This window comes from Physcomitrium patens, chromosome 4, assembly GCF_059467195.1.
Source record: "Physcomitrium patens ecotype Gransden chromosome 4, ASM5946719v1, whole genome shotgun sequence".
Lineage (NCBI taxonomy): Eukaryota > Viridiplantae > Streptophyta > Bryopsida > Funariales > Funariaceae > Physcomitrium > Physcomitrium patens.
The window spans coordinates 12,617,466-12,689,554 of NC_143413.1; the positions used below are offsets into that span (position 1 = coordinate 12,617,466).

General features: G+C 32.6%; 3 protein-coding genes and 2 long non-coding RNA genes across 7 annotated transcripts; 4 read left to right on the forward strand and 1 right to left on the reverse strand.

Annotated features, from left to right (window-relative positions):
- Nucleotides 1–15,275: 15,275 nt before the first annotated feature.
- LOC112281820 (protein EXORDIUM-like 2) lies at nucleotides 15,276–17,850 on the forward strand. Its single transcript, XM_024518737.3, has 2 exons — nucleotides 15,276–15,443; nucleotides 15,746–17,850. Exon 2 carries the CDS (start codon nucleotides 16,375–16,377, stop codon nucleotides 17,407–17,409), a length of 1,035 nt encoding a protein of 344 aa, XP_024374505.1. The 5' UTR covers nucleotides 15,276–15,443; nucleotides 15,746–16,374; the 3' UTR covers nucleotides 17,410–17,850.
- On the reverse strand, nucleotides 15,965–19,714 carry LOC141045363 (uncharacterized). The gene is made up of 2 exons (XR_012217432.2): nucleotides 19,577–19,714; nucleotides 15,965–19,416 (listed from the first exon to the last, which is right to left on the reverse strand). It is a non-coding gene; the product is annotated as an uncharacterized LOC141045363 (long non-coding RNA).
- On the forward strand, nucleotides 18,269–20,728 carry LOC141045362 (uncharacterized). Its single transcript, XR_012217431.2, has 3 exons — nucleotides 18,269–19,344; nucleotides 19,599–19,700; nucleotides 20,487–20,728. It is a non-coding gene; the product is annotated as an uncharacterized LOC141045362 (long non-coding RNA).
- Nucleotides 20,729–32,769: 12,041 nt separating this feature from the next.
- On the forward strand, nucleotides 32,770–39,139 carry LOC112281946 (ATPase family AAA domain-containing protein FIGL1). 3 transcript variants are annotated; one of them, XM_024519012.3, is made up of 15 exons: nucleotides 32,770–32,903; nucleotides 33,496–33,842; nucleotides 34,391–34,523; nucleotides 34,817–35,018; nucleotides 35,338–35,657; nucleotides 35,979–36,229; nucleotides 36,435–36,562; nucleotides 36,753–36,871; nucleotides 37,116–37,208; nucleotides 37,400–37,501; nucleotides 37,636–37,738; nucleotides 38,067–38,150; nucleotides 38,320–38,415; nucleotides 38,593–38,720; nucleotides 38,943–39,139. In XM_024519012.3, exons 2-15 carry the CDS (start codon nucleotides 33,574–33,576, stop codon nucleotides 39,042–39,044), a joined length of 2,130 nt encoding a protein of 709 aa, XP_024374780.1. In that variant the 5' UTR covers nucleotides 32,770–32,903; nucleotides 33,496–33,573; the 3' UTR covers nucleotides 39,045–39,139. The 3 variants fall into 3 exon arrangements, with proteins under 3 accessions (XP_024374780.1, XP_024374783.1, XP_024374782.1); XM_024519015.3 differs by having other exon boundaries at nucleotides 32,796–32,946; XM_024519014.3 differs by lacking the exon at nucleotides 32,770–32,903 and adding an exon at nucleotides 33,148–33,291.
- A 153-nt stretch (nucleotides 39,140–39,292) lies between these two features.
- Nucleotides 39,293–43,171, forward strand: LOC112281947 (uncharacterized). Its single transcript, XM_024519016.3, has 5 exons — nucleotides 39,293–39,756; nucleotides 40,080–41,208; nucleotides 41,346–41,934; nucleotides 42,067–42,784; nucleotides 42,975–43,171. The coding sequence occupies exons 2-4, from the start codon at nucleotides 41,142–41,144 to the stop codon at nucleotides 42,464–42,466; spliced, it is 1,056 nt and encodes a 351-aa protein (XP_024374784.1). The 5' UTR covers nucleotides 39,293–39,756; nucleotides 40,080–41,141; the 3' UTR covers nucleotides 42,467–42,784; nucleotides 42,975–43,171.
- The last annotated feature ends 28,918 nt before the right edge of the window (nucleotides 43,172–72,089 follow it).

Here is a 72,089-nt window from a genome sequence, read left to right on the forward strand (position 1 = left end):
GCCCACTCCAAGCCCCAGTTGTAGCAAGAGGAAGGAGTTTCCACGACATGCTACCATGGAAACTCTTTATTCTATCGGGCCCATTGAACGGGCTACGGTGGAGCTTGTTCTAAGGCCAAGGCAACCAACACAGCTGTTGGCAACAATCTTATTGATGGCTAGGATTGGATGGAAGAGGGTGCATGGAGGCGGTGGACGAGAAGACGTGTGCAATGTGACACAATGACAGAGTTGCTTCACATTACTGCCTAGGTCTGTAGAATGGTCAGCAGAGCTATCACAGCTCAGCATAGCACCCACAGCCACAACTTGCTCCTCCCACAGGAAGGTAGGGGAATATGCAATCAGGATACATAAATCAGAAGTTACAGAAGTTAAGTAAATAATAATATAAGAGAGTAACAAACAATGATAATAGAGAAGCTTCGGTGGAATAGGAGCATTTGAATGAGGGGTCTGGCCTCCCTGAGTGACAAAGCCACAGCCATCCATAAGTTCAGCTGAGTTGAGGGTGCGTTTTTTATTCGCATCCATCATGGGAGCTTCCACCTGCTGCAGGTAGAGAAAACCAATCAAAAGAAGAACGTGGTAGAAGGATTCTGTGAACTTGTGGTCCACCCTCCAAGCCATATGTGTGTGGCTGCCTATCAATGCAATCATCTACATCCTTATGGTTCCATTGTTCCTTTCTATGGCACCCTTTCCAGCACATTATTCCATCCACCCTCAAACTATTTTACAGCACACGCACACACACACATTATTACATCCATTACTGATGGATTCATGAATAGATGGATGTGATCTTGTCATAAAAAGCCCCACATTCATTGAATGAGATCGCAGTCCATTCCAACCGCCCTTTTTTCTTTTTTCTTTTTTCTTTTTCTTTCCCCCTTCTGATAGTGCAGTTGGTGACCTGCCCATGGTTATTCCATTTTCACATTTCTTTTTCTGTTGTTGTGGGGGATTCTGTTGTAGAGGATAATTGGCAGTGATTGCATTTTTCAACCATGGAACCAAATCCACAACCATCTTTGGATTGATTCCATTGAATCTTACCATCACTGTGTTACCCCCTCTAATCCCATTATGTGAGAGCTTAAAAGCTGAAGTTCAGCAAGGAAGAGCATGAGATTCGTGGGTGCATACTTATGTCTTCAAAGTACATAAATATTTTATGTGTTTTGAGGTAGGAGTGTGAGTACAGAATCCAGCATGGTGTTAGCAAAGGCATGCTTGGTTAAAATTCTTGATGAAATCCAGTGTCTGCATACATCTCTCACAATATATATATATATATATATATATTTATTTGTTTTCTAAAGTTGTATGGTTGGTATCAGACCATCATCAAGTTACTCAAGAATAGATGAGACAGTCTTGAGAAAGTTTGGAAAATGGGTATGAAATTGCCCCCATACCTGAAATGGTTTCAATAAGTCAACAGATGTGGAGCTGATCCACAACTTGGTTTTCTAAAAAAATAATGCCTCTGTACTTCATGAAAAGCTTGGGAACACAGGCTGATTGAAAGTGTGGGTGGACACCCAATCTCCTTACTTTTTGAGGAACACAATAAAATGGCATTCTTGTCTATAATCCATTTACTTTTTCATACAACATTCTAGACAATGCATTTGCTAAATACAGAATACAACACTTGTATTATGTGGGTGATTATCTTTACCCCAGCTCCCATATTTTCTACCCTACCCACAATACCTTGAAACATGGGTGATGGACTCCTTATGTGAACTTTAACATTACTTATCTAGGGGAGAGGTACAGCCTCCTATGATTCACAATGAGCTCAAATTAATCAATTAATTAACTTTTTAAAATGAGGAAAAGAGAGTACACATAACACTGGAAGAACTCAGATGATCTTTAAAAGCTCAAGCTCAGGGTTTAATTCTCCAAGGGATTCTTAGTTTCCATGTGTGTATGTGTACATATATATATATATATATATATCTATATATAGTTTGATTGATTGATTTGTGTTGTATTTGGAATCTGCCTGGGTGGTCATGACTGATTGACCTTGGACCTTAGTGAGTATGAAATGGGTGCTTGTTGGAGATCCTTGGATTCCTCACTCACAATGCACTAGTGGCCTCACACTTTTTGTTTCTCCTCATGCTTTTCATCCATTTCCAGGCACTGTTGGATGGATGCACTGTACCACCTTTCTCTTCCACTCAAATACTAATTTTTCTAGTTTCAGCCCCAAATATATACAACTCACATCAGTTTTTAACCAAAAACAAACAAACAAACAAACAAACAAAACTAACAAAAAAAATAAAATAATAAAGACTACCTGCATATTATTATGGATAGCAGAATCATTTGATGCTCCACACCAGTGAGCCTGAAAGTTCTCATAAAAAATGAAGTTGGGAGAAGAGCGTTATACAACACTAATTTGTCCACATCAGTCAGTGACATAGCATTTCCAAATCCCATGAAATGGGCCAGAATTTATGGCACAGGCCACTTTAGGGCTCTAACTCAGCCCTAGATGCATGATTTGGCAGTCAAAGTATTTTAAACTCTGTTGGTGATTCACTGTAGTCTACACACAGTGACCAATAACCTAATAGGCATCCTGTTTAAAATGACCAACAAATACAATGGGAAACAAGACTGGTGGAACAATGCACAAGGAAATGGCAGAAACCCACAGCCATCAAATTTTGCTGTGGATGGATGTACACATGAATGAAAATGAATTCCACCAGGGGTTGGGGGGGGGGGTGCAGAGCAGAGCTGGTGGTAGAAACACCAATACCTGTCATTGTAAATGCGTGTGCATAAAATATATCCTCCCAATACAATGTCAACTCTGCCTGGCAAAAGAGTCAACCCCAACCCCCTTGAAGCATTGTATCACCACCATTATGCTGCCCACCTCCCATTCCATAGAATCAAACCCTCATGGCTCAAAATTTCACACAGATTTGGGGAGTAGTGGTGGTGGTGGTAGTGTTGAGTTAGTCAGTCAGCATCTGCTGCTGCTGCTACCTGCTGGAAAGGAAATGCAAAGGAGGGAATGGGTTGGTGGTTCTCCCACTCTATCTCTCTATCTGTCTGTATGTTTGTATAGTAGTAGTACTACTACTGCTTCTGCAGCTGCTGCTACTTGGGTTGGCAAGCTCACCCCTTCCCCTCCATTAGCAATGTGTTTTTCTTATGGCTGGATGGCCTCCACATGGAACTCATGGAATTGTATGCACAAATGTGTGCACAAATGGACAAAAATACTCACTCAGCAACTGCAGCCGCCGCAAGAGGGCAAGAGGGCAAGAGGTGCACAGATGGCAACAGGGCATGCAATACACTGCTGGCCTGGCTGGCTGATTGACTGGTGGCCGTGTGTATGGCATCTGTTTGCTGTGTGTGCATTGCTGAAGGTGGGAAATAATTGAATGTGGTGGTGGTGGTAGGCAGCACCATTTAGCTCTTGAAAATCACTACTTTTCATTTCATTGCATAATGTGAGCAAAACACAATGCTGAACTTTTACTCCTTGGCTGTACTCCCCTGAAAGTGTTTTAGTGTTTTGAAACTTTGAATGTGTGATTTTTATTTAAAAAGAATCAGAGTTGCAGAGTTGGTGGGCACAGCAGTGTAAGATTGGATCAAACACACTGTCCTTGCGAATGGGGGGCTTCTTTATATTTTGATTGCTGTGAGGCTCTCTTACCTATAAAGGCTTGAAAGCACTTACATGAATAGTAACCTTGGCATTACATTGCATTTTTCCTTTATGATTGTGGGTTGTTTCAAGCTTTTATTTTCTTTCTCTTTTTGTGTTGTTGTGTTTGGAAGAGCTTACTGCAGGTTGGAGATGTGTAGCCACCCACTTTGTGTCAAGGTCTGTGGGGAAAAAAGTTGAGAGCAGGGCAGCCGCCCAGCACTCACCACGTTGGCATAATAATAGTGCATGCCATCTGCCCTCCCAATAATTTTGATTACCCCTTTTTGATACACTTTGTCATATGCTCATTGAGTACATGTGGAATTCCCTGACAAAATACTTCTGAAACCCCTGAGAGCCCAATGTAATGGAAATGTACTATCTACATCTTTCAATACACTTGCACAAATGTATTACTTGAATGGTAGTGCAGGGCAATGTCCAAATTTTCATGGATTCCAGGATTTTGTCCTCAGTATCAAGCTTATGACACCTTCATCATGTCAGTGCTTGTTGTGTTTAAGTTTAAAATAAAACAAAAACAGAACTTGTTAGATATTTTGTTCAAACCAAAAAAGCATGGTATCTTGGCATCAATACAATGGAATGTGACAGTATGCTATTGAAAGTGGATTCTTTTTTGGAGTTTGAGGAATCCTTCACATGACAAGAAAGGAAAGACAATAAGTTGAAAATTTCTTTCAAGGAAGAAACATCAAGTTCAAGACAAATTCATGTTGCAACAAATTTGTATTATCAATTTCAGAAAAAGGATGAAGACAATTCATTTCAAAAGCAGCAAGTAGAATTAATTTTGCCATCAAGTATCACCAACTGCATCACCTTTAATTGCAAAATTAGATATTCATAAATGGACTCTGAACCATGCCCAACTCAAAATCTAATTTAAGTCAAGTTTAAATTTTGTGGGGAACCAACCCTCGACAGAAAATGTTAATGAAATAATGTAATTATTTGTAATTTTCTTTAAGGTACCAATTAACATCACATCATTTGAATTTTTTATGCACAAAGAAAGGACGATTCACTTTTATCTTACTGCCTCACAAAAAAAAGAAAAAAAAAGAAAAAAGAAAAAAGAAAAAACACCACTTCAGGTCGATTATTCTGTATTATTAGTTATGGTTAAATAAAATTTGTCTAGATTTTTGCTGTTTTATATCCTGGCCGACAGTCATATAAGATAAATCTAACGAAATTCACTCTTAAATCATTTTTAAAGTTAAGTTTATCTTAGCAGACACAGACTATATAAAAAAAAGTTCTATTAAAATGATAATAGAATATTAAGACTTATCAATGACTACCAAAAAATCCTAATACCTATAGTAGATGAATAAATTACAACATTCCCAATTTGTTTTTGTTGAAAGACTTATATTTTTTTGGTTTTGTTTTTTTTCTTCAAGACATTAAATGTTAGAATTAAAAAAGAATTAATTTGTAAATTGATTTTAGCCAATAATCTATAATAATTAGATTATAATGTCAATCAAAATAATGATGAAGTCTATAGCTTTAACTAAGATTAAAATATAATCCAAAAGAGTTGTGTTAAATATTTGATCAAGTTCAATAAAATAGTATAGAATTTGTTGCAAAATGAAAGAATAATTTTATTATAAACTAAAAATTTATAATCATTGGGTCAATTTATAATTGTTATGTTAGTTTTAGGATTTTGGCAAGAATTATTTTAAATTAAAATTAAAATTATAAATTAAGTTTAAAAAATAATAAGATCTTTAAAATGAACTTTAGAGATTAAGATATGAAATTAAAAGTAGACTTAAGAATACTTCATATACAAGATGAGTGGTCATTCTTTTTTAATTTTTTGATTAGTTGAAAACATGAACCTTTCATAAGTTGGCTTTAAACCTAAAAATTAAATCCAAAAGCCTTAAAAAAAAAAGAAAATGTAATTTTTTTTCTATATGATATAAATAATATTTTTTCATATAATTTCTATCAAGTCTATCTCAAAGAGATAGTTTTTAGAAATCTTTGAGAAGGCATGTCAAAAAATTCTTAAAATAATAATTAAAAAATAAATCAGGTTCTTATACTTCCTATAATTGCTTGAATCAAAATATAAATTGATTTTTTCATATTTATAATAAAAATAAGTTGATTAATTTTTTTTGTTTTATTTTATTTATTTTATTTTTTTTATAATCTCCAAAGACCTATACTTCCAAAAAACGACTTTTTTCCACTAAGTTTTCTAAAATATGAATCATAAGAAAAATCTAAAAAAATAATATACTTTTATATTATTCATATAGAGAAATAGAAAAATCAAAGATAGATATAATATAGAAACTAGAATTATTATTAACAAATACAAAGAAACTAGAGATCCTTGATTTAAAATAAAAACATAAGAAATGCATTGACAATAGTGAGAAAGACCTTATTCTTACCTCCATATATACTATCTAACTAAAGAGTTATATAATAACATTTTATAGATCATCTAATACATGTTTAACTTACAAAATACATGTCTAATTTGTAAATTAAGTTTTTTTTATATGTGTACCATATAATCAACATGTACTATAAATAACCAATATGTCCAATATGTAGCCAACTTGTAAATAAATAGTCAATATGTGCAATGCATGGCAAATTTATTGGCTAAGTTTTCAACCTATTAATTATTTATAAACACTTACAAAGTTAAATTTGCACCTACGTAGTTTTTAAGAAGTTTCTCTATAAAATATTATCAATTTTATTTACTTTTATTTCTATCTAATTCTTTTATTTTCATAATTATTAATGTTAATATTGATGTCAATGATATTATTTTTCCTTCTAGGCACAAGTTCCACAAGGAACGGTGATCACATGAGGAAGAAGTCAAAAATGCAATAAATCATATTAGCTACATTTTTATTTTTATTTTTATTTTTTTAAAAGGTAATTAATAGGTCCTTTCAACCATTGATTATATTCCATACTAAGACAAGAAGACCATTGTATTATTTGATTTATTGATGAGGCTTTAAAAACTTTCTTCAAATAAAACATTTGAAACACTATTAGGAGTGATTTCTACTTCTAACATTATCACCAAACATCAAAATTTTCTTTTAATCTATCTATCTATCTATCTATCTATCTATCTATAAAACACATTATTTTAGACAGTTTTTATTTCTAGTATAAAATTTTAAAGGTTGTGATAATTTCAATACTTTATTTAGTAAGTCAACAAATAATGTCTCTCAAGTTGAATTTGTTAGTTGTTGATTCTTCATCTTATTAATTCTACAAATCTACATAAATTCAAAATAATTTTAAAAGATAAAAATAAAATCTTTATTAAATCATCTTTGCTTTATAACAAAGTTTTTTTTTTTTTTTTTTTTTTTTTTTTTAATCTTCATCTTGATTTTTATAGATGTTGTTTTTGAAAAACATCAAATTTTTATGCTATATTTACAAGATTTTTGGATGGCTCATATGTACATTCATTAATATCATATCTACACTAATATACAAGATATTCCAACCTATATTGGCATTGCCTTGAATTCAAGACATCTTCTACCTTAAAGTGTAGATTATTCTCTACTTTTATACTAGGCAGTAGCATTTATCTTCTTCTTTGTATATCTATTATCTTACATGGCTAAAAAAAAGACACATGAAATATAGATTGGACCTTTAAAGATTCTAGTAAATGTAATCTATATACAACTAGATTGATCTATTTACAAATAAAAAATAATCAAAGTCAATGATAATCCAATTTCTTACAAGGACAAATAGTCTTAATTTTATATTAAAGTAATTATATCTTATTAATCATATGAAATTAAGGTTATTCCATGAAATAGAAATTTTTATTGATCTTTTATTATTTTTTTATCTTTGCTTAATTGTGTGTTTATTATTGCAAATAAATCTAATAAATAATTTACCAAATCTTTTGTTGCAAGATTATTAAATTTTAAAAAATTAAAAATACCAAATTACAGATAATAACTATAATTATCATAAAATAGATATTGACTAGAAAAATATTTTTTTATTTTATGAATAAAATTTGCCAAAGTCAAAAGAATTGTTCAATTATCTTAATACTAATTGATAGTTTATTTCAAATATTGCTTTAATACTTGATTTATCAATTTTTTTTGTCTATTTTTTTGATGATAGAAGATTGAAGATATTTTTTTTTAGTTTTTTAATATCTTAAAAAAATTAAACCCATATAAAAATTTAATTCGTCTATTTGATATAATGTCTCTTAGTAATCTATGATGGCAATAAATATTTTTAAAAAAAAATTTAGTCATTTCTTCACTTATGATATTTTTTGTATATGGTACAAAATATACCACTTTAGTAAAAAAATCTAATATTACAAATATGGAATTATAAGAACTTAAGATTAGAAGATTCATAATAGAATCCAATAAAACATAAGTAGTTGGAAAAGTCTATAAAATTGATGAGAAGAAGTTTTTGATCTTGAATAAATATCACATGATTATTTAAAGGCTTTAAATGCCTTTCATATTTTACGCCACCAAAAATCTCTGAAGCTTAATTCCAATATCTTGTCGTATATAAAATATCCTACAACTAAAACAATTGTGACAAACTTGAAGAACATGTAATTGTACTTTTTTTTTGAAATATAATAGCATGTTCCAAAATAAAGAATATTTTTATTAAATTTAAACATTGAAGTATTATAAAATTTTAAAAAATTATTCTTAATATTATGCACAAAAAGATATGAGGACACACTTAATTGAAATTTATTAAAAAAATATTGAATCAATAGTTAATATTGATTTCATTACTCAAAGATAAAAAAATTTCTAGCTTTAGAAGTTTTTTAAAAGTTTTTTGATCAAAATTTTTTTTTTTCTTGTTTTCATGTAAGATAAAAATGTCTAATAAAAGTATTTGACAAACCTTTTTTACTAGCCTATAGTTCATATTAAAAACAAATTTTAACAAAAAAAAGCTCTAACAAGCTTGACAATGATTCAAAATGTGTGCTAATATAAAATACTTAAGGTTCGTGTAATTTTTATAAACAACCATTAGTCTAGAAGAGCCTTCCAAATAATGGTGCCATTCTTACAATGAATTTAAAATTATAAGTTCTTTATTATGGATTTTATAACTAATCTTGACTATTAAAAATTTCTTTATAGGTCATACGTGTGACTGGAGCTACAACTTCAAAAATGTTGTTGATAAAGATTTGTTAGAAACTAGCAAATTCTAAAAAATATTGAATATCTCTTATTCTTTAAGAAATCTTTTAATCAATTATAGTCTAAATGTTCTTAAGATCCACTATAAGCACATTATTTTAAATGGTATATTCTAAGAAAATAATTTGAATTTTATGAAATGCATAATTTTTTATCTTGGCATAGAATATTGTATTGCTAAATTATTAAAACACAAAATAAACATAAATATTGTGTCTTTTTATATTCTTATAATAGATTAAAATATTATATAAAAAACAAATAAACTATGAAGCTAGATTTCAAAGTAGGAAAAAAAATATATAAAATATTTCAAAAATTAATTAATAAAAAAAGATAAATGAAATTATACCAAAATATGGTAGCATTCAAATGAAATTCTATAAATGTATGTAGAATGCAAAGAAAGCATTAAAGCATGAATTTTGATATTAAAATATAAAAAAATTATTAAGATATTTTACAATTCGTCTACTAAGTACTAGCTTAAGAATTTTTAATGCATAAATAGACTCTATTTAATCAAATTAGACTATTTTAAATATTAAATATGGCTAGGTTTTAAGATTTAATATTATAAGAATTTAAGATTAATCTTTAAGATTTTAAATAATAAAAATTATATTATATTTTTTTTAAAATATAAAATAAATTATAACATCATTAAAAATAAATATTTAAAATTATTAAAAAATAAATATTAGAAGTATTATTATAAAATAAAATTTTATTGTATAGAATTTTTTAAACTACAATGTTTATTTTCATTGATATTAGTTATATTTTAAGCATATAACAATACATAAGAAAGAAGTTTGTTTTTATAAAATAATAAGACAAGGTATAAAATAACTTACAGCATATTTAAATAAATTTTTATTAAATATAATAAAATATATTTGTGTATATATATATATATATATATATATATATATATATTTTCAAATAATTGGTGGAATTGTGCAATTCTTAATACACCAATTTTAACCAAGAAATAAAATTGTCATGATGTAAGTACATCAAGAATAAAAGAATTAAATTCATTGATATTAGAATTTACAATTATAGACGTTGAGATTTTAAAATATACTAGAAGTTATTGAAAAGAATCCAAAAAAAAGACATTGAATATCATATTATGATTTTTTGCATTAAAATATTGACTTCTAAAATATATAAATTTTAAAGAAAAATATTGATTTATTATAAAGTCAATTTTATTTTTGTTTTTTCTTTTAAAAATATACTTAAAATCTCTCTCTATATATATATTAATTATTAATGATATAGAAATTTAAGTAATAATTTATAAGTATATAATTTTAAAATTAATTTAAAATATTGAATATTTATTTAATATTTATATTACTTTCTATATATATAAAGTTTAATTTCTTCTATAATCTAATATAAACAAAAGATTTTAGCTATTAGCACAAATACATGTTATAAATTAGATTTTAAATTTTTATTTATTACTTGATATCCATCAAATTTAAGTTTAAAATTTATGTAAAATACATATGCTTTGTAAATCTTGATTCTTTAATTCAAGATATTAAAAGTGCTACTTGTAATAGTAAGCCTTATCTTTCTATTTATCTTATAATTTAGAAAATTAGAAAAAAATAAAAAAATAATATAATAATAGATAAAATCAAATAATAAGAACATTAATATGTAAATTTTAAAAGAAAATACTCAAGTTTAGTGTATATATATATATATATATATATATATATATATATATATATAAAGAGAGAGAAATAACTTAATCCCATATTAGTTCTAAGATAAATGCAATTGTGTTACTCTATATTATTTATTTTGACATATTTTTATTTTGATTTTATGAAGATAAGTTACTATAATTAAAATAATTATAAAGGTTTCTTAATAAGTTATTTTATAAAAATCCGTTTTATTTAAATTCTAAAAAATATAAAAACTGTCAATGACTAATTTATTGTATTTTCTAATTTTAATCTTAGAATAGAAATAACTCAAACTAATAGAAAGACACATTATTGAAATTCTTTGAATTTATCTTGAAAGAAAAATAGTCATTCAAAGAATGCATGTTATAAATTAGATAGAATTGTTCATAACATATAAATATAACCATAAGATAAATAATCAATTAGATAGAATAATATTTTATATTATAATTTAAATAATTTGAATATGCCTCATGTATTCAATTTCTTAATCATAAAATTATGTATAGATAAGTATTTTTATTTAATTATTGATAAAGTACTAATAAGCTTAACATAAGTGAAGGCCATCATGGTCTAACCATGTAAGGCTAAAATAAAGTCAAAATAAATTATATTTTTGGCAAAATGCAACACCAAATCATTTTATATATTTCTAGGAAATAATTGATTTTTTTTAAAAAAATAATGTAATTTTTTTTTTCTTTCTTCATTTTTATTCTAAAATCACCAAAAAAAATATTTTTATAATATACACCTTCAGAAATAAATTTAGTTATGTTAAAATCAAATGACTATAAATACATAAAATAAAAAAGCTTTGATCAAATAATATATAAGCATGTATTTATTATAAGATGTTTAAAAATTAAATCTAAAAATTATATTAATTAGGCAATAATTTCGAAATATGAAATTATTTATATGACAATATCTTACAACTAATTTTAGGCAAAAAGATTGGATTAGTATATAGTGTAAATTATTAAGAGGACTTGTAGTACTTATAATTTTATTTTTTTAATAATTTATTAATTTTATTCTTAATATTTTATAATAATATTTTATTTTAATTTTAAAAAATCTCTTTTTTTTTTCCTTTTTTGATTTTAAAATTAAAAAAAACTAATTTTACTACTATAACTTTAAAAAATATTTAATTGGTATTTAAGATGAATCATTAAAGTATGTAAATAGAATTTTATTTTAAAAAATTAATTTTTAAAAATTAATTTTTAGTTTTCAAATTACATAAAAATTTAGAAATAAAAATCTTAACATCAAATTTTAAACATGTACTTATCACACAAAATAGAAGAATTAAATAACTTTTTAAAATAATTTATATCTAGTTTTATTTCAAGTTTGCTTGATAATTATTGTATATTATATTTTAGTATTTATGAAATTCTTAAGAAAATAAGTTATACCTCATCTTTTGCTCTTAAAGTTTCTAGACTAATTTTTTGAAGTATAAAGCCAACTAAGTAAGGCTTCTTAATTGTAACCAATGAAAAGATTTAAAAGTTGTAGCTTCTTGCTTTTTCTACTTTGTATAAAGACCTCCATAGAAACTTCAACCTAATGAGATAGTATAAAATAAGAAGAAGCTATAATATAGAATATCAAAAAATATATTATTTTAAAAATATATATAAAAAAATTCTTTCTTTTGATAGTTCTTAAAAGTAGTATTTTTTTATTTTTTTATTTTTATCATTTAAAGGATATCATAATATTTTTTTTATGCGATTTTTCTAATTTTTATAAGAAAAACACATCTTAAGATGGATCTAATATAAATTCCAAAAAAAAAAACTATTTGCATATGTAAGAAAATTAGACATTATATTTTATTTTCTCTTTTTATGGTATTTTGATTCATTTTAAATCTAACTAAGAAAGGATTCTAAAATTTTAACTAATTATAAGTTCTAAAAGTTAAAATTTCTTAACTTCTCTTTAAACCATGAAATCTTCTTTGGCTCAATTTTAATAAAAAAAAATTCAATTCTATGAAGTAAATTTAAGAGTACGATTTTTTTATTTAGGTAATAAAGTATGAAGCCAATTAAGCAATATCATAATAAATTAAATAGTAGTTTAGATTTTTATGTATATGAATCAATTAAAAAAATATAAAAATTATTAATAGAATAGAAAATTATTATACTTATTTCTCTACAAGTTTTGAATTTATTCATATTTATTAGATTATAAAATTGAAGTAACTATAGTTTATACTTATTATAAATTATGTATAAATTATAAAAAATAAAATAAAATAAAAATATATAAGTACAAGGTTTTTTTAAAAGTTTTATAAATTAAAAACTAATGTAATTTTTTATTTTATTTTATTTTATCTAATAATAGATATTAAGAATATTTTTATTTTAGATAATTAATTTAGTTAAAAAATATATTTAATATAAAAATTAAGTTTTACAAATTATATAAAATTAAAAAATTAAAATTATATAGAATTCGTCTAATATATTTGAAAAAAATCTTCATTGATTATGTTATATCATACATATACACATACCTATATGCTAAAATTAATTTACTTAAAATTTCCTAGATTTAAATTCTATCATATCATATTCAGTCATTTATAAAAATATTTTTGAATACTTAATGTGTTATTGTATCTTTTAATTATTATAATTTTATTATCTGAAATATATATCATTAATTTATTTTTGTAGTATAAAAATATGTGTTTGGTTTTTTTTTGCAAGTATTTTCATGTATATTATTATTTTTTGATTATCATTTTAAATTGATATTTTTAAATTTAAGAGCTAAAATTAAATATTTTTAAAATTAATTTTAAGTCATACAAAGTTATATAAAAATAATTTATTCTCTAATTTAAATTTATATAAAAATAATTATTTTATTATTTTATATTAATATAAAACTAAATATGAATTTCAATAAAAAATAATAAAGGTATAATATTATTTAGTATATATGTAGAAATAAAGTTAAAATCATCTTAAACTCTAGAGATTATGTTGTTTTATTACATGGTTAGGATTTCATTCATCTACATAAAAAATATAATAATAATTATAATAATAATAATAACAACCAAATAAAATTTTAAATTATATATTTAAATAATGTTATTTTTTTTACACTATTAATGTAAGTATTATTGTAAATGAATTAAATAAGCATGTTGTTATTTGGTATTCTATAAAATATAAGTAGACATGTATAAAACTATCATAAGGATTAAGGATTAGGAATTACATGAGAAGAGTGTAAATTTCATCTTCTAAAATAGAATGATTGGATTAATGGTTATTATCTCAAGTTTCAAGACTTTATTGTTTATCATGAATATTTTCACATATATTTTCTCTACTATGTAAATTAAACTTTAACCTGCTCAAAAATATAAATGTTTTTAAATACATTTTTTTTTATGTTATGAAATTATTTTTAACTAAATAATTAGCATACAATTAACAGTGGTTTGTTAATTGATGCATGTAGAAGATTAAAATCTGGTGTAAAATGTGAGTTTTTGAATGCCATGTGATATTCACTGAATTATTTTAAAACTTGACTACACATTTGTACATAGATTTTTCATTGCTTAATTTTATTTTCATCTAAAGTAAATACATCCAGTAAATTTTATACATTGAATCTTGTACCATGCTTCTTTAAACATTAAGAAAACATTATCTTTATAAAATATATATTACTTATAGCATTGCTTAACTTTACATTTTTATTTATTTATTATTTTTTAAATACTAATATTGTACCTTAGACTATGTGCCAAATAATATTTGTCAAAAAAATGAAACTCCAATAAAAATAAAATAAAAAAATCTGTGTTAAATAATTACATAAAAAACAACTTGCAACCCCCAAACACAACCCAGAAATACTATATCTAAACAACACTAAATTTGATACAATAATATCGTACATTCAGGGATGTTCCCCGAGCCCATTCTTCTTCTTCTTCGTCGCATACATCGTCGTCGTCTACGTCCTCTTCTCATCGTCTTCATCCTTGTCTTCCTCGTCGTATTTGGTTCGGTGGCTGTTGCGGTTTCCCTTGGCTCAGAAGAGTCAGAATCCATGGTAGCTTTCACTGTAGCTCAAGGAACTTCATGGGGCGAGTTAGGAGGGCGGCGGTGGTGGTAGCAGTAGCGGAAGAAGAAGAAGAAGAAGGAGAAGAGGGCAAAAAGGGGAACCGGGGAAATAGGGGCAAAAAGAAGGGAAGTAGAAAAGGGAAGAGAAGAGATGAGACGGTGATGGAGGAGGAGAAGTGAAGCGCAGCCACAACGCCGTTACAAAAGCGAAGACTGGCCAGCTGGAGACCGAGGAACCGAAACTGCTGATGGTAACAACGTAACAACGATCAATAACCAACCAGACAAAGAGATCAGATCGCTCGCTCGCAAGCTGGCTGGCTGGCTGTTGCAGTTTCCATGAGATCGATTTGCCTCTCTGGCTCCAGCTGACACCATATTTCTTCTTGGAATTATCTGGCCCGCATCCACACAAGCTCGCAATCTTTCCCTCTGCATCTATGCTGCAGCTGGCATCCCAGCCAACGCCAATGCACAGCCCTGCCCCTGCCCTGCCCAGCCAAGACACCACTATATAATCCATCGCCCTCCCCCTTGCCATTCATCACAGCAACCTCATCATCTTCCCGCTGCCTCTCGCTCTTGCGATGCGTTCAGATCTCAAGCTCAAACTTGAAGTGTGCAGGTGCTGTTTGTGAACTGTGTGGGTGGCTGCACAGACCCAAGCTGCAGGAAAATTTTAAGTCCTTTTTTATCTTATTTTGTAAATATTAGTGTTATTATTGTTATTATTATTATTATTCTTAGCAGTTTTCTCCCTCTAATTCTTCTTCTTCTTCTTCTTCTTCTTTTCTGGGATTTTAAAAAGGAAGGCAGACAAAAAGAGAGAGTTGCTTGAGTAGGGGACTTGAGTTGCAACGGTTGTTTTTGAATCTAAGGGTCAAGCAGTAATTCACATCACACGTTGAATTGTCTTGTGGAAGGCAGAGGGGGAAGGACAGCTTCCAGCTGGATATTGCTTGCAACCAGTGATCTCTTAAGAAGAGTTACTTGAGAGGTGGGTACTACGAGAGTCCGTGTGTCTGTATTGGGTTTTGTAGCAGGATAGTCCAGAGGGTAGGTGCTGATCTCTGCCGCTGCAAGTGGCCAGTCGTTGTCAGCTTGTAGCTTATAAGGCGAAGAGCCTCGGCAGTTCGGTGGGAAAAATCTACGGCGATTGAGTGTCGCTTTTTAGGAATACCGTCTGGAATAGGTGCTTGCGTTTCCTCTGCATCAGAAGTATGTGTAATTTACTTCGTTGTGTCGATACATTGACCGAGTAATGCGTATCATTAGGCTGGTGAAGCAATTGGACTGAAATAACAGAGTTTTGAGGTTTATGAAGAGGTTGTATCAGCGTCCTCGTATATTTTGTGTCTAGGTTTTGCTGCACGTCTTCATTGCTGTAGGTTTCCACCGCTACCTTAATTCTTGGATTAATTCTTTATCTCTACAAGTTCTCTCGAAACTGCAGCATTTGCAGTTGTGTCATTGCTTGTTCCATCGTAGTCTTCGATTTCTTAATCTTTTGAACTTTTTTCGGCCTCTGCCCTCTGAAAATAGTCTATCTGTCAACCATGGCTAAAGTCATGAGGGTTTTCTTTCTCCTATGTGCGCTGCTTGCGGCGGCTATGGTGGTGGACTGTCGCCCATCACCTCTCTTCCCCATTACCGAGTCTGAAGTTGTGGGGGTCGATGATGCTGAGGTTGATCAAGCTGTGAGCACAGGAAGGAAGCTCTTCAAGCTAGTTAACAATTCTCCAGTTCTTCCCTACCATAATGGCCCTTTGCTGGCCGGTACTGGTGCTCTCAATGTCTACATCGTCTGGTATGGCACCTTCAACCCCTCGGACAAGTCGATTATAACCGACTTCTTAGCCTCTTTCCAGGAGCCTGGTGCTGATGTGCACCCTTCCGTTGCGAGCTGGTGGAAATTGACCTCTGCGTACAAGGACAACAAGAACAATATCCCAGCGGGAGTGGTGAAGCTGGCGGGGCAAGCCGATGATAACTACAGCATGGGCAAAGTCCTCAAACAGTCTGACATTGAAATTATTGTGACCAAGTCCTTGGTTTCCCTCCCTTCAGATCCTTCCTCCATATATTATGTCCTCACCGCATCGGATGTCCAAGTCGAAGGCTTCTGCATGAATACCTGCGCTTTTCACTCCTTCTTATCTGCATCTCCTGCTTCCAAGAATTTCATGCTCCCTTACTCTTGGGTTGGGAATTCAGGGACACAGTGCCCAGGGCAGTGTGCATGGCCTTATGCTCTTCCCCAGTATAGTCCTCAGGGCGCTAAGGCTCTGGTCGCCCCTAACGCCGACGCTGGAATGGACGGGATGGTGATAAACATGGCAACCATGCTCGCCGGCACGGTGACAAATCCTTTCAACAATGGATACTACCAAGGTGATGCTTCTGCTCCCTTGGAAGCTGGCACTGCTTGCACCGGCATTTATGGCGCTGGAGCCTTTCCTGGTAACCCAGGCCAGCTGATTGTGGATCCCATCACCAGCGCCAGCTACAACGCACAAGGAACGGGAACGAGAAAATATTTGTTGCCGGCCCTGTGGGATCCTTCTACCATGACCTGTATGCCCGTGTCGTAAGAATCCGAAGCAGGCATTGCTAAATTTCGGGAAGCGTACGAGAAGTCCACCTGTTAGCGAAGTGAGTTAGTGTCCACAAGTTTGATTTCCTTCATGAAAGAAATGGCTACCCAGTTGATGGAGATTTCTCAAAAACTGGGGGAGGACAGTAATTAAGATCGATCATGAGCTTCATGACGAGAGTTCAGCATCAGTTTCTCTGTTAGCACGTTGAGAATTTGATGGGAGTGTGAGGTTTTTGGTTGCAGATGATTACTCTGTACATAAGAGAGTGTCTTGGGTGTAATTATCGATGGGCTAAATAGACAAAGCATTGTAGTTGGGACGATGTTTATGACCAACGCCAATTTTGGATCTTCCTATGGGGAAAGTTGTGTAACTAATAATTGTGATACATTTGTGCACTAAATACAGGGCCTCCCAAGTCTTACTTCCTTCTGATATTGTGTATTGCCCTTATGGATAGTCTTGTGAAGTCATTGCCATTCCTGTGAAGGTCAAACTTGAGATTACTGTGCATGGCATTGAATTGCTGGCTATGGCGGACCGTCTTAACTACTTTTCTGTTTGTTTTTTGTCCCAAAAATGCAACTTGCCTTCGCCAGTGATTAGTTGTGATCTTTTTTACCTTCTCCTTTCTCCACATGCTTCTTCTTATCATAGGTTCTGAAGCTCGTCTGGTCAGCTATTCATTTTTGCAGCAGCTTTGCAAAGTTCATTCTGTGCTGTTGTGAACGGTTCAAAGTTCCATCGTTCGAACATGATTTGCGACCATATTCCACGTTCTCATGCAAATGGGTTTAGCTCATGCGATTGCAAAAGTCCCTCGTAGTCGTTCGTCATTCCGCATAGTCTTCGATTGTTCCAGATCAACTGCATCTCTTGCTTAACATTATTGTCAAGGTTGAACTTATCCCATCTGTTTTCAACTCTTGATCAAGGAACCTGGCTCGGTATGGATCAGCGCATGATGTTTTGTAGGATTATAACAGACGATCAATACTTTTCCCGAAATCCTCACAGCCATTTGTAAATGATATTCCGTGTCCGACAAGTAACTGTCGTTTTGGAACAGCTTTGTAATTTTATCATGCTGGACTGAGTGTCAGCAAGTTATAGATCTTGAGTAAATCTGGATCTCAGAGTGCCGAACTCGAAGTTCTCGAGGGCGTAGCTCTAACCATTCCTGAACATGTGGTCCAGTAGAGGTCATATTTCAGCACTGCGTGCAACTGAGATGCAATATGAAGCCACAGAGATATCTAAAGATGGGTAGGGTTATCAGAGGTAGGTCAAGGTCCATGAGTATTCGACTCTGAGTGAAACTTTCGAATCATAGCTTGTACTTGATTCTAAGGAGTGCTGTGGACTGGCAATGATTGAGATTTTCTCCACTCTCTCCCTCTCTACATATACATACAAATATACACATAGTTAATCAAAACTTGCTGCACTTTTTGACCCACTAGACCTTCTTTCATCATTGGGTACCTTTCACCAAGTGTTGAAAATTCTGTAAACAGCTTCATCGTCTGTCTGCAGTAGAATCTATTATAGCCGCACTTGACCACGAAGCCAATGCTCGACAATCTTTTTTTGACTTCTTTAATCCTTTATGAAAGGCAGATTTTCACATGTCGAAAGGCCATAGAGTTGCTTACATGCATGCCTTGGTCATTTCTTCAAGTAGCGGATCCGAGGATACGGAGGAGTTGTAGTATGACTGAGGTGATTATCAAGAGGTACATATTCATTGGATGCATTCTAACAATTAGTGAAAACGGGAGTCATCCAATTGGACACCATACAAGTTGCTGGGTCAAAATACCTGGAACGATTGCGCGAATAGCTCGGGACATTTGAGCAATCAACTCCAGGCACAAGTTTTTCTCATATGTAGGATTCAGCCAACCAACCAAATATGGCTCTTCAAGGGTGAGTGGTCGGGCAGTTTAGGGTTTCCTTGTTACAGCTGCTATCTCTTTCCAGAGTCTCCTGAAATTTTCTCTGCTTGATGATACTGTCTACAAGTTATTCCGAAATCCATCGACTTCTATTCCTTAACCTCTCTTTCTCACAACTGGATACTACGTGTTAAAAACGATCAACGATGTAATGCTACTGTTGAATAACGTTCGGTGAGGCTACACTGTTCTTGAAGATTTACCTGCATGGGTTGTTCATCACAGGTCACTGACAGAGTTCCTCCTGTGTCTCTGAAATGACTGTTGGAGAACCTTTTCAAATATGCATGGATCACAGTAACGTCCTCAAATCATGCCCCAACTCAGGTTTGCTTCTGAATTACTTTTCTTTGCTTGTGTATTTCTGCCTGAATAAGCTTTGAAAACCTAAATTCCAGCATGAGATGAGCAAACCTGGACAAACTCGTTGTAACATCACTTCTCCAGAAGCTGGTTGTGGACCGACAAACATTGAAATGCTCTGTAATTTCCTCATTACACACCTAGCGAATGGACTTTGAACCTAGTAGAATTCCCTTGGTTCCTCCCAGGAAAGTTTCTGAATGTCGAATTAGTTGCTAAATTGCAAAAAAAATTGGTATCCAAACATGGTGATATTTTGAAGCTGTTGATGATCATTAGCTTTTGGAAGTTACCTTACTAAACCAGCTCATCAAGATCAATATAAGCTGAATGATCGTTGAGGAAGCTATATTTCTTCAAATGTGCTCACTCTGTCAGACCTAATTGCACTAAAACGCTTCCTTAAATCCCGAGAACTGTATCTACATTCTACACCAGTTGTTTGCCTACAACAATGCCAAGTATGCTCAGTAATTTGCATCATCAAATGTAAAAATTCATCATTGCATATGTCGATTACAAATGTAAAAACTTGAGCAGTAGCTACTTCACATGTCAGAAGTTTTTGTGGTACTGCCAAGAGAGCAGCAGATTACCATGCAATTGTGTCTTCGTAGCAATTCAATTGATGGTATTTTGTGAGCTAATTGCAAGACATGCCCACATCTTGCAATTGATTCAAATTGAGGCCCCTCTGATTTTCAAGACCCTTTTCCAAATGGGTGGCTAATTCAGGTTTTACTGTTGCAGGCAAAGTGGTTAGAGCTACTTGCTGAATGTTCTGTACAGTGGGGTACAGAAATAATTCGAATTTTTTTTCAAAGTGAATCAGTGTTAGAAATCACTGAACTTCAAAAAGCTCCAGCCGTGTCAAAAATGAACGCATTTTTGAGCTGTAAAATGCATTGCGAAGATAGTAGAATCTAGTTTCATGGTGTAACAAGTTTGCATTATAAAGTTGTGAAAATATACATCAAGAGAGCTTTTTGTTACATACTATCTACCATCTCATACTACCACCCCCAGCTGCAATCACCGCTTGCATCCTATAAGGCATAGTGGAAATCAATGTACGAAGCCACTCTATAGATATGGTATCCCATACGGATTGAATTTTTTCTATCATTTCTAGCTTACTATTAGGTCTACTATGATGTTTGAGCAAATCTTTTACAACCATCCAAACGTTCTCTATTGGATTCAAGTCCGGTGAATTGGCAGGCCAAAACAACTTTTCTATACCATGAGCACGTCTCCATTGCAGTGGCAATGAGCTACGGTGGACTGGAGCGCCATCCTCCATCAATATCAATTGCTCAGGGTCATCATGTAAGAAATAAAAGCCACTTAATACTCCTTCATAAACAATAGTGACAAAATCCCTTGCTGATCTCTTATCTAAAGGAATGATGACCAATGGAGACTTATCAAAGCCAGTAAAGGCACCCCAAACCATCACTGAACTACGTCCAGACTTAAAACTTGGTGCTATACAATCCCAATTATATTTTTTGTATGCCTTCCGCCACACTCTAATTTGCCGTGGATTTTTGCCAGTTTCGAATGACGACTCATCCGTCCAAATAATATTACACCAATCTTCAAACGTCCAACTCTCATAAGCACGTGCAAATGCAAGCCTATCTGCTTTATGTTTGACATTCAAATAGGGCTTTTTAGGTGCTATACAATTTCTAAAACCAAGCTCACGGAGGTAGAATCGAACAGTAGTTCGGGAAACACTCACCAAGTTTGCAAGTTCTACCAGAGTATGCCTTCTATTTGAACTGACAGCATGACATAATACCCGAAAATCCCGCTCAGACAACTTCCTGGGTCTGCCACATTGTGATTTCAACGACTCCACACTTCCATGGACCTTCCAATGACTCAAGATAGTTGAAATGGTGGAACAGGGAGCACTGAAGACTTCTGCAATGTCCTTACACTTCATCCCAGCCTTCCTCATCCCCACAATCTGATTCTTCTGCATAGGGGACAATGTTCTGTACTTCATGGTGCTTGCTGTAAGCCTTCAAATAGCACAAACCAACTTCTAGTTTGACGGAGAGGAGTCACTGAAGCTAACGATGTCCAAAACCAAAAAAAAACACTTCTAAAATCTGTATGTGCTTCACAATCTCAATCTATGGCAGTGCAATGTGCTTTACATCTTCAGATGGATTATATAAGTCACCCCATCCAAGCATTCTATGCTATCACTCCATTTTGCTGGCTGCATACATGCCTAATTGCAACTCTGATTTTTTAGCTCACCTAACCACTTCCACATTAATCATCACATTTGCAAACTGCTTTTGAAGACACATGGCTAATTACATGCAATTAGACACCTCTTGCACTCCAAAAATAGATGGCCAAGTGTCGGGGAAAAATTCCTTCCAACATGATCACAACATTCAATTGAACAACAAGATTTTTTTAGCAAAAGTGGTGCTCTAGAAAAAAATTCGAATTATTTCTGTACCCCACTGTACAAGCAGGCAAATCCAAGGAGCCTCAAATGGCTTATGCAGTTTTTTGTTTTTGTTTTTTTTTTGTTTTTTTTGTCAACATGGTGAATGCCATTTGGTGCCTCCCAATTACAATCAAGCAACTGTGTGCCAAGCCTACATTCCTACAAAGATGAGGATGACCAAGACGTTAAGTCTTGTTGGTGTAGAAAACAAGGGTGACAACAAGCTTGAAAACAAAGATCTGGATGGTGTGGGTGGTGTATGTTAGTGGAGGTGGAACTCAAAATTGCAAAACTAACGTCGGAATACCTTTAACCATCAACTTAAGGTTTTTCAGCTACCTCTGGGTGGTTCTTTTCTGGAAAAAAAAAAAAAAAAAAAAAAATGTGCTCCAAAAGATGAAAAAGAAAAAGAAAAAGAAAAAAGAATTGCCACAGTAGTTTAATTGAAAAAAATCAACAAAGTGGTTTTTACATTGGATCCCTGAACCAACACATAGACTTGGCCAAAACCTTCCATAAAAAACACATTAAACCACCACCTCCATCATACTAAACCACTAACTTCATCCTCGTAAAGTTTGTCCATTGGTGGGTTTAGAATGGAATTGGAATCTTTCTATAAGAAGAATGGTTGTTTTAGGGTTTGTGTAAAGGCAGTTTAGGAGGGTGACACGAGTGAAGATATTTTGACATTAGTACCACAATGATACATTATCAAAGTAGGAGAATAGACTGCAACAAATGGCATAAAATAAAATAAAATGTTCACAAAATGTTACAAATAAGATGAATATTGCATGTGTGAAATGATTAGAGAAAATAACTCTCTCTTGTAAGTAAGGAAGGAGGAAACTAACTCTCCCAAATAAAGGTTTCCAACTTATTTCCCTCTGTTTTCACTCAGTAATGAAATATTACACAACTATGGCTAATGAGTTTGTTCAGAAATCCTTCACATGTATCTAAAACACAACATTGATGCTTTAAAAGATTAGGAACTTTGAATTGCTTGTGATGTGTTCCTGGTGGTAGACTGTTGTGGTGTGGATTCAAGCCACATTCTGAATAAATATTGCATGTTTGTTGATGAAAAAGAGACCATGCCAAATCAAATTAGGCCATGTACACTCACATTGTCTGTATGCTATTTCTTACCTTCAAAGAACTAATTTTTTCTTGTATTTTATTTTATGAAATTTGCTTTTATTATTATTATTATTATTTTATGTGTCTTTTTTGTCACTTTTCTTCTAAACTAACTACATTCATTTATTATTATTATTATTATTATGGATATTATAGTTTATTTTCTCTAGTATGATTTTGTTAATTTATCAGTGTAAAAGTGTATAATATAAAAGTATGAATATAGAAAACAATAATAGGAATATTCAATTTTATTAGATTGAAAAATGATTTTTTTTATTCAACAGTGAATAGCTTTGATACATAAATAATTCTCATATATATTTTTAGGAAATCTTATTTCTATACATTTATGTGGCTATGTAACTCAAAAATTGCATTCAACAAAAGAAGCCAAAAGGATGTAGGCTTTTTTAAAACAAGAATAACATCAATGATTTATTACAATCCTGAAGAAATTGTTGAAGTTTTCATTTTTCATACCATAGAATAATACTTCAAAAAGAAGAATGCAACTTGTTCTGGAAAATAAAATATTTCATAAAGAGAATACACACCGTACTAAGCTTGTATATGTGTTTATAATTACATCATTCTTATTAAAAATAAGCAACACCATTTTTTTTGATATGGTGAAATCAATGAACTTCAATTCAGATGTCTATTTAGAAATCAACGGTATTATCCATAGTTTTTCAAATCTTCTAACTATAATGAATAATTTTATCATTAACTTAAACACTTCAATTTATTTCAAACATTATTATAATTACAAAAACAAATTAACCTTGCTTATAATTTTATTACTGAGTTTTAAAATAAAAGGTAAAAAACATAACCCAAGTAGTGCATGGCCCAAATATTGACAAATAAGGCATCTGATAAATATTTGCAAATTCAAAAAATCTAAGCTAAAAAGAAATGGGCTAAATTTGTTAAAAAACAGTGAAAGGTCAAAATTGCTCAGGAGCCGAAATTTTAGATACACATGTTGTGTTAAAATTACAAAAGAATAATAAACATTCTTTTCACAATAAAACACAAAAACTGAAGTTTGTTCCACTGGTTTACATATTCTTTGTAATATGGATCAACCAGTTAATAATGATAATGTTGATAATAATTGTGTAGGATACAAAAGCACCAGAAAAAATGTTTCACAAAATCCAATAACACTTAGAACTCCAACAAGGATGTTTTTAAAATTGATTGTTATTTGTTAAGTAACTATTTGATTCAAAATAATATTAATAAAGTATTTACAGTTTCACAAGATCTGATCTCTGCTCTTGTATATTGTTTGAGGATCCAAAAACACAAACGATTTTACCAGAAGTCACTTTTTAAAAATATTGAAGAACTCTTTCTTTTTACATTTTAAGCGAAGTTTCCCTTGCTGCAGATATTATTATTATAATTATTATTATCATTTTGTCACATAAAGTTTTATGACAAATCATTTGATATTCATTATTGTCTGCCAATGAGATATGTAATAATACACTGAAATAAATAAATAACTAATTGAAAAGAAAAAATCTATTCTGTAACAAATTTATTGTTGATTGAGTCTTTTGGGTTTCATGATTTATATGCATACATCTAGAGATACATTTGGGATTTGACCTTCAATTTGTTCTTAATTACTTGTTTTGAAGACGAAGAAAATCACAATTGGTCAGTAACTTTCTACCATGAATTGAATATTGTTTTTTTGAAGCTGCAGTTTTTCTTCTAAGGAAATGCAATATATTTCCTCCTTTATCTATCCTTATCACATCAATATAAAAAAATTATAACGAAAGTCATTTCACGCATTTAATTTGACAGAAAATGAATAAATTTGATTGACATGCAGCAAGATGAATGCACTTGTAAGAATTTGCAACAAACTATTTAAACTTTTCTGTGCATGAGTTTATTGTACAATGTTTGTTTGGTTATTCCATGAAAAAGGTTACTGCTGCTATAAATTTTGATCAAAATTTTGAATTTTTAAAAAACAAATTTACAATGATGAAATGATAAAACGGTGTAGATTTTCTATGACTACATGAAATTTTATTTTTATTTTATTATTTCATTTTCAGATAATTCAGCAAAATATCTGAACAAGAGGATAATGGATCAAATAATTTAAAACCAAATTTTTTTTGTATTTCCCAATTAATCTTAATTTTTTTTTATCATGAAATATTTTTTAAACCCAAAGAAAAATGAACTATTAAATCAATAATATGTATGTATATATATATATATATATATACACACACATGGGTTAATTTTCAATTTTTTGGTAGATGTCTTATTTTTGTTTAATTGCAAGGCTAGTGCTGTGATTGAACATCATATTTTAATTGTTGACCATTAATAACACAAGTCATATTTATTCACGTTAAAAATTTCTTCTAGAGGGTGTTATGACTGTGTCATTGAATTTTCTACAATACAAATATGCTACTTTTACTGTTTTTATTTATTTTCTTAATTGCTACTATTTCTTCTAATACATGGCATCAATTTGCACTGAGGCATTCAAAAATACCAATAAGCATTGTTTGCATAGGTAAAATGTAAAGTTGAAGAAACGTTTATTCAATTTTAGTTATTTATGTATAAATGCAAATTATCATTGATGCAATCAAACAACTAGAAAAAACAATGTTATTTAATGTTGTGGTGTATATTTTAACCGAAAACGAATAATTTGTATCATTTTGTGAGGTTTTAGAAATTATATTGTAAAAATATCTCACACCAAATATCTACATTACATTTAATTTGTCAATATTTCAATTTGTAGATTGTTGCAAAGTATAAACACATCCACAAATGGTTCATAATTGTCTAACAATTACAGTCTACTTCCAATGAAATTAAAAAAACATTCTTCAATTTTGGTGTGACATATTTTTACAATACAATTTCTAAAACCTCAAAAAAAAAACATTGTATTTTTAACTTTTGAATTAGTAGTAATAATAATAATATTATTATTATTTTTATTATCATTTGTGTCTTCCATTTAATGCCTAAATTTTCCTTTTCACAATGATTCAATTCTTATGAATGTTTATAAAAGTAAGCATCACTCAAAGCTATATTAACAAAACATTAATGTCATTGAACTATTAACATCAACAATAAGAAGAATTAAGTAAAAAATAGCTTAATATCCAAATAAAAAATATTCATAAGAAGAATAAATGTTACATGATACTAAAAATGTAATGACAAATTTGAATAATTGTAGAATTCATCTTTACCATATAATATATCTTTAAAGTATAATAAATTCTGTGAAACTAAATGATTATACATATTATTAAATTAATTGATGAAATTAAGACACTTTGTGAAAGAAAATTAAAAAAAGGAAAAAAACTATTTTTTTATTTAATACACTATTTTTTACTAAAAATAATAAATATTGGTCCATTAAGTGTCATATAGTATTTTCATATTTTTACCACTAAATAAAAGTATCATGAGAATTTTTAAATATAATTTATTTAAAAAAAGAATATAATAATCCAATCAAATTATTAAAGATTGTCATTTGATGTATTCATTAAAAAATCAAACAAACCAGCAAACTATATGGTCCATATTGAGAATGTTTTAGAGAAAGAGAGAGAATAGTAGCTAGAAGTAATATGCACATATACGTAAACACATACAAGAAGTAAGTTTATTGATAGGATTATATCCTTTATACAAAGAAAAAAGGAGAAGAAAAATAGTGTCCTCCTACTACATTCTAAACACTATAGCTATGGTAAATACTATAGACTACAATAAATAACATGGAGAGTGCCAATTACATTTAATGCTCTCAAAAATCCTCCTCACTCATCATAATATTTATATGTATAGAATTATGATTTATATTTTTCTGTAATCTTGTAAGATCAATAACAATTGTCTCATTAAAATCTTATCTAAGAAAACCTTATTATATTTAAGGACAAAATCATAGATGAAGGAAAAAGAATACAACATTATCTCAAGAGTTCATTAACTTTCTTGCTCTAAAAAAGTAAGTCTCCACATGCCAATGCTATAAATAAGTCGGCAATGGTTGTACAAAGGGAGAACTTTGGTGAGGAGATGAGCAAGATTATTTGCAGATTCAATTTTTTTGATCTTAAGTATTTGATCAATAATCAAGTCATGGATATAAATAAAATACTTTGGATCAATATGCTTTGTCTTGTCCCTTTTAATGAAACCAATTTACATTTGTGCAATACAAGTGCTATTATCTTCATATAAGATAGTTAGAGAATCATTATATAAAAATCTTCATGTTGTTTGAATGGATTTATCAATTGATCAAAACCAAATACATTCTTGAGATGCTTCATGTAAGGCAATAATTTTTGTATGGTTGGATGAAGTTACAATTATAGTTTGTTTCACTAATTTCCATGATATTGCAGCTCTATGTCTTAAGAATACATAGCCTGTTTGAGATTTAGCTATTGCAATATCAAATTTATATATTGTATCAAAATATCCCACCAATTTTGGATCTACAAATCGTATGTAGTATAATTCCAAATCTTTAGTGCCTTTTAAATAACATAATAAATATTTGATGCCATTCTAATATCATAGTGTTGGACATGCACTGTATCTTACAAGAACACTAATTGCAAATGTAATATTTGGTTTGGTAGATGTGGCTAAATATTAAAGTGCTCCAATTGCTGTGAGGTATAGATATTGCTTTCCTAATATTTCTTCCTCCTCCTTGCATGAACAATATGGATCATGACGATCACGACCACGTCCAACCATTAGTGTAGACAACAGAAAAGCATCAATTCTATTGAATCTCCATAAGATTTGTCTAATATATGCTAGTTGATAGAAAAAAAATGCTACCATCTATGAGATAAATAATTTGAAGACGAATGCAAAAAGTTATTTTTCTTAGAATTTTCATCTCAAATTCACATATAAGTAGGTTAGTAGCTGTAACGCATGCAGATCTAGTACCCACTAGGTTAAGATCATTCATCTATTATTATAGATGGTCTATCCCAAAGGTCATTTGTAGCACAATATAGAACAGATAATTCTATATTCAACTTGGTTTTATTCTTCATAATTTCAAAATTTTCTATAGCATGAGATGAAGATATAATATACATGGACATATTGTCATTAATTGATGGCCCCATAGGTTTAGTAGGAACTTCCACAAAAGAAATATCGGAATTACATCATGTTATAGCTTTCTTCTTTTATGGTTGCTTATTTGATCCACGAGTCCTTTTAATTGCTCATGTTTTAACTTGAGGTATATTTACTAGTGGTATTACAATCTAAGTAGGTTCATTTTGAGTCTCATTAATTTGGAACTCTTATAATCCAAGGTGCATCATTCAAGCCATCAAGTATTTTATTTATAATCCGTTTTAGATACAAAATCTTGGCAACTTTACTTTCAACCAAAGATGTTATAGGATCAAGATTCATTGTAAATATTTTTGGTGTTCCAAATGCAAGTACTATATTTTCTTGTTGATTAAATATTCATCCTAGAAGAAATGAAAATACATTCTCTTCAAAATGTACATGTAATAATGTTTTAGCTAATAGATCAACTATACGAATAATACTTTGTGAATCAAAATCAACATATATGCCTTCTTGTCAATGAACTCCAATGATATGCCATTGAGGTTTTGGTATTGAAAGCCAAGTATGGCAACCAAATATCCGTAGGTGAGATACATTTAGAACACAACTTGAAATGAGTTCTTATGGTATAATAATTTTAAGAGAAGAATGATAGAGACATATTAATGGTGAAATATGCAAAACTACATGATCCCACATAGATGCAAGTAAATTTGCATGAAGAAGGAGTGGCCAGATAATGAGTTGTATATGCTTTATAAATGACTCTACAAGTCTATTTTGAGTATGTTTATATGGAATACAATATGTTAATTCAATCCCTGTTATAGTACAATAATCTTGAAAGGACTTAAATGTAAATTCTTTTGCATTATTTATACATAATATTTTGATAGGATAATCATGAAAATGTGCTTAAAAATAAATAAGCATAGATATAACATTAGCAAATACCATGTTTTGTGATGATAAAAAGAAAACATGTAATTGTTTGCTTGATGCATCAATAAGGACTAAAAAATAATGAAATGGTCCAGATATTGAATTAATAGGACCACAAATATCACCATGCAATCTTTCAAGCATTAGTGGTAATTCTTGTAGGAGTTTTCAAATTGAAGACTGAACAATCATCTTATGTTGTACACATGTACAATATAATTCCATAGAATTTGTATATGCACGTCTTAAATTATGCCTAATTATACATGGAATTATCTTCCAAAATAATATAGATCTTGGATGTCCCAATCGTCCATGCCAAAGAAAAATACAATTCTCTATTATAGATGATGCAAAATTAAATATAATAAGAGGCTGGATTGCAATTTGGTATAAACCATTTGTCATAGCAAAGGCTTTTTTTTACAACTTTATGATTCTGTTCAAGAACCAAAACCTCTTGCCTATCCAAAATTACAATTGAGAGGTGATAAGCATTGGCAAGCACATCTTGGTAGTTGATCAGAGTCTAAGGTGCTGAGGGTGCAAACATGGCATGTTTATATTTTATGATAGACCTTGCAAGCAATTTTACCATTGCTATTCTCTCTTAGAAACAAAATATATTTGTTCTAGCAATAATCATCAAATTTTTAGTTTGCCAAGTTGAAGATTTTTCAATAAAAAATGGTCTATTTCATAAGATAATATGTGTTGTTGCAAAATCAATGAGTACATCATTTGATTCATTATTAGAGGTTTTTTCATTCATATAAGCCTCTAAATCATCAACACCAATTAAATCCATGGACACATCCATACTATAAACTTCACAAGACTCAGCTCAAAGTTTCTTATTTTCTTAGAATATTTTAATAAAGTATTCTGAAGTATGACACCCATGTGCCAAATGTCCAATCATTCCACATTTATGGTAAGAATGTATCTTTGATTTTTTTTTCTACTATAATTAATTATAGAATATTTATTCTCTCTATATGGGTGGAAATGGTCACGACCATCATTGACTTGGTGCTTATGAGTATTTTTTCCATGTTTGTATAAATATTTCTTAGATTTTGGAATATTAAGTGCATGAAATTATGAAACTATTGTTTCAATAAGATGAGCTTTTGTATTACGTAAGAGTAGCTCATTTAGTTTTTTCATAAGAAGTAGATAGGACATGAGATTAGGATGACTAAAAAAAATTTCATATTCCTATATTGTTGTGTAAGCACAACAGATGCGAGAGGAAATGTAGAGAGAGTTTTTTCAATCATTTCTTCTTCAGAGATGCTTTGTCCAGATAATCATAGTTGTGAGACAATACGATACATTTTATTGTTGAAAGCATTTAAATTTGGAAAATCCAAGACATGTAAATGTATCCAATTATGATGTGCACATAGAAGAAAAATGATCTTTTGATGATCAAATCTTGATTTAAGATTCTCACAGAGCTTGGCTAGATCTTTCATTTCTAAATATTGATGTTGTAATGGAGATATAAGATGTCAAAAAAAGAGAAGAAGTGCTTTCCAACAAATAGCAATATGAATTGAAATACTTATAGTAAGAGATTCTTCAAATAGAATTATATCAAATAGTTGTTCTGAAAATAAATTTGATTTTGCCATTTTTGTCCATAATAGATAATTGTTTCTATTAGCAACCAATGGTGGAAATAGAAGAACTTGAAAATGTTGGGATGTAGTGATGATAGTTGGAAACATAGTAGAGGCAATTGAGGATGTTAAAGCACTCATCATAAATTAATATATGAATAAAAAAATACCAATTCAAGTAGAAAAGGTTGAATAAAATGTACTTGAGAATATAAAGCCAAATAGAACAATAAAGTTGAAACTTGAAATCAAAAATGTTAAAAAAAAATTATGATTTTTTTTTTTTTTTTTTTTTTTTTTTTAAAATAAAAATAAGGGTCTACAGTGGACTGCAGTAGGGTGCATTAAGATAAGGCAGTTCAGCGATAGGATGCGTCAATCAATGGCAATTAGTGGTAGGATGTGGTAGTTAAGGCAGTCCACAGCAATTAGCAATAGTTGGTGGTAGCATCAACAACATAGGACAACAACAACAGCAACAAAGGATAGCAATAAGAGCAGCAATAACAACTGTAGCAAAAACAACATAGGACAACAACATCAGCAACAAAGGATAACAATAAGAGCAGCAACAACAATAGCAGTACGAGAAGGAAAAAAAAATTTAAGAAAAAAATTAAAAGAAAAATGTACGTAAGTTTTTCAAGAACTAAGAACTAAAAACTAAGACTAGAATATAAAAAGCAATCGTGCTGATTACATGTTGAGAATGCTTTTAAGAAAGAAAGATAATAGTAGCTAGAAGTAATATGCACACATATGTAAACACACACACAAGAAGTAAGTTTATTGATAGGGTTATATCCTTTATACAAAGAGAGGAGAGAAGATAAACAATGTCTCCCCACTACATTCCAAACATTATAGCTATAATAAATAGTATGGAGAGCGCCGACTACATTTAATGCTCTGAATAGTCCATATTATTATTTGACATTATCTCAAAAGATAAGATATATTTTATATATATATATATATATATATATATAAGAAAATTCAAGAAAGATTGCTAAAGAAAAAAAAAAGGTACAAACTAAATTATTTTTTATTGATAATTTTCTATTACTCACTATTTATAAAATTTTCCAACCTCATCGTTCTAAACTTAAGCCAAACATGTTGAAACTTCTTTCACAAAATATCATGGGACACCAATTACTGTTTAATTTGTTTTCATCCATGTAGAACATGTGAATTTTAATATTTATTTATTCTTAAACATTTTGCATGAGATTTGACTTTCATCCCTAAAATAAAATATGATCACTACTACTTTTAATTTTTGCTACTACACTTTTAAAAGCACTTGTTTATAGGAAAGTTATTTGGAAGTAGAATTGAAACTAGTTATGTTCTTGGGTTTATTGTATTTTTCATTTCTCTTGTTCATACATGAAAATACAACTATTTGACCTTTAAGTGTTATATATATATATATATATATATATCAAAAAAATCTTCAATTGGCACTAAAACGAACTTATAATTTTAAAAACATACATGTATTTGGTTGCGTAATACTAAGCACATACGAAATTAGTTATTTAATACACAGTTTACAACTTTTGCCCATTAATTTATCCTTTTTTTACTCACTTTTAACCTCCATTCGAGGTAACTTTCAACGGGACTACTTTTATCGGGGGAGCCCTTTTACGTTACCGGGTCGGGGAGTCCGCCCGTTTTCTTCCCCTTTCCCTCGCTTTCTGGCGTTTCGAGCTTCCGGTTGAGCATTTGCTACGCTTCTCGCATCCACTACTGCATTTGAATGTCCGCGCGAAGCTACGTCCCACCACCGCCATCGCCTCGTTCAAGTTTCAAGTTAGTTTCACACCCCTCCCGCCTACTCGATCAAATCCTGCAGGTGAATTTAGTTGGCGATCTCGTTATTCCCTTTTCGGTGTGTGGAATTGGATTCTACGAAAGTAGTGCGGTGGTCATTGTGTTAGGGTTGGAACGAGATCTAACAAGCGTATAGTTGTTAGAAATATGCGGTTGGTGTTTTAGGCGCCTCACTTGGTTTAGTGGGACAGAGTGTGGTGGGGGGGGGAGGGGGGGGGGGGGGCATCGTGAGGCGAGGTTTAGTCTTGTGGTGGAGCTGTTGTGTGCATTCGGGCATACGGGTCTACGTGTAGTTGGCAGTGCGTCTGTTTATTTTCGGGAGAACGGGATGGCTCTTTATCTCTTGTTGACGGGTCGCTGAATATGAGTAATGTCCAGTGAAGATTATCGTCGCAATTGTACATTTTAAGATCTTGAGGATTGTAGTTTCAATTACGCTAGTGATTGTGCAGTATTTGTAAAATTTTCTAGAATTTGATGATCTGTTTGTCTGACCGCAATTACTTCAGTGGATGAGGTTTAAGAGATTTGGAATCTTAATGACACGCATGTGTAATTCTTGACTTACTAGGATGAAGAGAAAGGACCATAATTTTTAGTAGAGAGGCATGGACGAAAGTGGTAGAGAACAAGTCCCCTGAACTAAGAAATGGAGAAGTCACAAGCGGACACCGCCGTAGCTGATCTTGCGAAGGGAGGGATACAGCAGAAGATATACAGGTTGCACTCGTTCCTTTTTGGCATAGATGCAGCTTGTAGTAGAGGAGACTCGGAGACAGCCCTGGGTCTTGGTCTTCGATTGCTCGGATTCTTGGAGAGCGAATGCAAGTCAATTGAGGACGTTACATACATTGAGCCAATCAAGAGGCAGGTGCTGAAGAAGATCGCAACAGCCTCCCAGGAAACGCAAGTTGACAGGTATACTCTTGCCGATAATGTCAGTGTGCGGCATTGCCTAATCCAATTGCATTCTCATTAGGCACCAAAACTTAGAGCCTCGGTTTTTAGTTCATCGAAGACGGGAACACTTGATGAAGGGGCCTTCGTTAACAAAATTCACAACAATAGTATTCTTGTTTCTGACCTAAGTTATATTTCTTTGTTGCTGGTTTACTTCAATCGTATTGGCCATCAGAAGACCTTGAAATCTCAATATGATCTTCTCGGTAGCGACAATTGGCAGTGTTGCAGGTTATTTTCGGCGGCTTTTACTACGAGCTTCATCTTCCTGCTTTTAGTTGTCTGTAGGTGAAGGTTCTGTAGTATGTGAGTGATAATGTTTTCTCCCGGCCTACACTTAAGCTCCGGGTTTCTGGAAAACAATCATCTCCTCCTAGTGGTCGTTTTTCATTTGCAGTTTGTTCTATTTCTTCTAGGGATAGCCACTTCGGATTTTAAAACCTTCAGAATTGTCACACTAATGCGACTTCGAATGAAATCTGGCTTTTTTGTGGTTACTACTACAGGCTGGCACTGGAAGAAGCCCGTGCTGCTTCTGACTTCAAATTTCGGCAGGGAAAGACTATTGATGTTGAGAGGATAGAAAATGAAGCTTTTTACCGTGCTTTTGTGCAGAGATCAAAGCCCGAGGACAATGCTGTGAGTTATCATCATCATTATCATTATTATTATTATTATCATTCTCATTTTTATACTATTCTGCATGCTTTCCCTCCCTCCCTCCCTCTCTCTCTCGCTCTCTCGCTCTCTCTCTCCCCCTCTCTCTCCCTCTCTTAAGCTTTCTCTTTATTTTCTTTTTCAGCTGTCTGCGGTTTAATTCAGAATCTATTTTTTTGTTTCTGCGTTCCATCACAATTGCATAATGTTCATCAAGCTTACATATCATGCGGTAGGTCTTGAATTCATTAGAATCTTTTTGATGGCGTTGGCAGGCCCACAGCACCACTAAAGACATATCTAATAACCTGGTTCCAGAGACGAAAAACTCAACGGCAGACGTTCCTCATCGGGACGGAGTTCTTGATTTGGGAGAAGAGGTTAACGGTTTTAGATCCAGTAAAGCACCGGCTCAGTCCAGGCTTACATCTCTATATACTCATGCACATCAAAAGGTTGCTGAAACTGTCTTGAAAGGTAGGATAATCTTATTATGATTCATTACATGGAACATTCCTTCTTGGGTTTCCAATCTGAACTTGAACACCTAATTATCCTTTCTAATGGGTATGAGGAATCAAGTCTTCATGCGTTTATAACTTTGGAGGTTTAAGCATCCTTTGCTTGATAAATGATGAGGTTTCGCAATATTGTTAGCCTTAACACATGCATTAAAGGGGCATCTTGAGAGAGAGCATTGCAATGTACTTCAGATGAGCCAAGAGTGGTCCATATAACAGTCCCTTGAAGCGTTATGATGAGCTTGCTCTGAGGCTCTGTATTATTTGTGTTGCAGATCCTGATTTTCTAGGAGTAGCTCCTAAAGCAAAATACTCTGCAGCTACTCTACCTTCAGCAGGATCATATCGCCGGCGGGCAACCGAAAACAGAGACAACGATCGTTTGCCCTCTCCTGAGTCTGAAGCAAAGATCAACCCTTACAGTCTTAACCGCAAAAGACCAAATAATCCCTATGGAGCCAAGAGAAAACCTGAGAAGTTCAAAAAAGCGTCCAGGGAGGTCCCCAAGGAGGTCGCCAGGGAGGAAATGAGTTCCGATGATGATTCTCCGAGTGAACCTCCATCAGTTAGTTTTGTAACAGCAAAACAAAAATTGGTACGCTTACTTGAAACTTGGAATGTCAAATGCAACTTGAATGTATACAACCATTTTCAATTTGCCTACGAATCTGCTCAGGATTATATATCGATCTAAAGTAATATCTTTTTCCGCAAGGATGCGCTCATGTAGGAATGGCGTAACAGTTTTGATAAGACCAGGATGACCAAGAAGCTGTCATACTCGACTGGCATGTCACCCGAATCTGTCGGAATGTGTGCATAAGTGACTCTTATCGATTTTTATTTTTGAATGAACAATGTCAGGTTAAGTAATTAAGCTAAGTTATTGTGTTATTTCTCGTTCTGATTTTGGCAGGCATTAGATTTAGCCAAAAAGAATGGAGCTACACCTGCTTCGAATTCATATCAAAGTGGACCGAGTACTTCTTTTGCCTCTAGGCCACCTGGGAAAACCTTAGGAATGTCAAGGCGTGGTGTTCGTGGCTCCTTCATACCTCCAATACGAGGCGCAAATGCACCCTCAGCTGGAGCTGCTGTAGGTGCCGTATCTATGCCACGTGGACCTTCTGCAGATAATACTGCCACTGAGGATTCAACCCGAAAATGGTGAGGCTGAGTACACCGTGTTCATTTCGTCTTTTGTTCACAAAACAATTGTGACGCACAGGCTTTATATTAGGTCCTTCGGGGTTTATATTTTGGACATTCGTAATGTTTGCTTTTCATACCTCAATCTGTATTTTGAAGACTTTTATGTGCTCACTTGTATGTGATTCATGGACTATTATGTTGAATGTGCATATGGACACAGCATGGAAATGTTGGCGGGACCTGATGGAGAATTGCCAGACAAATTGAAAAATTTAGAACCCCGTCTTCTTGAACATGTCAGTAATGAAATCATGGATCAAGATCCCAACGTTCGTTGGGACGACATCGGTAAGCTGCATGTGTACGTTATAATTAGTGTCTTTCATTGATATTGCAAAATGATGTTCATGTGAAACCTCTTCTTAATGCTGCCATTTCTGCTTCTATTCTGCTATTTTTTGAAGGATCTTCGGTTCTCTCTTCAGTTCGTTTTCAATCCTTTTTGTTTCTGAGTACTTCGAAATGACTTGTCTGGCAGCCGGACTAGAGCACGCCAAGAAATGTGTAACAGAGATGGTGATTTATCCTCTCTTACGCCCAGATATCTTTCAAGGTTGTCGTGCTCCTGGCAAAGGCCTCTTGCTTTTTGGTCCTCCTGTAAGTATCACGTTCATCTTTGAAGCCAATTACATCCTTATCATCAAACTTTGGATAATTTTTATGATAGATGACTGTTATCAGATGATATACACTCATTGAGATTCTATTATAGTCATATCCTCTTAGGCGTACAAATAGTCACGCTTAAGGTTGAATTGGTGTTTGTGAATTCTGATGTCTCTTGTATGCCATTATTATTCCATTCTTTATGACTGAGGACCATGAGCTCTGTATTCAACAGGGAACAGGCAAGACTATGATTGGAAAAGCTATAGCTGGGGAAGCGAAGGCGACATTTTTCTCGATATCTGCAAGCTCTTTGACAAGCAAATGGGTGATTTTATATGCAGTGACCAGTATTTTGTTAAATGGTGTCAACTGATTGTTCATGAATGGACTGTTAACAGATTGGTTACACGTTTTTTTGGGGTGGAGTTATGAAACATCTGAACTATAGTACTTTTCTTGAAAATATTGGCCTCAAATATGTACTCATCAGTGTACAATGTTGCTTATGGTTGGTAGATTGGTGAAGGAGAAAAGCTTGTTAGAGCCCTCTTCGGAGTTGCCAGCTGCCGTCAGCCAGCTGTCATATTCATCGATGAGATTGACTCTTTGCTGTCACAGGTGAGAAAACTTTTTTTCTAGAGCACATCCAACAAAGCTTCTGGTATTGACTGCTCATTGCCTAAGCTATTCCAGTGTGCATGTACGAAGACGTGCTTGTTGAGTCCTCATACTGCTTTTTCATGTCCATGCAGCGAAAATCAGAAGGTGAACACGAATCTAGTAGAAGATTGAAGACTCAGTTTTTAATTGAGATGGAAGGCTGTGGAAGTGGTAACGAACAAATCCTCCTAATTGGTAAGTCCAAATTTTCTTTTGGTATTTCAAGTTCCTTTGCATAGAATTAGATTAACATTTCACATGTGTAGCCTTAGGGAAGTTCTCACAGTTTCATCCCTACCAGAAATCGTAAGAAGTTTACCTTGTGGCATTGACGTGATTAATTGAGATTTTTTTTTTTTTTTTTTTTTTTTTTTTTTTTGTCATCGTTCTTATTAACTTGGTCAAGGAGTAAATCTACTGAACGTGAAACACCAGGTTTGCACCTTAATATGCCGCGCTTAACTGCTAATGGTGTTTCTCTGCCCGGAATTATTCGATCTATTAATGCTTTGATTGTGTGCAGGAGCAACGAACAGGCCTCAAGAGCTTGATGAGGCTGCCCGGCGACGGCTATCTAAACGGCTCTATATTCCTTTACCTTCCCATGGTACTTTAAATCTTGGTATCTATTAGGCTCTGGCATTAGTTGGTATTTATTGAGCGACGCAGAAATACTGGATCTTAAATATTTAAAGGTGAAATATAATTCAGCTTTAGCATAAAGTGAAACTTCACGAAAAACATTTGGAGTGACCAAGTACCTTGTTTGGATACAGAGGCAAGAGCGTGGATTGTTCGCAGTCTTTTGCAGAGAGATGGGCTCCTCTCTTTGTCAGACGAGGATGTTGATTCTATCTGTACAGCTACGGATGGTAAGCTGTTTATGCCAGTTTTTATTACATCTATTCTTAAAATTTAGGTTAGCCTCCTTTTGTAGCATAATCAGTTACTTACCTGAGAAATGCATTTAAGGTATTGTTTTCGTCAATGACCTATCAAATTGATTGTGCGGAAGGTTGTGTTTCTTCTGCTGAGGTTGGTGTCTGCAGGTTATTCAGGTTCAGATATGAAAAACCTAGTTAAGGAGGCTTCAATGGGGCCTCTTCGAGAACTTTTAATGCAGGGCAAAGATATTAGCAGTATTAGTCCACATGATATGAGACCTATTTCTTTACAGGTCGGGCACATTTACTTGTCTGTTGTAGTGGTTTATATGTATCTGGTTGTGTTTGAAGATGTGATGATGATTCTCATTAATACGTTTCATAGTCCTTCTGTATATGTTTGTTTCATGGCAAAGTTCATGAGCGTTTCTGTTCCATTGCCCGACTGTTACTACTGCCCCTCGGACCTTGCAAATGCATTTTTGAAATAACCTCGAGTGCTGGTTGTCTTGCAGGACTTTGTTAATGCATTGCAACAAGTCAGACCGTCTGTTTCGCCTGACGAGCTTGGGATGTATGAGGACTGGAATCGGCAATTTGGTAGTCTAGCACTTTAGTCAGGGTATCTGTTGGTCAAGCCCTTGTAGCCTGCTGCAATGGATTTGTAAGAATGTTTCTTTGATCACGTGTAACAAAGTTGGATAAGCGGCAATTTTCGGCAAGTGTCGACATGCAAAGTAGCAATGTCGGCATGATTGAGTGAATGAGTGTGGAAATGATGAATTGAAGGATGGTGCTTGGGACTTGCACATGGAACGGTGATTTGTGTTGGAAAGCTTTGGACGCAATGCTGACTAGAAGTCAGGCAAGACAGAATTATCCATTTTCAACCGTTCGCATAGTTTGTCGTTCTTTCTGAGAGATTAAGAATGAGAGGATTTGGTTTTTGCCTTGGAGCATGCCTGTCGAAAGGATCTCTCTAACTATTAAATGAAGTGTTCACCATGTAATTAAATTCGAAGGTACACATCGAGCGTTGCTTATTCACGCTTTGTAGCAACGACGAGTGTTGGTACCTGCAATTGAGCAGGAACCTTCGTACCATTACTCATCTTCAACGGTTTCCATATTTACACTTCACTATTAAAAGAACCATACCTTTGGTAACGTGGAAGAACGATACCTTTCTATGCTGATTTATGGCCCTCCTCGGATCTGTTATGTTTAGATAGCACGGGTATTTTATTAATCACCAACTCTAAAACTTTGTTTTGTTTGCAGAATCACATAAATGGAATATGTCCACTACAACCTACGCTTTTAGATCCCGTAAGTTTCAAATCGTACTCTAGTACCCTAAGATTTCATGAACATTTGGTGTTTTATGACCATTTGGAATATTGTCTAGAACGAAGTATATCAGTGCTCAAACCAATTACTGAGCGAGCTTAACATCTTATTCCCTTCTAGAAAATCTCAAAAGGTAACAATGTGCATGTGGCTCCGACCGTCGCACCGGATGCATTTTTTTCAAGCAGCGGAATAATAGTGGCGAGTGTGCCAGTGGATCCAGCGTAGATTCATCGTTTGTGTGAAGGAATACGGTGGACCCTAGTGAATTCTGAGATCTCGACCTTTATATATCTGTTCAGGACTGGTGTTGGATATGGATATTCATATATTGCGGGTGGATTTCAAAGCGGTTTAGCAGGGTGAGCGAGAAGACCGGGCCAGCGGTGACGGCACCGCAGGAAAGGCCGCTCTTAACTGCAGTTCCACACACGTCCCACTTAATCTTTCCCTTTTCCGCCTCACCCGTCGCCGTTGTCTAGGTAGAGCGGCTGGGAGGAGGGAACATTTCCTTTGAACTTTCCTTTCTTAAGATCCTTTCCTGTTGCGGCTGCAACTTTAGCCAACAGTGGAGAAGCGAATGAGGAGATGCTAATTTGATCGACCTTGACGGATTAGTTAATTAATTTTGCTTCTGTTGCTGGCCGTCGGACACACATGCTGGTTCCGTGGAATTTTTCTAGCCGGGAGAGAAGGGTGGTGTTGTGATGTACGCCATGAGAGTTGGCGCGGGGTAGTGGCAGGACGGATTTATGTGCGTACTTTTGCGGAGTAGGGTGCGGGAGGTGTTTGGTTTTTTTCATGTTCGGAAGTCGAGATTCTCTCCCGCCCGCGGGTTTTTTTCTTCTACTTTCTCATGAAGTAAGAGCGAAGGGATGTGAGATACAATGGTGCCGTGAGACCGTTCTTGTTCGATCTGTCAAGACGAACATCGAACACTGAGCCTTAACAAGGGAGAGTGGGCAGGGGCTTGCTTGAAGCATGCTTTAGTGTATCATTAAGCTTGAACTTCCTCTCGTATTTTCTTTTGTATTTGTAGGATAAAATCTGCTAAGATATTCCACAATTTTCTTCGTTTTCATCTGCCTGTGCAGCGATTATTGGACTGTTGAAACTTGGAGATAATATTCTAGTTTAGATCTTGAAAACTGACTGGAGGTTTTTGCTGCTCGTTCTTTATGACTTTAGTTTTCTCTCGTGTGTTCCGACTCGGCTTCACTTTTCCTGTTCGAGTTCCAAGTCTTCGGACTTGACCAGGTTCACACCTGATGAGCCCAGAACAGGCATTTTGCATAACATTTTGATAATGCATATCAAATCCTTCAGTACAGACTCAGGCTTATATTAGGAATGCCATTATTCCTATGCAGCGATTAAAGTCGCTCGAAGACTCTTCTAAGATGACCGCACCTCCGAAGATTTCTACATCAGGTTTAGCGGACACCTAACTGAACATATCCTCAAGCTTGTACAGAAGCCTAATCTTGAGAGATTTTTACATCGCAATTCTGATGGAGCTTCTACCGTAAAACCGTTTTGTAACATTGTCCACATTAATTTATTTGCAGGGGAGAGATCAATTGTTACGGGAGGAGTTGGACCATCGTCATCTGAACCGTTACCTGGTACAAACACCGCCTGCGCTGCATGCAAGTACCAGCGTCGCAAGTGTGCCACGGATTGTCCCTTGGCTCCCTACTTTCCCCCAGATCAGCCGAAGAGATTTCTCAATGTGCACAGGCTGTTTGGTGTTAGCAGTATTTTGCGAATACTGCGTCAGGTAGATCCAGACAAGCGTGAAGATACCGTTAAATCAATTGTGTATGAGGCGGATACTCGAGAGAAAGATCCAGTACATGGATGTTTAGGAGTTATCCACTTGTTACAGAACCAGGTCAATAAGCTCAAGGATGAGCTCGTTGTGGCGAGGGAGCAGTTGTTTCTATTGGAACAGCAACACTCTACCTCCATTTTACAGCAGAACTACGGACACTCGCATGGGGGAGGCCAACAAAATTATCATTACCACCATACGCAACCGCAGTATCATGCGAGTACAACACACCAGAGTGGGAATTTCCACGATCCTGCTCCTGTACAGATAATGACTTACCAGGACAGTAGGGCATCACATGCAGCATATCACGATCATGCGAGGTAAGCCATTAACCAGGACCGATTCTTATTTAGGTTTTGTCTATTTTTGGTCGTTGCAATTAATTTCATTGAATGAAGCTTCAATGAATTCAGTCCCGTTCTGTCTGATTTGGAATCCTGTTGGCTTTGTAGATATCTGGCTGTTTCAGACTCAGCTCTGCATGACATGCTAGGCCAACAAATAACAAAGATGGAGTCAACTGATCCATACAGCAGTAGTTTGAGCAGTATGAGGTATGGTTCTGATTCAGGTCCGGGATCACTTCATGTTCATGAGCACCAACAAAATCAGCAAAATCTGGGAGAACAGCAGCATCAAGGAGGAGGATCTAGTTACACAGTTGCAGGTGATCTCGAAAGGCGTATATTTTACAATCCTCTTGTTGACACCCATGCAGGCCGTCATGTCGATCCTCTCAGGTCTGTGGCAGCCATGCAGGGCTTGGACACCTTGAACCCACATCAGGTGTCCGATCATGAACTTCGGAATGCTGGGGTGCATTTGTCCCTCACAAATCAGTACTCCATTTAGAGGATCCACTCATTCATTTTATTTAGCATTTAATTCAGTTGATGATAAGTTTGGTCTGTAGAAATAACTCAAACTGGTAGATGAAAATTAATGTTGAAACTCAGCGACGGTGTTATCAAAACTTTGGCATGAAGAAACTTTCTAAATTTGACACAAGTATTTTAATATTTGACCGGCATGAGATTCTTTCCAAGTTTGTGTACTTCTTGATTAACTAGGATTCACCGTTTCAATTCCCATTTTAGTTCGTGGTGCCGTATCAATACCACGTAGACCACATCGAGAAAACGGTGGCTCAGAGGATTCAACTTGTGAGTGGTGAGTTCGGGAGCACGCAAGTTCTCACGTGCATAAACATATGCTTTATTATTTCGTTATACAATACCTATGGATTACTTCTTGGGAAAGTTAACGAGTGCATTCTGGTCCATTTCTCGACTGTTACTACTGCCCCTCGGACCTTGCAAACGCAGTGTTGAAATAACCTCTAGTTCTGGTTGTCTTGCAGGACTTTATTAATGCATTACAACTAGTCAGACCATCTGTTTCGCCTGACGAGCTTGGGATGTATGAGGACTGGAATCGGCAATTTAGTAGTCTAGCACTTTAGTCAGGGTATCTGTTGGTCAAGCCCTTGTAGCCTGCTGCAATGGATTTGTAAGAATGTTTCTTTGATCACGTGTAACAAAGTTGGATAAGCGGCAATTTTCGGCAAGTGTCGACATGCAAAGTAGCAATGTCGGCATGATTGAGTGAATGAGAGTGGAAATGATGAATTGAAGGATGGTGCTTGGGACTTGCACATGGAACGGTGATTTGTGTTGGAAAGCTTTGGACGCAATGCTGACTAGAAGTCAGGCAAGACAGAATTATCCATTTTCAACCGTTCGCATAGTTTGTCGTTTTCTCGGAGAGAATAACCAGTGCTTTTTATTTGTCAAGGAATAGATTGGAATGTGCAATTGAATACCACGACAGCACCTTTTGTGTCTAATGGATTCTTCTTGGCTGGCTGGCTGGCTCACTCCGAAGCAGAATCCAATTTCGTTGCCCATTTCGTAGGGATTAACTGTTGTCCAAGCTCTAGCACCATGTGTTACCTTTTTTATTCGGCTGTCAGCCTTCATTGTAGCTCATCATCAGCTCTCTTCAATCTAAGCTAGATCTGTCTGATGACTTATTTATATGTGCATGTGCCTCGATATTGATGGAGTTTCTTTCTCCATCCACTGGAAGCCGCTAGGGTTGACTGGTCTCCGGAGGTAGCGCTTCATTTAAAACGAGCTGCCCCCGAAGATTTTTCCTTATTCGGTTCCTTGATACTGTCTATTGCTATCGACCAGACTACCTTGGGATAACTTGTGGATTTCATGTTTATCTGGTTCATTGTGTGAATCTGGTTGGCTTGTAATTATTGTTTTTCTGAATTGTTTGTGGTTTGCTGATAATGATTTGGAGAGAGCTACACACAGACGCTGATGTGATTTTCTGGATGGCATGTTTGCTTGTTCATTTCTGCAGGTATTCTGGTACAATGAAGTGTTAGCACAGTGTCGTATGTAGGCAATACGTGTCAATTGCGGTGCTTGAGCCTGACGATATTCATGTGGATCCAGCAATTATTAAAGAATCGTCATATGTACATGCTGACGCTGAAAGGTGTCCTAAGCCGAGATAAGTAGCACTCAGTGCAAGCCTTGTAGCTCCGTCGCAAATTGAAACACTTCGAACCAGTAGAGTGGACAATGATTCGCTTCATCGGGTTCTCTTTGTTCAGTGCACACAGAGGTGACAATAATCAGTAGTTCTTAAATAATTCTGTATTTGCAATTGGATATGAAAGTAATTTTGCGGCCGGAAGCCCAAGATCATAGATATGAAATTGGATATGAAAGTAATTGGATATTGAAATTACTGCCTTCTCATTGACAGAAGAGGATGGAGTTTTGAAAGGAGTGATCATCCAAAAAAAGTGGTTGGATAAATTTGAATATTTTTAATTTTCCCATTTCATTTCATACCTCAAGAGCAATAAGCACACCCAAGGGAAGGAGGACTATAGGTGGGTAATCTTCCCAAATTAAGTAATATGATTTAGATAAGAAGTATTGTCTTATACCTTGATGCTATCATCCAAATTTAAGCTAGTGACATCCAATGTGATGAGGTTCATACTAACTATCATATTGTACAACATTTTCACCCTTTTTAACTATCTAAACATACAACACTTTATAAGAGAAAGGATATTCCTTCTTGCTTAATACTTGATTATTAGAAAAGTAATATCTTTTTTTTTTTTTTTTTTTTTTTTTTTTAATTCTAAACTTGTTAAGAATATGAATTAAGATAGAACTTTGAAAAAAATTATATTCTTTTTTTACTATAAGAAGAAGAATAGACAAATAAGAGATAGATAAAAGATTAAAAGTATCTAAAATGTCTATTTTCAAATTTAAAAAAATTAGAGAGTCTCAAATTAAAACTAGAATACAAGAAATGTATTGATATGATTAAAAATAACTTTATTCTTGCTTCCATATATATATTAGCTATCAAGAAAGACTTATAGAAGCTTAATAGGAATTGCAAGGCTTTTGGCTTAAGTATCAAGTTGTGGACTTGTAGAAGTGTTATTTTTTCACTTCCTTGAAGAATGATAACAACCACTTGTTTCTCAATCCTAAAATAATAAAATAAAGTACTATCTCTAGCAAAGTCTTTAGTCTTGATATTGTTTCTAGTTCTGAAGTGTTGAAATTCTAATCTATAACCAAATTTTTCATATTTACCTTGTTCCAATATAAATCCATATATACAACATCTGATCTATTATATCTACATATTGGATTGACTCTCTACTATTCACGTAATTTTAGATCTAATAAATAAGGTATTGGTTTGCTCCTTCAATATTAAGATTCTTATACATATTGTATTTTCTTGAATTAAAGTATAATAATATTAAACTAGTCTCTTTAGTCTTCCTTCTAATTCTCTCAAAAATCCTTCTCTACATTCTCTTAACTAATATGGTTTTATTATTTAATAAAACAATACAACTCACAATACATACACACCTTTGCTACTAAGAGAGGGCTAAAAATCCTCATTACATTCCAAATCCAAATGACCTCCTAATCTTAGTCTCTATTCTAATCATTTTTTCCATCCATCTTAATCTTCATCTATTTAATTCTTCATTCACCTTATTCTTCATCCATCTATTAAATATAGTTACTACCTTCAAGGCAATAATTGCCTAAGGTTTATTCAATAATAATGGAATGTATTGACCTACTTTCATAGCCTATTAAATATCCATTTAAGAAGATTGCTTATAATATAACTTCCTAAAAGTATAATAACTATAGAATAAGTTTTAATAGTTATATAATATATCTATAAAAGTCTAAATATCTAATTTGAATTTAAAAAACTTCTTTGAAGCTTCTTAGAGAAAATATTATTAATCTAATATATTTCTATCTATTTCTACTTACTTTTATTTGTTTAAGTAATATAAGCATTCACTACATTATCATCCTTCTAAAAAATGAGTTTCACATTAAATGATCAAGCTGTTTCATAAGTTGATAAAGTTTAAGATTTTTTGAATGGTGCCATTAACAAATTATGATTTATATTTTATACAAAGGTGGTTAATAAGTCTTTTTAGCTATTGATAATATCTCATATTAAGGCAAAAAGATAAACCAATAATTTAATCATTCTTTAAGTCTTCATAACTACCTTCAAATAATACATTTTGCATGCTATTGGATGTAGTATTCACCTCTAGTAGTATCATTAAACATCAATAGCTTCTTTCAAAATTGTGAGACCATACAAGCTAAATCTTGATATCTAATTAAGTAAAGACATGTCTTTATTGAAGATCTTTGTTTGATTTTTATATTTTTTAAGTTAATATAATTTAAATTTTTTATTTAAAATTTTTGCAAATGACAATTCTTCAAATGAAGTTATATATTGTTGATTTTTATGGTGTAAAGAAATTCTAAGAGGTAGTTTTGAACTTTTTTTTCTTGGATATATATTAGTGCATTGTTAATAATTGGTTTGTCATTTTGATCAATGTTGTTGATGAAAAATAATAAGTTTTGATGCATTTTCAACATTCTTAAATGACTTTTTGTGTATTTACCAATATCATGTTTGTACAAATGTATAAAATATTCTAACTTATTTTAGGACCATCATAATTTTTTTTTTTTTTTTTTTTTTTTTTTTTTTATATTAAACTCTTAGGTATTATTTATATCAACAAGAAGGTGTAATAACTACTTTCTTACTAATATTTTAATCATAGCATAAGACTTAATAAAAGATACATATAATATTTAATGAATCTTTATATATTGTTGTAATTGAAATAAATTTACAATTAATTTTGATATTACAACAAAGTAATTATACCTTATCAATAACTTTGAATTTGTAATTTAAGTAATTTATTTTTAAATAATAAATATATCAGAGCTTTGATATTCCAACTTATTACAAGATCAATTAGTTTTGATATTACAACAAAGTAATTATACCTTATCACTAACTTTGAATATAGATAATTTTTTCTTACAAATACATATATTAATTTTGTTGTTCTTAAGCGTCATTTGATTACATCTTTATTATTATGTGAAGCTTTTTTTATCTTTTGTGCCAAAAACTTTATTATTAGATTATTAACTTTTAAAGTCAAAAGTAACAAATAATGGATGATAATAATAATTGAGAAAAAATAGAGCTTAATGAATAAAAGAATGTACCATATTATCAAATGATAATTTTTTTAATGACAAGAAAATCATTTAATTTTTTTTAAAAAATAATTAATAATATATTATAAAAATTATTCTAATATTTAATTCCAATGTTTTAATTGTTGATCAATATGAGAATAAAAAATTGAAAATAACTTCATATAAATATTTAATATATTAATATCACTTTGAAGTTTTAATATTTAAGGATATTATCAAAGAAAAGTTTTTTTGTTTCTTCATTTATAATAGATTTGTACAAGAAACAAAATAAATTAATTATGGTTGAATAATAAAAAATAATAATTATGTGAATTTGAGATTGAAAGATCTATAATGAAATCCATTTAAGTAGTGTTATGGAAATACGTAATTACCTAAATAAGAAGTGTCAGGTAGTAGATAAATATAAATAGATTCGATAGTATCTTGTAGAGTAGCTTCTTAAAAGCTTCATAGATGCTAAAAGTCATCAAATTAACTCACTAATAGTTTTGGGACAAAAATTGCACTTACAATGCCAAAAATCACAAGTATTAGGTGAAGTTAGTATAAGAAATTCTAGATAAAAAAAATTTAATTTTAGTGGAAAAAATGCAACTCCAAGTAGGAGTTTTTGTATACAATTTCAACTTCAAAGGGCAGCCTAATGGCAATATGTACACAATCCACACATTGGGGCATCTATGTAGAAAGGACATCTTCTTGGCATGTTCCAAGAGACAGCTTGGAATTTTGTAGAATTCCAAAATTATTTTACTCAAATTTTGGAGGACAATTTGAAGGCAATTATCAAGCGGCAACATGTCGACCACATCTGCAGAGGTTGAACTCTATGTTCAATTCATCGTCCTAATGATCAACATTATCAAATCGGAAGTACGACACACAAACAATTCTGAGCTAGTGGAGTTTGTGGCTCTCTGGTGGAAAGGGGAGAACCCTGACTTTGGTGGGCAGGCTTTGTGTTGACAGGGGTCCGAGCGTCGAAGGCCTCCTCCTCTCCTTTTCTTGTTCTCGCTTCGTTTCATGGGGCTCCGTTTTTTTTTTTTTTTTTTTTTTTTTTTAGGTGCTGTGGCTAGAGCCGCTGGGTGTTTTTTCCTCCGGCGTTCTGTTGCTGGTTTCTTGGCTCCTTCCTTCCCGCAGTGGCCCTCTTGTCTCTTGCTTTTTGTGTTCGCTCTTGCATCGGGAGAGCTCCTGGTTTTTTCTTTGTTGTGCTGGTGGTGTTGTTGATTGTTGCGGCGGGGTTGACTTCTTCTGCTGTCTCCCGTGTGGCGGATCTAAGAAGTGGCGGTTGTCGACGAATCGATTAGGCTCTGTGTTCTAAAGCTCTGATTCCTGGAGTGTCGCGGCTGGAGCTGGTGCTTCCTTGCGTATCATTCCTTACGGTGCAGTTGGAGTTGCCGCACCTGATTTCCGCGCTTAGACTTCAGTAGAGCATTCGCCTAGTCGGTAGGAATTAGAAGCTCTGAAAATTTTGGAGTATGCGGCTGGAATTGCTGCTCATCCTCGAGGTCAGTGCAGCGGCGTGTGGCGGGGATTGCTTGTTCCATTCCCCTTGTTGTTGTTCTCAATTGCTGAGTGTTGCGGCAGTAGGCAGTACTCTTTGGTGGTATGGACCTAGTCATGGTCGTGGTTCGAGTTCATCAAGTGGTTACGCTGGATTTTTGTTCAAAATTCACGTCTAAGTCTCCCTCCTCGTCAATTGCAATCTGCAAAGAATGTTGCCTGTAAGGTTCATTTTCTTCCTTCTCTTCTATAGAAGTGGCTGGAGCTGCTAACCTTCAATAGCTCTGGACTCTTTTATTCTACGTGGGTGCGGCGGTACCGTCGGCACCAGTCATGTGAGTTGCGTTGGGCAACAAAATCCGACTATCGGTTCTGCGCGGCATTATGAAATTGTGGAGCGTTCGATTTTTTGAGTTTGTGGTGGAGAGCGTTTGATGAACTGGAGTGAAGCGGCATGCTAGCCTATCAGTGGCTGTATGTCTCTGCAGTACTTGGAAGATCCTTGGATGTGGTGGATTTGATTCAGTACGCAAAATTGGCTCTTTAGTCGCTTGATCCAGCTGTTGTACAAATCGGGCATAGGCGGCAAGTGAGTAGTTGCTTCAAAGAGGGGTCAGTGGATACAAGATTGCGGACGATCGAAGAGGCTGCCGCAAATTAGCACAATTGGGATGCGACAAGAATGCGATATTAGTGACAAAGGTGGAATCCTACAGTAGGAGAAGCTGGGAATCCATCACCAGACGGTACGGCGGTTCCGGTTGTGTTCTTCCGCCCTCTCTCTGTTATTCCAAGGCGCTGATTTCTCGTGTATGCATTGGTGAGCGGAAGGGTTGTCCCAGTGCGGTTTCTTTTTTCCTTGCCCAGCTATTGTTTTGATTGCGGTGTCGCCAACCACTGATGGCCCGGTGTGTTCTCTTCACGTTGATGTTCGGAAGGTACCTTGAAGAGGCGCTGGTGTAGTTTTCCCGTCCGAACTCTTTGTTTTCTTTTTCCCCCTCTGATCGGTTATTACAGACCATGTTCTTTTCCTTATTGTGTTTTTTTCCTTTCTATTGATCTGTGCTCTTGCTGTTCACTCGCTGCCGAGCTTGTGGCTAATCCCTTGTTTTCCGCTGAGTGCCTGGTTTTGTGCGTGTTCGGGTGCTTCTACGAACTACTGGTATTATTAATCCTTGTTTGTCTCAGTTTTGGAAGTGCTGATCATTCCGCCGTTGTGGAGGTTGGGGGCAATTGAATTTTGGGTTCTGATCCTCGCCGTTCTTAATCTACCGCAACGTCGCTTCCAAGCTGCGGTGCAAGGGCTCTCTTGGTTTGTTTTCTCTGGTGACGCTGTGTAGAAGCGGAGATCTGGAGCGTCAACCTTTGGTTCAGTATGCTGCTCGATGATGTGCAGTGGTATTGCTTTAATGTGGGCTTCCATTCCCTTCCACTACAAACCATCAATAGCATCGGTTTCTCCCTCATTCTTTGGTGGCGGATTTGGTGGCGCTGCTCGTCATCAAATTGTGTTGATGATCTAGTGGTGGAAGCACTGTCGTCTCCGATGTGAACTACCTTGAATTGTGTTGCAATACTGGAATGTGAGCAGTTGCACTCGGAGCGGCTGGTAGATGTTGTACTGCTATGGAGGATTTCCAGCTTGACATTCAGCTTATTTCCTCGCATCTAGCTGTTGCGGCGCAGATGTTTTTGTTGCGCAATCGTCAAGGATTGAAAACTAGAATTTGGGGTGGCGGAGGTCATCGGGGTGGGGGAAGCTCTTGTTGCCAATCACTCCTTATTATTCCTTCTTCTTGATCAGAATTCCGTCGAGGCTGTGCGGTGGTCGGTTGCTCTCCAACAAGTGCTACCCTGGTCCATTTTTTTCTTCATTCTTGACTCGGTCTGTAGTGGTCTCCATACCATACTTATTATAATGGTTTTTAGTGTTTTATTGGATTAATTTAGAGAAGTTAAAGAACTATTTAACAATACTTAAGTAATAATTACAAATAATAGAATACATAAGATAATTTAATTGTTATGAATTAAAATAAATCCCTACTATTTGGTAGTTTATTCTAATTGAATTATGGAGATACTATTCTTATATAGATTAAAGAAATCATACTCAAATTAAATATCTATGCCAAGAAGTTGTGCAGTTGAGAGAAGTAAGTAGATCAACTTCATACTTGAATCGAAGAAGACTTGCCACTACAAGTAAGAAGGAGGCAAGGATCAATATGTCGAAGAAGTTTGATAGAATAAGATCAAAATTTTGATAGTTTTTACAACAATTCAAGATCTATTTAAGATTGCATCTTTTTTGATATCTTAATGTATTTATTCAAGTTTGATTAATAGATGCACTTCTATAGAGGAGTGATATCTTTTGATGTGCATCTTTGATGAAAAAACATTCATAACTTCTCTATAATTTGAATTCATTCTTAAAAGTATTTATGGCCATATTTGGAAGAAGTGATTGAAAAAAGGTAGCACAAATCAAACTCCTATCATTATAATAAGAATCATATTTAGCCACCATATATGTTATTAAATTCTAAAATCTTGCTTATGATGTGGATTAGAATAATAAAGCCCTTGTCAATCAATTTTGATATAAATTAAAAGATAATTTCAAAATTTTATTATTGACAATACCAAGAGTAGATTTATTAGAATAATTTATTGTTCAAGTCATTGTATCCAACAATTAATTTTTTGAAAGATGCTAAGAATAAATATTTGATTGAATAAGAATAAGTTAAGTTATGAAGGCAACTCCTAAGTTTTCAAAAACTTATTTATCAAGGTTGGAACTTATGCAAATTGATACAATACGTTTTAAATCTCTTATTGAATAAGAAAAGATTCAATGTTATCAAAAAATGTTGTATTTATATTATGCAAAATCTAAATACATTGCTTAATATTGTTCAAAGAAGCAATGCAATCTTAAAATAAAGAGTATAGTTGGCAAAGAAAATAATGTGTTAGAAAACAAATTTTTCAACTACAATAAAGATTATATGGTTAGAATCTTATACAACACTTTATAAAGGTTATATTCTTTTTTTAAATCTTTTACCTTACTTTACAATAGATATTTATTTAAGACCAAAAAATTAAAAAGTCATTTTATTGTTAAATTTAGAAGCCTCAACTTATTTTATAGGCAAAGATTTTGTAAATAAAAAGAAATATTTTTAGTCAAGAAAACTAAATTCATGCATATGAAAATCAAAGATGGTTGTTTTTTGCATTTTGAAGATGTTATTTATGAAATAAGTCCTTTAGATGTAGCAAATAGTAGATATAATAGTTTAGTAATATTTAATGTAATTAGATCTTTCTCCAATGCTATTATTTTAAATTTATTGTAATTAGAGAATTATAAATTTTAAATAAAGTGAATTTTCTATGACCTTGATTTTTCTCGTAGTTATTTTAATATTCTACTATTTAAGTAGAAAGTCATAAGTCTAATACAATAAAACCTTTATTAGAAGGTGCAAGAACTTTCATACATATTGCAAAAGAATGGTTACTTTTTGTTATTTATACCACATCTATTTTTGATGGTGGAAAGATTTTAATTGACCTTCTAAGTCAATACTAAGTTTATTTAGATATTTTTTTAAAAAAAATGCAAATATTCTTTTAAAGCATTGTCTTTATAATTGATCAATTGATCTTCAAGAAGGAACTCAACTATCATTTGGACCAATTTATAGCTTATTACAAAATAAATTAGCTGCACTTAAGAAATATATTAATAAGAACGTGACAAAGAATTGTATATGCCATTTAAAATTTCTAATAAGAGATCCTATCTTATTTCTCAAGAAAAAAGACAAAACATTGCAAATATAAGTAGATTATTAAAGACTCAATAACATCACCATCAAGAATAAGTATCTTCTACCTTTGATTTTAGGACTTCTAAATTAATTGAATCAAGCAAAGATCTATATCAAAATAGATCTACAAAGAGCACACAACTTAATATGCATCAAAAAAAGAAATGAATGAAAGACTATATTTTAAATTAAATAAAGAAATTTTAAATATAATATCATGCATTTTAAATTCACAAATACATCAATTACTTTTCAAAATCTAATGAATAATTTTTTTAAAGAGTTTTTAGATGATTTTTTTGTTTACTATTAATATTATATTTTAATTTACTCTAAAAATACAAAACAAAATATGAAATTTATATTTTTTTGTATATTATAAGAATTTAGAGATGCAAGACTATACACCAAGGTAGAAGAGTATATATTTCACACAACTCAAGTTGATTTCTTAAGATACATCGTTTCAAATAATGATTTTATAATAGATTCTAAAAAAATTTAAATTATCATAGATTGGAAGATTTCAAGAATAGTAAGAGATGTATAATGTTTTTTGAGATTTTTCAATTACTATTGGATCTTTATCAAGAATTTTTTTCAAGTTGTAGCTCTACATAAAATTTTGACTTGTAAAGACAAACTTAAGTAGTATAAAAAATCTAAAGCAATTTTTTTTATTTTTGTACCAATTTTTTATTGTGCAAACTTTTTCAAGTCATTTTTTGATGGAAATAAACATATCAAACTTTGCTTTGATTGTGATATATCAAAAATGGATGTAGATGACAAAATTCATTTAATAAATTTTTATTTGAGAAAATTTATAGTAATTGAGATCAATAAAGATCATTTTTATTTATTTATTTATTTATTTATTTATTTATTATTTTTTTTTCTTTCTATTCCTTCTTTTTGCCATTCTTTTCTCTTCTTACTCTAAATTTTTTTCTTTTCTATTCTATTATTTTTTATATTTTATTTTTCTAAAACTACCAAGGTGTTTTTTTTTAATTTTATTTTTTTGGGTTATTTTGAATGAAAGTTTCTACTATAATTTTCTATCTTAATCACAACAATTAAAGACTACAAAACCTATTTCTATTGTAATTTCTATTTTTTCAAGAATTCTTATACTATTCACCATATATTATGTTTTTTAATACAATAATTGTAATTTTTGTACTAAATATATAAGTGAGTCAATTTGGTCTCACATTTGGCAACTATCTAGGATAATTCAAAGAGGTAGAGAATCTAGATATTCTTGCTATTTGGCAAGTCCTTATCTAAGCTAGTCACTTTGATTTTAATATTCTATCAAGATTAGAAGGAATAGTGCTAAAAAAAATAAATTAAAATACTCATATAAAAGATCATGGTTAGTACTAGTTTCATTCCTATCTTCTAATGCTACTTCTCTTGAAATAGAAAAAATATTAAAAAAATTGTTCACTTACTAAAGAAAGGTGAAATAATTCTTTAAGAGAAAAAAAGAAAGAAAGAAAAAGATAGAAAAATAGAAAAAGAAAAAAAATTAAAATATTAGGAATAAAAAAACCAAGAATTAGTATTATAAAATTCTCTTCGAAGGAGAAGAATTTAGATTAGAAGCCATAAAAGCCTATATATCTTCTAGGTAGTATGAGTTGGCCACTTTCTTGTTCTAATACTAACTTATATGTATATAATTTTTTTTTATCTCAATGAGTCAAGTTCCAATTTACTTGATAAAAATCAAGTTTGACTAAGTTGTATGGCTAAATCTCTACTCAACTTGTATAATAATAATATAAATTATTTTTCTATTATGTGATGATTTTTTCACACTCTATACTCATTACATCTATTCTTGAATGTGCTAGTTGGAAATACTTTCCTATTTAACGTTTCTAACGACAAGGAGTTGTTGACAAAGACTTTTCAAATGATATGCCTTTTCTTTTGTCTAATTGCCTTGGCATTAGGAGTAAGGAAGATGTAGTATTGAGCCATTTTAGGTGGTATATTCTTCAACTCTTTGTATGACTAGGCTAAAATATCTTGATATTTTATAATCAAATCACAATACTAAGAAACCTCTTCTTGATTTAAATAAATTCTAATTTTAATTATTTTAGGCTCTTTTTCTTTATTTGATACATCTATAAGTTTTTATTTGGATTTTTGTATTAGAGATTGTCTTAAACAATTTTTGTATCAATCACTAGATATAAGAGGATAGTTGGCAATTCCATTGCTAAGTGTAATTCTCAATGAAGTGTTTTGAAATCAAAGAAGTGGAACTAAATCATCATTTCTTTTAAAGAATTAAATCTCTTCTTCTAAGATCCCATCTACATTAATATTAAGGACTTGGATTTCCTTGACTTTTATAATTTTTAATATTTCTTTCAAAAAATTAATTAGTTCAAAATAATCAAAATTGAAGTTTGAAAGATCATCTAGCCATTGTTTATATTTCTTTTCATCTTTCTAATTGTAAAGATTAGAATCTAGGTATTCTAATTTTTTTTGGAATCTTAGTCAATTGAATTGACTACATTTTTTAGTTTGTATTATATTTTAGATTATTATTTATCTTCTAAAGAATTAATGGGATTATTTTTTCCATGATCTAGGATAAGTTACATAGAGATTTTGGTTCTATTATCTCAAGGACCAAAAATAATATGGGACTATTTTCTTTTTCAATTAACTAAGGCTTTAGAGTCCTTCAATGATGGCCTATTTAATAGTAAAGAAAAAGAATACTTTGACATATGCATTTGAATAACATAATATGTCACAATGTATTCTTCTTCTCCAATCCAAGTTTTACGATTTTCTATCTGGCATATTGATATAGATGGGCTTTGGTTTTCTATCTTGATAACAAAAGGAGATTGGTTAGTAACATACAATCCTAGTTTTTCTATGGTTTAGAAGGATATAATGTTCAAACCACTTCTACCATCTATAATGGTATAAAAAATTATTTTATCCACAATAGAAACCTCAATTTCTATTATTTTTATGTCACCTTGTTTAGTATATGTATCTATTTTTGTTGCTATCTTAACTTTGGACCTCTAATTTCTCATTGAAATTTGGATTTTTAGTACCTTTTTAACCATTGAAAAAATTTATAATATTTAGATAAAGGTTATGTTAGCCTTCAACTTGCTAAGGTCATTCCATAAATTATACTCTTGTAGGTTTGGTTCCTCCACATCCTTGTGTTATTGAGGGAATTTTAATATAGGAATTTTAGAATCCTTCTAACTACAATTATGTAGATTAATATTTGGCTTGTGTTCAATCTCAGGGTTCTAAAATGATAATTCTTCTAACAAAGGGTCAAACCTTACAAATATTTGTTGGCAACATTATTATGAATTACTTTAATTATATTTTTGATAATTCATTCTAAATTTGAGAAGCAAGGTGGACAATCTAAGATACTAGTTTCTTCTTCTTAATGGAAAGATAAAGATGCATCATTAGATTTAGTCATCACTATAAGAGTTGATACTATAAGTAGATTTTTTTGACTTTGATTGATTTTTTTCAAAAATTATTAAATTTAATTCCTAAGGAAAGACTTAATTGACAATAAGTTGTGAGGGATTTGGGATCTCTTTCAATTCTCCTATGGATTGACTTACAAAGCTCACATTCTAAGATCTGTGGCCATATCTTAGTTGATTAGAAGGATTTTGACCTTAATATTGACCTTGATTAGGATTTAGTAGAATATATTGAGAATTAGTTTAAAGCCAATAAGATGCATTTTGGTTCTATTTATTATTTTGATAATCATAATATAAATTTGATGACATGAAGTTATTATTTGATAGAAGTTGTTTTATTCTCCTACAATTGTCATATGATTGTTGAATATAATTATCAAATAGAGGTTATAAAAGAACTACTCTATCTAATTTTCTACAAAACTTTGTAGAATAGTTACTACGACAATTTCCACACTCTACTTATTTTTCAATACAACATTAGCCATATATGTATCTTTTCTTATAAAATATATGGAAATCCATTCATTGTCTTGCTTAGCCATTAGGATCATGGTTATTAGAATTAAACCTTTATTATCTTAAATTGTACCATTGGAAGGATTGATTTTAATATGGGAGTACATATGATTGAGAATGTTGGTTTTGTAGAAGCAGAGGATTGCAAAATTATACCAAGTAGCTTGGTTATTCACAATGAGTGCATTATAGGTCCATCATATGTCTTCTTGATTCAATGGAAGGTAGAAAAGGGTTGAGGTTGGAATTTTTAACCAATCCAACTAATTATTTTATTATCAATTTTATTTGATGAGAAATTTGGTTTTAAAACTCTAACTAAGATGCCTTTATGTCTTTTTGTATGTCAATAGGATAGGCCAAAGTTAATGAAGGAAATAGAGACCTAATATTCAAAAGTAAAGGATAGGCTCCTAAGATTGTAGAGATTAATGGAGGTTATTTATGCATCTAAAAGCTTAATATATATAGGTTTCTAGCATATATAGGTATAAAACTAGGGATATTGTGGTCTTCTTTATGAAACAATCTTTCATGCTCTTTATTAATGTGTTCCACTTTCCTTATTGCATTCTTAGTTGTTGTTAGATTTCTAAGATATACATAGAAGATTTTTTTAATGATTTTTTCTTTGGAAAATCCTTGAATGAAGAAAAGCTTTAGGATATCATCTTTGAGGAAGGTTCATATAAATCTTGTCACCATTAATTCAAATCAACAAATATAAAAAGTAATATCTTCATCATTTCTTTATCTAAAAGATGATAATATTGTCATGATGTAATATAGCTAATAGATAAAAAAAAGTAGAAATTATTATATTATAGAAGATCTTAGTTCAAAATACTATAGAAAATTATCTTAAAAATATAGATAATAGTCAAAAAGATAGTAAAATTAAAAAATACTAATATTTCTTTTTATAAAATAGACTTCTATTTATTTTTTAGGGCTATAAATATATATATATATATATATATATATATATATTTATAATTTAAAAATTAAATGATATAGGAATATGTAGAAGAGAGTTAAGAGTAGATTTTAGCAAAATTTACCTCAAGAAGCCAAGAATTGATACCCGGAGAGGACTGATTGTCAATCTGCGTTGAAATCAAACCTCGAGGCACAAAACCACACACCTAAAGTAACTTCGGGATTCTATTGTAGATTAAAGAGTGGGATTTGAGAGAAAAATTGATAGGATTTTTATGAACATTGGTTTTTTATGATTTAGATTTGTAATGACTTTGTAAGAGCTTTACAAAATCAAGATTGTTTTGGATGACTCGGATTTTTGTGAAATAAAATAGAATTGATATTTTGAATAATTTCAAAAAAAATTGTAGTAGATCTACAAGTGAAATTATATAGGCTAATATTTATAGTTTTATTTAATATATATTATAAATTTTATCTTGATCTAACAATGGAATTGAAGGTTATTGAGGTTTAAGTAGATCAGGATCTTCGAAAGTACAATTTTAGGTCTAGTAAGGATTTCTAAGATTTCTTGCAATCTACTAGTTGGATTGGAATAAAAGTTATGTATGTGAATAGTAGAATTTTTTTCTTATATATATAAGAAACTTGAGATTAATTAAATGATGCAAAGGAGAGATGTTAGCACTAGAAGATCAGCATTAAGATTGGAAAAGGAGGCCGGTCAACATCTAAGCAGATTTTAGGATTTTTTTTCTATTTGGTAAGTGCAATTGTATTCAAAGTTGTTGTACTTATTTGTAATTAAGAGATTGAGAGGTGTGTAAAATTTTAAAGAAGATCAATGGTTTAATCAAAGATATCAAGGTTTAAAACAACCTTAGGATTTGGTTAGGATTTAGGATTTGGTTAGGATTTAGGATTTGATTTAGGATTCAAGGTTTAGTGAGGATTTAGTTTAAGATTTAGAATTTGATTAGGATTTGGTTTAGGATTTAGAATTTGATTAAGATTTAGTTTAGGATTTAGGATTTGGTTTGGGTTTAGTTTAAGATTTAGAATTTTGTTAGCATTTGATTCAGGATTTAGGATTTGATTAGGATTTGGTTTAGAATTTAGAGTTTGTTTAGGATTTAATTTAGAATTTAGGGCTTAACTAAAATTTCATTTAGGATTCAAGATTTTACTAGGATTTGATTAGGATTTGGAATTTGTCTAGAATTTCGTTAAGATTTGGTTTAGAGTTTAGAATTTAATTAGAATTTGGCCTAGGATTTGATTGAAGTCCATTAGAATTTTAATTAGGATTAAATTAATATTTGATTGAGATTTATTTAGATATATTTGTGATTATTTTAAGATTTTTTAAAAATTTCTTAAAGATTCTTTTAAATTTTATTGTGGATTTTTTTTGAATTCTTTTAAGATTTCTTATTATTTTATTTGTAATTTCTTTAAGATTCTTTTGAATTTGATTAAAGCTTATTTAGTATTTTTATGGTTTAATTAGAATTTATTTAGTGTTCTATTAGATTTAAGATTTTGTTGTTGCAATTTCCATTCTACCTTTCATAGTTAGATGCCCAGTGCATTCTTGAGCAAGACTTCATATATTAAGAAATATTTGGTGAATCCAACATAAAAGCTTGAAGTAGAAGATATTTAAAAAATTTTCTTGTGTTATTTGAATTATAGAGAAAGAATGTAAGAGAGTTGAAAGAGGGGCTATGGGTGGTGCTTCAACTGCACCTACAAGTGGAGGTACTAGTAGAAGACAAGATATGCATTTTGATCCCAATTTTGCAAGCATACTTGAGGCTTTTGCCTTATTCATGCAACGACAACAGGTTAAAGAGCATATAGAGGATATAGAAAACAAAGCATTATAAGCCGTTGTGCAAAAGATTGATGAATTTGAAAGAAAGAAAATTACAAAGTTTTTAAGGTGTTATGTAAAAGAAATAAAATTAAAGAATGTTTGAAAAAGGAAGATGGTTTAATTATTTGAATTAGCTACTATATAAGAGATAAGAAATCATGTAAGGTCTGTTATAGGACATTCAAGAGGTTCATAGAAAAAATTATTCTAAGCATTAAAGGATGAGTTTTTTTCAGAAGATAGTAATCAAGTTACAAAGAAATTGTTTTTCAAATGGGTTGAAAGGCCAAAGAAGGATCTTCTAGCAAAAAAATTATTAAGAAAGTTTAAAAAGCAATATTCTTCTTTATCAAAGAAAGAAAGGAAATTATTGGATCCAAGTAAAGTGGTGCTTTTTCTTCAAGTGGTTGATAGAGAGTTGTAAGAGAAATTAGAAATCTTGCTTCAAGATAAAGAAGAAGATGAAGGATTAAAAAACAATTTGAAGGAAGTGAAAGAGTTAATAAGGTTGTTGATAAAAGAAAAAAGGAAAAAAGATAAGGTAGGTATTCAAAGACTATTACAAGCGTCTAAGATAAAAATATCTATCATCCATCCAACATCTTTGATTCAACCTTCAATGGCTATATCAAAGAAAGAAGAAATTGCCATCAATGAAATCATATGCAAGATGAGAGATTTGCAAATAAAATTTGTAAAAATTGAAGAGAAGAGCCAATCATCATGAGTACGAACAAGACAAAGATTATGACCAATAAAAGGTGTAGTACATAGGTGCATATGATGTAATAGAATACATTATTAAAGAAGAAAATGTAAGGATTTTATAGAGGCATTACTTAAAGGAGTTTTTTATTTTTATTTTTATTTTATTTTATTTTATTTTTAAAGATGTTATGATATACTTAAAAAAGTGGAAAAAAATTAGAGACAAATTTTGGTAAAGGAGGAATGAAGGTGTTTGTGGAAGATGCTTTTAAAGTACATACAATCTCAAAAAATAAAGCATCAATATATTGGGTGGAAGCAAATCCTAGTAAATATTTAAGTATAAATCTTGAGTTTCTAAAAAAATCTAGTTTTTTGTGGACAAGTGTAATGAGTTATACTAAAAGGAGAAAATTTACTAGAGATGATTTAAAACATGTTTGTAATAATATTTGATAAATTATTGGGTGGAATGATCCAATAGATGGATTATCTATGCATGCTCATATTGCAAGAAGTCAATATGAAGTATTAATAGAAAAAAATGAAAGAGAGATGAAAATAATGAAGGGCCTTTAAAAAATACTACAAAGGGAGGAAAAATAGGACAACAAAAGAATCCTATTCAAAAAGACAAAGAATATTTCTATAAAAGAAAGAAAAATTAGAAAAAAAAAATAAAGGCTCTTACTTATAAACTATAATTAGATATTAAAGTTGCTACAAATTTGAAAAAGGTATTGGAGGAGCAGATTTTAAGTGGAAAGATTGAATTCACAATTGATGAAATTTTAGGAATTACAAAGCATAAATTTCATGAAGTTATTATTTATACAATAAAGAAAAAATTGCGATCTACAAGAGAAATTATGACATCAAATGCATAAGGAACAAGAACAATAGAACGCAACAAAAATGAAGAAGATAAAATATAAAATTTTGGAGTTGTCTTATGAGTAAGATTTATAGAAAGAGAAAATGTCATTTAAGCTTCTAGTTATTATTTTAGAATTCATTGGACAAAATCTACTATGAAAACTTTGATAAAATTGGAAGATTTAGAAGAACTAGTTGTAGCATCAATTGATCATGGTTCTAAAATCAATTTGATGTCAAAAAAATTGTATAACAAAAAAAAATGGCATATTGATATTGAACATGGGTGGATAATAAGAATAGCAAATAATTCAAAGAAAGATTTGTATGGAGCTTGTCCAAATATCAAGATGACTATAAGATATATTATTCATGAACAATTTTTTTTTGTACAAGACATGTCTACATATCCTATTATATTAGGATAACCATATATTATTGCCACACTAATGAAAATAAAGGATGGTTCAACCTATGCAAGAATAAGAAGCCAAAATGGGATAAAAACAGTTCAATTTTTAACTATTTGCACAAATCATGAGAGAAATTGTGATAAGTTGAAAGAAAAGCCATGATCAAATGAGAAATTTGAAGACCTTGAGGGTTTTTACCACACACCATTGTAAGGAGGAATTGCAATGGATTAGAGAGAAAAATGCTCTTACTTAATTTAAAAGAAGAGATATTATCTACTGAACTTATTGGAATGACATAAGATTTTATATTATCTTTTAAGACTATTGACAAGATGAAAAAGATGGAAAAATATTATATTAAAAATATTGAGCAAAACTTGAAAGAAAATAGAGAATTGGTTGAAAATGAATTTATTTCAGGAGCATTTGAAGTAGGTTTTGCAAATATTATGAGGGAATTAAATTATTTATTATAATGTGGATTATAAGGAGAAAATAGAAAATATTTTTATACATGAAGAAATATTCAATGTATGCAAATTAATATGTGTTCTAAAGAATTTTATGATAAAATTCAAGGATTTATAGAAAATTTAAGTCGCCAAGAGGTACGTATTGAAACTAAGTATAAATCAATAGCAAAAAAGGTCAAATCAGTGACTTTGCTACTACCATCAAATTGTGAAGAAATAATAAGTAGAACATCTACACAACCAAATTTAAAGGATCTGAGGAAGATAAAGCATAAATTTACGGATGCTATAATACATGGATTAAATGTTGGATGTGATGGATTTTTAACAAAATATGAAGAAAGGCTTTTGCATTTAAAGTACATGAAATTAGGTGTATTGATTCAAGTATTGTAGCACCCATGATTATTTTTACTATTCTTTATGAATCATAGAATTTGCAACCAATTCCAATATCAAGAGTACATTTATCCAAATTAGTAGATTTACTCAATGAAAAGATTAAAATGAGAATTTTGGAACCATCTATGGCACATTATTTTAATCATTGATTAAAATAAGAATCAAATGCTTCTTAAAAATTCATCCACAATTAATCAGTAAATGCTTATTTTAATCATTAATTAAAAGAAGAATCAAATACTTCTTAAAAATTTATCTATAATTAATCAACAAATTTATCTACAATTAATCATCTATGACACCTTATTATAATCATTGATTAAAATAAGAATCAAATACTTCTTACAAATTCATCCACAATTAACCATCTATGATACCTTATTATAATCATTGATTAAAATAAGAATCAAATACTTATAAATTCATCCACAATGAATTCACAAATTAATCAGCAAATGCTTTTACAAATTCATCTACAATTGGACTTGAATCTATATTTCTATTAGTCACTTTATTCATAAGTTTCATGTCTTATATAAATCTCATTGTTCAATTTTTCTTCAACAATATAAAAGAAGTTTTGGTGGTAGAACACATATGTGAATCATATGGATACAAGCCAAGTATGAAAAGGTTGATATTATTAAAAAGATGAAAGAATGAGCAAATACTATGAAAGTAAGAAGATTTTTAAGAACATGTATTTTCTATCATAAATGGATACCTCATTTTGCACATATAGTATATCCATTCTATGAGTTGTTAAGAAAGAATAAAGGATTTCAATGGAAAGAAGAACAAAGAAAAAATTGAAAGAACTTCTTTCTTCTTCTCCAACTTTGAAGAAAATAAATATTAAGGTAGAAGGCCACTGGTATTAACAATTGATGCAAGTCCAATTAAAATAGGTTAGGCAATTGGACAAAATGATGAACAAGGGAATAGAAATGTAATAAAGTTTGGAGTAAAGATTTTAAATACTAGACAAAGAGCATATGCCCAAATCAAAAGAAAATTATAGAATATAGTAATAGCTATGAAAAATAAAAAAGAATACTTGATTGGGGCATCAATAGTTATAGAAAAAAAAATTCTACCTTTATTAGATATGATTACAAGTTGTTGAATTCTGAATATTGCAATATTAATGTGGATAGCATATATAAAATTTATGAATTAAAAATTTAAACACATTGCAGGGAAAGAAAATTTAGTCACAGATATATTATCAAAAACAGGGATTATGATGAAGAAGAGTTGATTGATTTAGAAGATGATGTAGGTACAAAATTTTATACTAATGCATTATCAAAGGAAGAAGGTGTATGTTTGAATATACTATTAGAAGTATTTTTAAGATGTTTATATAAAGATGAATGGAAAGAAGTTGGAGAGTATTTATGCACATTAAAGCGATAAGAAAGTTAGATAGATCAAGAATTTAAGAAAATCCATAAAAAAAATCTATAGATATTTTTTACATGATAGATATTTATGGAAGCATCCAAAGAGGAGAGAGGAAGTATCATAAAGGATGATATGTGGTTTAAAAGCTCAACAAAAGATTATTAAAGAATTTCATGAAAATTTATGGGCAGAACATCAAAGTATTTGGACAATATTTACTAAGTTGAGAGAAAAATATTAGTGGAAGGGTATGTACAAAGACGTAGCAAATTTTGTAGGATCTTGTGAGACTTGCCAAATATATTCAAATATTTGGCATCAAGATGGATTACATCCAACATACCCTTTGGCTTTATATTATAAGTGGATAGTAGATTTAGTGGCAATGCATATGGGACTTGGACAATAAAATATTTGGTACTTATACAAGAAGATTTATCAAATATGGTTGAAAGACAATGTGATTGCTCGTTTTACTTATTCCAAATTAATCTAATGGAAATAAACTCGTATAGGGGGATTCAAATATGAAAAATGACTAGTTGCTTAAGCATTCACGTTAGGGTCACACAATCAATTATCTCTTGAATGTATCGTCTCTATTTCCAATATCTGAACACACAAGGAAACTATAATCTCCTCCTTCACCTTATCGGTCTCTTCCTTACAACAATTCAGTCATACTAATAATTACTATTTCTACCAATATATTCACCCTCATAATCTCCAACTATAATACTATGCCCTCACAGCTTTCAGCACACAATTATCCTCATTCCAATCACTGGAATTCTTCACACAGAATTGCCATTCACATTATAATGTTTCACACAAACACAGACTCATTTTCTCTGCTGAACTACAATCAAATTTTAGCATTCAATCTTTCTTCTTTTCAAATAATACCAATCACATTTCTATTCCATAATTCACTTCACAATATTCAGAAACTCTCAATCCTCTTATTCAAAGAAAATAACAAACAAAAGAAAAGAGGTAGCACCAAGCATACCTCGGTTCACAACTATCACAGCGATGGCACCTTAATTAACTTCTACAACTCCTATATACTTTCCTCTGATTCTCCAGATTCCAATTGTAATTCTATAATTAACCACTTTTGATAACTAAATCATTCATCTGTCTTCTTGAATTTCCTATTATATAGACTATTAATATATTTTACCAATATCTTTCAAAAATGAATTAATATCTATTCTACATAGTTTCACTCCTATCTGTGCAGCATCCTCGTAAACACTCAATTGATACCTATCTAAAAATTATCTAACAAAACTCTATAAAAATTACGATTCCTCTGGCCTATCTAATTAATCAATTGCCGCAGTATCTGTTATTGGTTCCACTGATTCTAGTTCCAACTGCAAATCTTTGTCCTCCAATCCTTTCATCGGCTCCTGCCTCAACTGAGCTGAAAGGTCTTCATTGTACTCGCCTAGTTCACGGACTTGAGCTTCCAATTTCAAGATCTAAGCATCTTTCAATTCCAACTGGCACTGAAAGTGACTCCTTTCTTCTAGAACTTTGAGAACTAGCAATGTCGATACTTGAGCTTGACCAATATTGACTAAATCCTCTGCTGATCTTATCACCTCGATATTCAAGGCCTCAATTTCAATCTTTAATCGCTCCGTTTCACATTTGTATTAGTCACTCAATACCAATTTTTCTTGCGCCAATAACTCGACTTTTTTTCGTTCCATTACCAACTGATCCTTCACTTTTTTCAGTTCTAAAATTGAATGACTGCGAGCCCGAAATAGTTCTTGCTTATGGATCTCTACTATGCATTCTCTTTCTTTGTCCCAAGCTTCTTGTTGTTCCCCAATTTTTCGCTCCAATAGCAGCTTGGATTCCGCATTCGTCTGGATGATCCGTTCTTGCTCTTCAATTCTTTGGATCTGCTCCGATATTACCTTTTTGTTTGCCTCTAATTCCTGTTTATCACTGCCCTCTACATCTAATGCTCGAACCATGCAATGTATTTGTGAAATGCACTTCAATAGAACATTTTTAAGATGTACGCCTTCTGGTAGTCAGCCTTGTAGAAACGCTAACTGATTGGTATCTAACAACGTCAGGACTTCATTCTCCTTCTCCACCATCGAACAAATCGGATCCGTTTCTGGTGCCACTAGACGACTGGATTCTCCAATTTCATGTATTATCTCTGTTGTATTGACATTTTGTGCCAATCAATTCCATTCTCGCTGCGGAGGCACTGACACTAGTTCAGAACTTCCCTCTACTGGCGATGTTTGCCGTAATGTATATGCGATCACAGCATACACATAATTAGAATATAGCAACACTGTAAACTTTCCTATTTTACGCTTGGCTCCCATTTCTGCATGAATACGGGTTGCTACATAAGCTGCCTAATTGAACACCATCCCTTCAAACGTTCCTACCATTGTAAACATTAATCATCTTGACATATATGTATTGTATCGATACAACCTTAGACGCCTCAGCACGAAGAGCAATCATTTCATGAGCTCTGGTGTAATTGCCTCAGCCGTCCGCCAACCTTGGTTCTTCTCAAACGATGACATGCCACCTTTGAAATAACTTCCTGGTCGGAAGTCACTAGACTCCTCAACACCCACCGCAATCTCTCCAACTGGAAGAAACAATATTTTTTTGAGGATCTTCTCATGAATACCGATAATCCGTCCTTGTACTATGCTTGATCCATCCTGTGGGTCATAGTTCGTGACGTATTCTTCTACTAATGCTACATTAATTAAAAGCAAATTATTTGACCTTCGCAAAAACTGAAATATTTGTGCGTTTCAAAAATCTTGTATTCTCCTTGGCGTCCAACAAATCTCCAGCTTCATAGGCTCTATATTGGTAACGATTACTACGGATGGTGGTCCTAAATTGCATTTAGCTTTCACATTTTGGCCACTTTTCTCTCTGTCCGTAGCTCTCTTTACACTTTCAATTGCCATGACGCACATTCTTTCAAGCTCTAACTGTCAATACTATGCTCCAGTACTCCAAAACACCCAAAATTGTAACACTGAAAAGAAACAATAACAGAATGCGACACCTGATAATGACCGTAAATGAATGCCCTACTCCTATTCTTTTACCTAGTGGTGATAACGACAACATGTTATCCCTATTGTCCATTTTTCACCTCCATCCTATTTGACATATTAGTAATTACTGACTATCCTTTCAGTCGCCTCTACACCCTAACGTACTTAATTAGGTCTATCCTAAGTACATTCAATGTGACCTCCTCCAAAAATTGAAAACCCATCCTGGATTTTATATATGATATAACCATAATTGGTTCCCATTAATCCGGGTACTGAATCGATGACCCATGAAATCCTCCAATTAAACAGATCCATTGAAAAACCCTTCATTTTTTACGATATGGTCCATGCCAGCGAACTTGAAAATTGTCCAAAAAATGATTAAACTTGCTATCATACAGCAATACAAAATCATTGGGCATAAAACTCTTTGGACGCAATCTATTATCATAGTAACTCTTCTGCCGTTTTTGATTTGCTTCCATGTTGAAGAGAGCTGTAGCTCGTATTTCATCCAATTTGTCCAACTCTGCCAACCAATATTGGAGTGATTCCTTATCTCCAAGGTGTTCATTCAACGTAATGCGCAAACTTTGAACTTTCAATTCAATTGGTAATATTGCTTCTTGCCTGTACACCAATTAGAATGGTATGGAATTGGTAGTTACTTTATATGTAGTACGATATGCCTACGATGCCGTAAACAATTTAGTATCCCAATATGTTTCCATGCCCGAAATTGTTTTGGTTAAAATCTTACATAGAATACCATTAGTCTTTTTCATCTGCCCATTGGCCCGAGGATGATATGGTATTATTTTCCTGTGCTTCATTTCGTATATGTTTGTCAAGGCTGCTATGGTAGCATTTATGAAATGGGTGCCACAATTGCTAACTAATTCCTTCGAACATCGAAATCGAGTAATAATATTTTCATATAGAAAAGTGGCCACCGTACTGGCATTATCATTGCGGGTAGCAATAGCCTCCGTCCATTTGGTTACATAGTCTGTGGCGACTAAAATATACTCTTTTGTCCATGTCTCGATATTGGTGCAATGGGTCCAACAAAATCAATTCTCCATTTTTCAAATAGTGCTTGTGCCAAGATTGGTACTAACGGCATCGCTGAAGTACCCATGGCTTGACCAATTCATTGACATGGATCACAATGACGAACAAATTGGTGTGCATCAGAAAACATTGTAGGCCACCAATATCTGGCCATTAAAGCCTTGTGAGCAGTACTGTCTCCCGCAAAATGTCCACCACAACTATCCAAATGACATCCCTCTAGTATCAATTGTACTTCACTGAGAAAGATGCAATGGCATAGAATTCCATCCCGGCCTTGCTTATACAAGGCATCTCCCATCATCGTATACGGTGCACTTTTTAAAATCAGTCGTTTCTTGAGTTTTTCACTATATGTAGGTGGAAATGTCTAAAATGTCAGATATTGGATCAATTCACTATAGTCGATTGTAATCACTTCGACGGCAAATAATTGCGCATGAGAAAGTGCATCATTAATAGACTCATTATCCAAGATATTGGACAATCGGGATAAGTGATCCACATTGGCATGTTTCTTTCCTGGTCATATATTGATAGTAAAATTAAATTCTTGAAGTAATAACACCCAGCAAGCAATGCGTCCACTCAATTGAGGCTTATTAATCATGTATTTGAGGGCATCATGATCCACATAAAAGTCAAATGAATACCCAAGCAAATAGTACCGAAATTTTTGAATCGAGTATATCATATCCAACGCTTCTCGTTTAGTAGTAGTATAATTACGTTTGGCAGCCACCAATTACCGACTAGCATAATAGATAGGATGATCCAGACCCTGGACATCTTTTTGACTTAGCATCCATCCAATAGCCACATTAGATGCATCAACGTACACATGAAAGGGCTCGGTCGAACGAGGGGCCGCCAATATTGGTGTAGAGACCAATTTTGACTTCAATGCTTCAAAGGCCACGATACACTCCATGGTCCAGATGGGACTAGTCCCATCTAATGGAGGTTTCTTCAATAAGTTCATTAAAGATTGACAAATAACTGCAAGCAAATGAATAAATCGTCAATAATAACTGACATGGCCGATGAACCCTCGAACATCGGAGACCGTCTCTGGTCTGGGCAAGTTTATTACATGTGTCACTTTGTCTGGATCCATAGCGACACCAGGGCTAGAGACAATATGTTCCAATTATTTTTCTGACAAAATACCAAATTGACACTTATCTAAGTTCAACGATATCTCAAACTTAGCGCACTGAGCCAAGCATTTATCGAGACAATTAAGATGATCTTGTTTTGTACTAAATGTACAGAAGTCATCTAAAAAGATCTCCATAAACAACCGGAGATAGGCTTCGAAGGCATAAGTCATCACTTGCTGAAACGTGGCTGGGGCGTTATATAACCCAAAAGGTATCACGCGATAAGCGAATGTGCCCCAATCCGTAGTAAAGGTCGTCTTGAACTAGTCTTCTATTGCAATTTGAACCTGATTATACCCAAAAAATCCATCTAGGAACGAATAACAGTCATGACCTGCTACAGCGTCTAATATACTATCCGTGAAGGGCAATGGGAAGTAATCTTTCTTGGTGGCTGCATTAAGTTTCCAAAAATCCTGACAAATTTGGATTTTTCCATTCTTTTTTGGCACTATCACGATTGGAGAAACCCACTCACTATTTGGTACCGGGTAAATAAAATCAACCATAAGAAGCTTGTCTAATTCTTCCTTCACCATGAGGGAATATTTAGGATTAAGGCGATGTTGCCTCTGCCATATCGGTTTAGCGTTCTCCTCTAAAATGATAAGATGCTCACAGAATTTAGCGGGAATACCTTTTAAATCATCATAAGTCCAAGCAAAAGTAGATTTATGATGCAAGAAAAATTTGGTCCAACATGTCAACTCTTGTTCCTTAATACCTTTGTAGACCTTAATTGTCCGAGGTTCTGCTGTGGTCGCCAAGTTGATAGTTTAACAAAAAGGTGCAATAGCAATGTTCTGTTTCAACCCCCGCGCTGGTTTAAAGTCAGTTGGTAAGTTTGACATGTACGAAGTATTGAATCTTGTGTCTAGGGCACTAACATGGTACACATCATACTTGGTCATTCAATCAGTATCAATATAATCCGAGTTTTTCGAGTCTGTCGGGTATATCAAATACTCCCCTGGACCTCTACATTGGTACACCACTCCAGGGTGTAGTGTTGCCTCCACGGGCACCTCCGTAATTGTTGCTATTACGTCATCATCAGAGCTAAGCTCACCATCCAATGTTAATTCAGATGCTGGTAATTGAGACTCCCTGTGATAGTGTATTGGGTACATTTGTAACACCATTTTGTCTCCGTCCTTGCCAATTGTCAAAGTACCCCGACCCCAATCGTTCTTGGCCTTTGCTTAATAAAGCTAGGGTCGTCTCAATAAAATTGGATACGATAAAGTCAAATGTTATAACCGAAAGACAATATAGTCGATTTCATATGCAATACCGACAATCATAGTTTGAACACTGCGTAAGATATCCATTGGTTTAACCCGGCTATGATCTGCCATCTGTAATATCAATGTCGTAGATACTAAGTGTTCCAAATCTAAAGCATCCATTGTATCAGCGTTCATTAAATTGACGGTAGAACCACCATCCACTTGAATACCCGAGATCATAATATCGTTAATTGAAACATCTATGGTTGGTGCACCTGGGTCAGGATTCAAACTGACTTTACAAACTTCTTTATTACAGTGCCTATGCAGTATTAACAATGAATTCAATGTAGAACGACACTCTGGTGCGACTACTAGAAGTTGCTTCATAGAAATAGAAGGCTGAATAGCATCTAGATCCTTCAAAATATCATAGGATTTCATATTTAGGATAAATTCCAATGCCCTCTTTCTTTTCATTGGTTTGAATTTAACTCCGTGAGGTAAGATATTCTTCCACCTTGGACTCAGAATTGAAACAGCAGTTGGGGCTTCTTTGGAATTTCTACCCCTGAGAGGATCTTTCAACAGATAGGACGTTTCTTGAAACTGCGTAGAGATCAGAATTGCTTGGAACGGAACCGAAGCCTCCATAATTGGAACCTCATTGGGTTGTGCTATCGAGTCAGGTCTCATACTCGGTACGAAGCCCGTAACAAGACCTGGATTGGATGGTCTCCTAATTGGATCAAATTAGTCTTTCACATCGAGATTACCCAAATGTTGAATTGGTCCTTTTTTCTTTTGCTGACTCTGGGTAAGAATGGCTTGGACACATTCCACTCGATTTATCAGAGAATCTTGAGGACCTCGATTTATCTCCTCAATTTTTCCTTGGCTTTGGATCTGCTGATCCCGATTATTGAAATTGAACGGAGCATTACATTGCTGATACGTATGCCCCAACTATTTATAATTCCTATAAACTGGTGCATAATCGTCACTGGCTTTGAGATTGAAACATTCATTGGCATAATAACTGATCTGTCTGTAACGAAAACAATGAAGTGGTCTTCTTGTACCTCCATTAGGCATATTAGGTGTCTCCACCGGTATATACCTACTAGGCTTGTTCTATGTAGGGTTAGAAAATGATCCTAGTTGTCTTATTGGTACTAAGGGAACTTAGTTTGATGACATCGGTGGAGCATATTGCTGATACCTCTGCTGCTCCTTACCATAGTTCTGGGAGTACGATGCAGACCCCTGATTAAAAGTGGAACTTTGAAAGTTATTGAATGCTCAATTTTGTTGATTAAATCAATTTCCATTCCATCCAAATGTATTTCTTGTTTGCACTTGATTGACATGCCACTAGGTTGGTGGGATCGTGGTCTGATTACTAAATTGTTGTTGTTGTCTTTGCCAATTCCAATAATTTGCTATTAAGTGCTTTCCTCCGCAAAATATACATTGATCCATTATTTGTGAGGGTGAGGGACATTTTGTTACAGAATGATCATGGCCCTTACAATTATTGCACCATCTATTGGTCCTAGTATTGGTAGGCTTTTGCCTCTTCTCTTTATCTTTGGCCATATTGAAGGCCATTTCCTCCGTTTTCTTTGTCAAATTCAATAACAAGGTTTCATTTGAAACTTTTAGGGCTGACATTATTAGTATCTCTGCCATAATTAATGCTTATTGTTGATATGGAAAATATGGAGCATACGCTGTTGTCACGTTCAGTGGTATAGCTTGCAATGGGGTGACATTACCTTGAATATTGGTATTGGCATTGG

What these genes read in the sequence shown, in the direction of transcription:
- LOC112281820 (XM_024518737.3), top strand. Translation starts at nt 16,375, where the DNA reads ATGGCTAAAGTCATGAGGGTTTTCTTTCTCCTATGTGCGCTGCTTGCG.
- LOC112281947 (XM_024519016.3), top strand. Translation starts at nt 41,142, where the DNA reads ATGCAGCGATTAAAGTCGCTCGAAGACTCTTCTAAGATGACCGCACCT. An exon ending in TCCGAAGATTTCTACATCAG is followed by an intron (nt 41,209 to 41,345) that starts GTTTAGCGGACA and finishes ATTTATTTGCAG; the next exon opens with GGGAGAGATCAATTGTTACG. An exon ending in GCATATCACGATCATGCGAG is followed by an intron (nt 41,935 to 42,066) that starts GTAAGCCATTAA and finishes TTGGCTTTGTAG; the next exon opens with ATATCTGGCTGTTTCAGACT.
- LOC112281946 (XM_024519012.3), top strand. Translation starts at nt 33,574, where the DNA reads ATGGAGAAGTCACAAGCGGACACCGCCGTAGCTGATCTTGCGAAGGGA. An exon ending in CGAACAAATCCTCCTAATTG is followed by an intron (nt 37,739 to 38,066) that starts GTAAGTCCAAAT and finishes GATTGTGTGCAG; the next exon opens with GAGCAACGAACAGGCCTCAA. An exon ending in TATCTGTACAGCTACGGATG is followed by an intron (nt 38,416 to 38,592) that starts GTAAGCTGTTTA and finishes TGGTGTCTGCAG; the next exon opens with GTTATTCAGGTTCAGATATG.